At 42.6% G+C, this 60,948-nt stretch overlaps 1 protein-coding gene across 2 annotated transcripts; it reads right to left on the minus strand.

Moving 5' to 3' along the window:
• Positions 1-19,719: 19,719 nt before the first annotated feature.
• LOC140480023 (toll-like receptor 2) lies at positions 19,720-55,105 on the minus strand. 2 transcript variants are annotated; one of them, XM_072574939.1, is made up of 5 exons: positions 55,038-55,103; positions 36,472-36,546; positions 33,277-33,424; positions 32,575-32,645; positions 19,720-24,177 (listed from the first exon to the last, which is right to left on the minus strand). In XM_072574939.1, exon 5 carries the CDS (start codon positions 24,159-24,161, stop codon positions 21,786-21,788), a length of 2,376 nt encoding a protein of 791 aa, XP_072431040.1. In that variant the 5' UTR covers positions 24,162-24,177; positions 32,575-32,645; positions 33,277-33,424; positions 36,472-36,546; positions 55,038-55,103; the 3' UTR covers positions 19,720-21,785. The 2 variants fall into 2 exon arrangements, with proteins under 2 accessions (XP_072431040.1, XP_072431858.1); XM_072575757.1 differs by lacking the exon at positions 36,472-36,546 and having other exon boundaries at positions 55,038-55,105.
• Positions 55,106-60,948: the final 5,843 nt, after the last annotated feature.

The raw sequence follows: 60,948 nt of genomic DNA on the forward strand, positions 1-60,948 counted from the left end.
ATAAATGCCATCAGACCCAGGGGACTTCTCTATTTTCACCCTTTCCAGAATTTCCAACACCTTTTCCCTACATACCTCAAAGCCGTCCATTCTAATTAATTGTGACTCAGTATTCACATCAGCAACAATATCCTGTTCCTGAGTGAATACTGACGAAAAATATTCATTCAGTGTCTCCACAATCTCTTCAGCATCCACACGCAACTTCCCACTACTATCCTTGACTGGACCTATTCCTACCCTAGTCATTCTTTTATTCCTGACATACCTATAGAAAGCCTTTGGGTTTTCCCTAATCCTACCAACTAAGGACTTTTCATGTCCCCTCCTCGCTGCTCTTAGCTCTCTCTTCAGATCCTTCCTGGCTACCTTATAAATCTCAATCATGCCAATTGAACCTTCACGCCTCATCTTTACATAGGCCGCCCTCTTCCCTTTAACAAGGGATTCCAATTCCTTATTAAACCACGGCTCCCTCACACGACCTTTTCCTCCCTGCCTGACAGGTATATACTTATCAAGGGCACTCAATAGTTGCTCCTTGAACAAGTTCCACATATCGATTGCACCCTTGCCTTGAAGCCTACTTTTCCAAGGCACGCATCCTAAGTCGTGCCTCACCGCATCATAATTTCCCTGCCCCCAGCTATAACTCTTGCCCTGCAATGCACACTTATCCCTCTCCATCACTAGAGTAAAAGTCACCGAATTGTGGTCACTGTCCCCAAAGTGCTCACTTATCTCCAATTCTAACACCTGGCCTGGTTCGTTACCCAGAACCAAATCCAGTATGGCCTCACCTCTTGTTGGCCTGTCTACATATTGTGTCACGAAACCCTCCTGCACACATTGGACAAACACCAACCCATCTAACGAACTTGAGCTATAGCTTTCCCAGTCAATATCAGGACAGTTAAAGGCCCCCATAACAACTACCCTATTACTTTCACTCTTCTCCTGAATCATCCTCGCAAACCTTTCTTCTACGTCTCTAGGACTGTTAGGAGGCCTGTAGAAAACTCTTAACAGGGTGACCTCACCTTTCCTATTCCTAACCTCAGCCCAAACTACCTCAGATGTCAAGACTTCATCCATCGTCCTTTCCACCGCTGTAATACTATCTTTGACAAGCAGTGCCACACCTCCCCCTCTTTTACCCCCACCTCTGACCCACTTCTCTGAAGTCCTGCTGTGAAATGTCTCTCCTCTTCTTCCTGACATCATTTGTGCCGACATGCACCACCACGTCTGGCTCTTCACCTTCGCCCTTGAGGATTCTCTGCACTCTGTCGGTGATGGCCTGGATCCTGGCCCCAGGAAGGCAACACCCCATCCTCAAATCCACTGTTGCCGCAGAAACCCCTTTCAGTCCCTCTCACTATGGAGTCCCCTATTACCACAGCTCTGCCTCCACGCCAATTTCTGATTGGCAGACCTGACCGCCTCTTGGACTGGCAGTGACATCTGTCTCTACGGTTTCCAAGAGATTCAACCTGTTCCTGACAGGTACTTCCCCCAGAGTCTCTTGCACTTGTCTCATCTCTGCCTTCCTCATCGTCTACTCCCTTCTGGTATGCTCGGTGTAATAACCTCGCTGAAGGTCCTGTCCAGAAAGATCTCATTCTCTCGGAATCACACTTTCCACAGATATGAGCCAGCTCACATCATGCACGCAGTACACTGAATCAGCTTGGCAGTCATGTCTTCACCCTCTTCAACTGTGGCGTAATCACTTCTCTCAACTTCTTTGCTTCTTTGTCAAAGACTCCTGAGCCAAAGACTCGCTTTTTTCTCAACAGAAACTTCCCTCGACCCCTGTGTTTTGTTGCAAGTCTGTGGACTTTTATTTTAGGTTAGAGGAGGCCCTACTGTGTAGGACCTGGGGCCTACAACACCTACTTAAATAACATTCAACCACCTTCCCAATAGCCTCTGCGCTCCGACTTCACTTCAGCCCAGCTCTCACTGCGCTCTGCTGCAAAAAAACATTACATATCAAGATGCCATGCAACTTCTTAAAGGTACCCTGCTTGTCTGGAATCTTTGCAACAACACCACAGACATCATTGTAACTCACACTCTTGGATCTAACAATCTTCACTCTCTTGTAATCTCTTCTGCTCAGTCATATTTTTCTACATTATTACCCTGTGAACAGTCAGACTTTCACGTTATCTTTTTGTCTGATCTTGAACCCATTTTTGGCTTGATTATATGTCCAGTAAGGATGAGTACCACATGTGCAACAACAAAATAGGCAAATGAAATCATGTTTTTACTGTATGTTTTCATTGTGTGTTCTAATGTTATCAAACATTATTTTCAAGACCAAGTTCATTTTTGTTGTATCAGCATTAATACTGTTGTATAAATGTTAATGCTAATGGAGATTGGTGAGTTCAGTTGGCTAGATAGCGAGCTTGTTGTTCAGAATGACGCTAACAGCATGGATTCAGTCCCTGCACTAGATTATGGAGGCTATTTTTTCCTTCCTGCTTTGTCCTATGCTTAATATGGAAGTGTGCCCCCCTCCTTCAACCTACATAAACACGTGTCTCTCTTTAACAGGGAGAAATGCCTATGTTTCCTTGTGAACTATGGTTAATTGTTGTTAATACTACTTTGCTCATCCAAAAACTACAAAAACATTGCTTTTAATTCATGTCACTTGCATTGCAGCTAAAGTCAATTTCAACACAATTACAGTAGTCTCCCCGCACTTGTGGGGGAATACTTTCCAAGACCTGCCGCAGGTAGGAGTGAACCCATTTATTTCAATGGGAAATTTCCCACCCCAGCAGCGCCCTGGTTCCAGTTCTGGAGCATTCCACATAATATGTTCGGGCCACAGTAAACTGCGGCTAACAGAAACCGCAGCAAATGATTCCGCGGATGTGGCAGTGGCCCTGTACTAATAAACGCATACAGAGCATATACAAGTCAAATGGTGCCATATAAAGTGGAATAAAATAAGTACATTTCTGCTTAGAGTTTGTAGTCCAGCATTTACAGTTTGTAGTGAAGGATGAACTCACTGCTATCAAACAGAAAGAAAGCTGCTCACTAAGTTTTAGCATACTGTGTGGTGTCAATTTAATTCTGGTCCCATTGAGAGGAACCTGTTCATCTCCATTAACAGTGAAATCATTATTAGGTTGGAAGATAGCTGTCCAACCAGTAAAAGGTACTGATTGTTAATCATTTTTAAAATCATTTTACATAAAAGTGAAAATGACCTGGACGGATGCATTGGATTAAGATAGACACTGACACACCACAAATAAACTCCAAGGCCTACCTAATTTTTTAAACATTCTAATAATTTAAGGATTTTTGAAATTTGAAAATAGAGAAAAGGTACTCTGCAAATCTAGAAAGATTTTTCAGGGACAGAAAAATTGTTTGTAATTAATTAAGCCTTGGTATATTATTTAAATGCTCAATCACATCTTACTCGACATGATGTAATTTTTACAGATATTTTACAGTGAAAACTATGCATAACATAATGGCATTCATGTCAAAGCACGTACTCTATTTTAGTTATTTCTGCAAACACTGTTGTAGTGTACCCTATATAAACACTAATTCTGGCTCTATAATCTCCTGTTGATGTACTAGACCACACTTGATGTCCAATCAGAAATTTGATTTTGAACCATATGCAAGTCCTGATACACTGACCTATGTGGGAATTACCAGTGAAATTGCAAATTCCAGTGAAAATCCTTTTGTTCCCCTTGGCCCTCTATAAAGGTCTCTGACTCTGAGCTTGAACAAGAGACTTGGATGCTGGTTAGATTCTATTCAGAGCCACAGAATTAGAACAGTTCTATGGGACTTAGCGAAATAATTACCCAGGAAATGTTAGACCAAATAGACTAGTCTGTCACCATGGTAACTGTAGAACCGACATCCTGACCACTCATATTGTCTCTTCAACTGCTCCACTGAAAACCTGATTACATCCCCCTACTGTCCCAACACTGCTCGAAGCAATCGAACACACACTGATCCACCTATTTCCTCACCCCAGCCACCTCATGTCCCTGCCTCTTATACATCTACCAAGTACCCACCCACCACCTAACTCATCTCATCCATCAGCCATTTACTGCCTCACCGATTTACCAATGACCTCACCCACTGACCACATCACCTCTCTGCCATCTCATCCACCCACCACCTCACTGACCCAACCCATCCACTGACTTTCCCAAGTATCTCACCGGTTCAATCAGCTTTCTTCATCTGCCTATCCACATTATCCATTCACCTATTTACTAACAACACAATGGATCTTTAAATGTATCATACAGCAAGAATGCGCCACAGTCTGTCTTCCTCCTGATTTTACTCTGCTGTAACATGGTTCTCTTATGGACATGGCACTCTGCATTTCTAGCAAAGCTGAATTCAGAGGACCCAGCAGGAAATATGAAGCAGTACATTGTGTGAACAATTTGGGCAATGCAATGGTCCAATGATGATGGTTACTCCTTGGAAAATTAGGACCAGGTTGGGACAAGTAAGAATTAATTGGAAACCTTTAAACAATTTCATCAGAAGGTGACCTTAATATTGTCTTGTAGATAGTCACCAGTGTTATTCATTTGGAAGGTCTATAGGCAGATATAAGCATCTGACAACCTACACGAGAGGTCCTCAATCTCCTGGGTGTTAATAAACGAACTTAATTGTTGTGACCAAATAGTACAAACACAAAATGAATTGTTTTTTTTCGCGAACTGCCCAGACCATGTTTTTGAGCAAACACAGACTAGAGCCTCTTACTCCTGAACTAAATGAGAAGTATAAACTCTTCTTGGCCTACAGAAGTCTCTTGGTAAGATTGGCCCTTGCTGTCTCTGTGTGCAAAACCTCAAATTGGCCCAGGATTATAAGGAGAGTTGTTCAAGGGTTAAATATTATATAGGATCTCAGTTCCCCAGCTAAAATGTAAACTGCCCATTATTGGTCATGGGAGCCCCACCATTATCAAGTCACATAGACCTGGAGCCAAAAGCGAACCTGCTTTATGTGGGGGCAGAGTAACAAAGGATTGTAGGCCATCAAAAAGGGTTTAATCTCCATTGCATGCTCAGAGAAAAACAACAAGTGAACAACAGAGGATTTTTCAGTTAGGATTTGATCACAAATTGGGTTATTTGTTGCATTAATGACCACAGCAGTCCCAGATTGGCTGGATGCTTTGCATTAGTGTGTTTCATGCTACTCCATCTGCACCAGTTCTAGAAACGTCCTCAGACCAAACTGACTTCTGAAGGGTTGAGGACACCAAAGCACAGTCGGTGATGTTTTAACATGCCAGTCATATCAGACCATTTGTCCCTGTCACTGTAGAGGAGGCTAGCAAAACACTGGTAATGGACAAAGGGTTGTCAGTGACCGTCATGTATATTCCATGTCTTGAGTACTTCTGTGCAGCTGGAAGAGGACACTTTCTGCTTGAAGAAATCTAGTATCACAACTGCTTTCAAGGGAACCCTTGCAGATATGCATCAGTTGGATTGATCTGTGTGATACCCTTTGTTTGTAAACACTCTATGCTGTTGGGGCATAGTTGGCACTGCTATGTTGTTTGGTACAGAGATACAAATGACTGTGTTCATAGTTACCTCTGGTTGAGGATGAGAAGGATATGGTTGAATATTCACACATGATTTAAAATAATTTACTGGTTTTAGCCATCAGAGCATCAAACCTCTGAGATCAGACACCTCAGCTTTTCTCATTAGAAACCATGATTGTAGATGAGGGTGGAGAGACTGTTCATGCAGTCATGATATTTAACATCTCAGGAGTAATAGATTCATAGTCATACTGCACAGAAAAGGCCCAGTCTATGCCAACATAACTACTACTAAAGGTGCAGTCATCCCAATTTCCTGCACTTGTCCAATATCCTTAAGTGTTATGATATTTGAAGTGCTCATCCAAATATTTTTTAAGGTTATAAGGTTTCCAGCCTGCACTAGCTTCCCAGCCAGTGCATTCCACATTCCAATTACCTGCTGAGTGAGAGATATTTTTTCCCAGATCTCTCTGAATCTCTTGCCCCTTACCTTAAAACTATGCTCTCTCATGATTGATCCTTCCAAGGGGGAACAGCTGTTCTCTATTCACCCTGTACACCCCTCATAATCATATATACCTCAATCATATCTCCGCCTTCCCCCCCCCTGCTGTAATGAAAACAATCCAAGCCTATTTAGTCTCTCCTTATAGCTCAGTTTCTCCATTCCGGGCAACATCTTGATGAACCTCTTCTGTACCCACTGTACTACATCCTTCCTGTAGTCAACTGACCAGAACTGCATACACTATTCCAGCTGTTGTCAACCAATGCTCTGCACAACTGCAGCATTATACTCTGTGTCATGACTGATGAAAGCAAGTGTCTCATATGCCACCTTAACTATCCTATTCACATGCTTTGCCGACTTCAGGAATCTATGAATAATTACTCCAACATCCCTTTGTCCCTGTAAACTATTGGGTGTCCTGCTATTCATTAAATACTCCCTGATCTTTGTTTCTTCTTCCAAAGAGCATCGCCTCATACTTATCAAGGTTAAATACTGTTTGCCACTGGTCTGCCCATCTAACCAACTCATCTATATTTTACTGTAACATACAACCATCTTTTTTGCTATTAACTGCTCTACCAATCTTGCTGTCATCTGCAAATCTGTTTAAGGTTCCCTCCACATTTTTGATCTACATCATTTGTGTATATCACAAACAATAACAGTCCCAACAATGATCCTTGTGGTGCTCCGCTAGACACCACCCTCCTGTCACTCAAACAACTTTCTACCACTACCCTTTATATCCTATCACAGGTTTTGGAGTATTCCTGTTAAGGGGGTCCCTCAGGCTGTTGGGGATGTGCAAATATCTGCACTTCGTCACCATGCCACTCCCTCCCTGTCACTTATCCTCAGGATGGGAGGCCAGTAGTAAGTGTGACCTAGTCCAAGTTCCCTATCTGTACATGGTGTCAGGGCTGTGGCAGGAGGCAGTTAGCTGGAGTTGGAATCACTTGGCGCATTTTTGCCGAGGCAGCCAGCAGCATTCTTTTTCCTTCCACGTGGAGATCTGAATTCCATGTGCAGCAGTGAATTTCATACAGGCATGCCAGTCACCATGTGTGGAACCTGACAGGAGGCTTAGAGATACCATTGATATCCAGCCCCTCCACTCCACTCTGCCTGTCCCCCTCTGACCCTTGGAAGTTTACCCTGAGGAGGGGCTCCTTGCTTCTGGCAAGAAAATCCTGAGAATGCCTGGAGCATTTAGTCATAAGTGGCCCAGTGGGATGGTGCTAGCAAAACTCCAGGACCAATGGGTCTACTGCCAAGCAAGTCCCCTCCATCTCAGCTAGTGAATCATACTCATGCCGATAACATTCTTGCATGTGTTTGAGTCTCTCTGTGTAAGTACTAAATGTATTTTCACACTATCCAGCAGCAGTTCATGGCCAAACATGAGGCTCAATGGATAAAGGTCTGCCCTGACAGCCCTCCGCACTATCTGGAAGCAGAGGGAGTAATGTCTACACAGGGCATTGTCCCTCTCGTTCAGGATTCCACACAGACAGGGTCAGTGCTGTAGAATGGTCAGGGAGTAGGCAGTCTGTGTGCTGCACAGTGTGAGGACTTATGATCTATGTTCTTTCTCTTCAAAATCCCACAGTTGTAGTGTGCTACAACCCATCACTCACTTCCCTTCCGGGACCTTCCAGCCTTAGCCTGATCATGTTGGTCAGCCACCAAATATCTACACCCCCTTCCTTTTAGCCCATCCTGTTAACCTACAGACTTCATACATGTCCAAGTCTCCACCCAACTGCTCTGTGATGTGAAGTAACCATGCCTGGTGTGGCCGTGTGCTATTCCCAATTGAATCCAGAGTTCTTCCTATTGTAGATAACTGATCCTCCTGCTTTACACATTTTCCACCTACTTGCAATTCCTTCTCGCACCGTCACTATTGTACTAAGCTACAGCCCAGAGCTTGCAGTTCCAACCCAATAGTAAACTGCTGACACTCCTCCTTGCAGCCACACCTGCACTTGTAGCTCCACCCTCTCTCCCCAACTCCCCCTTTCCCCTCAGTTTCTGTGGATGAACCCGACAGGCTGACAATGGTCCACAGCCTTAACAGGCATGACTGGACAGCTCGTGAACAAATCCTTGACTGGTCCTACACTTTACCTCAAATACATTAGCTCTCAAGTTTTTCTTTTATTCGTTAGTGGATCATGAGCATCGTTGGCTGCCCAGCAGTTTTGCCCCTTAGTAGTGCCCTGAGAGATGATTGTGGTGTTATGGACTAGGCCAGACCCCTCAAAACATTTCAAGAAAGTAGCCCAGAACCTAACTTTGCCAGTTGTTTTAAGCAGGTGTACAGTGGATATTTCAGGAGAGGATCAGCTGGTCAAATCACTTTGTTTTAAACAAAACAATTTATTTACAAGATTACTGAATGAAACACAAAGAACCAGAAAACAGAATACCAAATAACTTATGCCATCCGAAACCTCGACAGCCTGTCCCAACTTAATGATGCTGTTCCAAATACTTGCAATAAAGAAAACGTAAAATCAGACACCGGGTCTTACTGCATAGAGATCAGAGAGGAAATACCAGCCGGGGCCTGATTCTGTGGGTCCAGCAGCCTTTCTTCACACTACTGCTTAAAAAAAACAACCCAAAGAAAACCTAAGCAAGTAGAACTGGCCACTTTGATTATACAAGTTTCTTTTTAACTTGAAAACCTTCTGCCTGAGGCAGTATCTGTTGGCTATTAAAAAATTGGCCCTAAAAGCCCTTCTCAGACTTTTCGGAGCCTGTCACTTACAACCTCTCTGGGGAAAAAAGCACAGGGCAACATAATCTTGTTAAAGGTACAGCTTTGTCACATCTCTCCCCTGAAAAAAAAATCAATATTCGTAGAATCCCTACAGTGTGGAAAGAGGCCCTATGGCCCAACAGGTTCACAATGACACAATAGACAATAGGTGCTTCGAGCCAGCACCACCATTCATTATGATCATGGCTGATCATCCTCAATCAGTATCCTGTTCCTGCCTTATCCCCATAACCCTTGATTCCACTATCCCCAAGAGCTCTATCCAACCTTTTCTTGACTCTCCAAAGAGTAACCCACCCAGACCCATTCACCTACGCTATTATCCTATATTTCCTAATATTGACTAATGCACCTAACCTACATATCCCAGAACTCTATGGGCAATTTACCACAGCCAATGTACCACAGCTGCACACCTTTGGATGGTGGGATGAAACCGGAGGAACCCCACACAGACACCGGCAGAATGTGCAAACACCATACAGACAGTCGGCTGAGGCTGGAATTGAACTCCAATGTCTATCACTATAAGGCAGCAGTGCTAATCATTGAGCCACCATGCCGCCCCTAAATAAAGTAATTCAAAGTTGGCTTCATTTTAACACCCCTTAAAAAAAATTGTTAGTATTCTAAAACAAACGTATATATTACACTGGCTATAACTGTGCAAACATGCGCAACTCCATTCCTTTTCAGTCTGTTGTACCCCTACCACCGAACACCTCCATTTCTCATTCGAGTCTTGACAATGCGTCGGTAATCGTGTTTTCTCGTCCTGCCACATGCACAGTTTTCCAGTTGAATGGCTGTACCAACAAGCGCCATCGAAACAGTCTGGCATTTTTGACCTTAAATTTCTCCACAAACTTCAATGTGTTGTGGGGGTTAGTGTATATGATTGTGTCAGATATGTTACTGGTAACAAACATTGAAATGTTGTAACGCCCAACACCAAGCTCAGAGTCTCCTTCTCAACTATCGAACATTTCTGCTGATGAATGTTCAACTTCCCGGAGAAATACTCGATAGGTCTTTGTCTTCTCGTCATCTTGCAAGAGCACAGCTCCGACACCCACATCACTGGCATTGATAGTCACCTTGAATGGTTTTGCGTAATGAGTTGTGGCTAAAATGGGGACAGTGGTTAACACGGCTTTTACGCTGTCAAATGTTTTCTGTCAGTTCGCTGCCCACTGAACCTTATTGCCTTTCGTCAGTAATTCAGTGAGTGGAGCAGCCACACTGCTTAAATTTGGTACAAATTTATGGTAAAACCCACTCAATCCCAGGAACCGTTGTACTGCTCTTTGTGTCAATGGTATGGGAAGCTCCCAATTACCTTTGTTTTCGCATCCCGAGGGGCCATTTGAATTGAATTGAATTTATTGTCACATGCACTGAGGTGCAGTGAAAAGCTTTGTCTTGTGAGCAATACAGGCAGATCACACAGTTAAGTAGCATAGATAGTAAATAATAGGGAAACAGCGGCAAAAACAAACACAGGTACAGGCTAATGTTAAGAGTTCATTCAGTATTCTAACAACAGTAGGGTAGAAACTGTTTCGAAACCGGCTGGTGCATGTGTTCAGGCTTCTGTACCTTCTCCCCAATGGTAGAGGTTGTAGAAAAACATTGCCATGGTGGGTTGGATCTTTTGAGAATGCTGGTGGCCTTTTCTTGACAGCGGGCCTGGTAGACAGATTCTATAGATGGGAGGTTAGCCTTTGTGATTGTCCGGGCCGAGTTCACCACTCTCTGTAACCGTCTCTGATCTTGAATGGTATGGTTGCCTTACCATCTAGTGGTACACTTGTCTGAGTCCAGTAACATGGCCCAGGAAGGTGACTTGGGCTTTAGCAAATTTAGTTTTAGTCAGGTTTACCACCAAGCCTGCCTTCCACAGTCGATCAAACCAGTCTGATAAATGTTCCTTCCACGAGTGACTAAAAATCACCAGGTCACTTATATAAATGACTCAGCTGGGTAATCTGGCAATGACTTTATTTGTTAGTCTCTGAAATGTGCCTGACAAAGGCACCTGCCAGTGTCGTCTGAGCAAGTCCAACTGAGAAATACAAGTTGCCTATTCCACCTTCTCAACACAGTCTTCCAAACGTGGAATCAGAGATGCATCAGTCTTTGTAACTGCATTCACTTTGTGATAGTCCACACATAACCGTTGGTTATGACACCACGACTATGGGTGAGCTCCAGTCACTGTAACTCACTTCGATTATGTCGTCATGGAGCATGTGTTCAATCTCTTTTTGAAACTGTGCCAACTTTAGAGGGTTATGTTGATAAGGATGTTGCTTAATCTGAACAGCATCCCTTATATCTACATCATACATAATTAGAGCTGAAAATGTGTTGCTGGAAAAGCGCAGCAGGTCAGGCAGCATCCAAGGAGCAGGAGAATCGACGTTTTGGGCATGAGCCCTTCTTCAGGAATGAGAAAGGTGTGCCAAGCAGGTTAAGATAAAAGGTAGGGAGGAGGGGCGTTGGAAATGCGATAGGTGGAAGGAGGTTAAGGTGAGGGTGATAAGGTGAGGGTGATAGGCCGGAGAGGAGGTAGGGGCGGAGAGGTCACGAAGAAGATTGCAGGTTAGGAAGGCAGTGCTGAGTTCGAGGGTTGGGACTGAGACAAGGTGGGGGGAGGGGAAATGAGGAAACTGGAGAAATCTGAGTTCATCCCTTGTGGTTGGAGGGTTCCTCGGCGGAAGATGAGGTGCTCTTCCTCCAGCCGTCGTGTTGCTATGGTCTGGTGATGGAGGAGTCCAAGGACCTGCATGTCCTTGGTGGAGTGGGAGGGGGAGTTGAAGTGTTGAGCCATGGGGTGGTTGGGTTGGTTGGTCCGGGTATCCCAGAGGTGTTCTCTGAAACGTTCCGCAAGTAGGCGGCCTGTCTCCCCATATAGAGGAGGCCACATCGGGTGCAGCGGATACAGTAAATGATGTGTGTGGAGGTGCAGGTGAATTTGTGGCGGATATGGAAGGATCCCTTGGGGCCTTGGAGGGAAGTAAGGGAGGAGGTGTGGCCGCAAGTTTTGCATTTCTTGTGGTTGCAGGGGAAGGTGCCGGGAGTGGAGGTTGGGTTGGTGGGGGGGGTGTGGACCTGACGAGGGAGTCACGGAGGGAATGGTCTTTTCGGAACGCTGATAGGGGAGGGAAGGGAAATATATCCCTGGTGGTGGGGCTGATCTCCAGCATCTGCAGTCCTCACTTTCTCCGAGAAGATTTTAATCTACTGCGAATCCTCTTGCAAGGATGCCTTCCTTGAAGAAGCTCTCTTCCTCCCTCTACAAGGATCTCAGTGAGTCCCTCTCTCACTGCACAACCCAGGTCATCTCCTCTACACAGAAGCTCTTGAGCCACGTTCTCAAACAGACTTGCTACCACAGCCACACCTCCTTCCTCAGCACCTGCCTACGGAACCGACTGACCCCGCATGGACTCCGGACTATGTTCAGACCAACAAAATTTGGACCCAACCAGGACAACCAATACCTACAACAAATCCGAAGCCTCTAGCAACAGACCTCCCTCCGGATCCTCCGCTCCACGCTCACAGCGATGCGCCGCTACCTACATTCCCTGCAGTCAGCCCTACCCCAGCTCAGGACAACACTCTCACAGACCTGCAAAGGACCTCTACTCTTCTTCATCCACAGAAGTATCCATACACTACACAAACAGTCCTTCCTAGCCATATCGGAAATTAAAGACAGGAAGTACCAAAAACTTTCATGTACTTACCCCCACACTCTGGGTTCCTCAACTGTTCCAGAATCTTCCATCGGCCTCCGAAATCACTCCGGTGCCATTAACCACGCGGCCGCTACAGCGCCCGCGGTAGCAAGAGCCGCCATGAACCATGACGTCACTTCTACCCCCACTGTCCTTGTAGCCTCTGCAATCGCCACCCAGGCAACTGCCTCCATGATTGCCAGGAAGACCATCGCCGACAGATTCGCGGCCTCCGCAGGGTCCACGGCTATTGGGAACAACACCGCTTCTGCCGTCGCCGCAGCCACTTCTGCCCCCAGTGAGATCACTCACCTGCACAACGACCACGCCGCATGCGTCTCCACTCCCACGCCAATCTCCGTCACCACACCTAACCCCGCCCCCAAGCCGATCTCTGTCACCACGCCTAACCCTACCCCACGCCGATCTCTGTCACCACGCCTAACCCCACCCCACACCAATCTCTGTCACCACGCCTAACCCCACCACCACGCCGATCTCCGTCACCACGCCTAACCCTACCCCACGCCGATCTCCGTCACCACGCCTAACCCCACCCCATGCCGATCTCTGTCACCACGCCTAACCCCACCCCACACCGATCTCCGTCACCACGCCTAACCCCACCCCCAAACCGATCTCTGTCCCCATGCCGAACCCCACCCCCGCCCCAATCCCCTCCCCCACACCTAACCCCGCCCCCACTCCCAGCTCCAGCCCCACACCAGGTCCTAGCTCCCAGCCCTGCCATGTTTTCACCATCCCTCCAGAACTACCCCTCTCGGAGGATGAAAGATCAGTCCACGGCAGAGACCTCACCTTCATCCCCTATGCTCTCGGATTAACGAGTTCAACATGCGGCGAGACATCGAACAATTCTTCCGCCGCCTTCGCCCCCGTGCCTACTTCTTCAACTAGGATTCTCGCCCACCCTCTGACGACCCCTTCTCCTGCCTCCAACACACCCCATCCACCTGGACACCCCGTGCTGGCCTCTTACCCGCCCTCGATCTCTTCATAGCCAACTGTCGCCGCGACATTAACTGCCTCAACCTCTCCACCCCTCTCACCCACTCCAAACTCTCACCCTCGGAGCGTGCAGCCCTCCACTCCCTCCATTCCAACCCCAACCTTACTATCAAGCCGGCAGACAATGGAGGCGCGATGGTAGTTCGGTGCACCGATCTTTACACTGCTGAGACTAAACGCCAGCTCGCAGACACCTCCTCCTACAGCCCCCTTGACCCTGACCACACCTCCCACCACCAAACCATCATCTCCCAGACCATCTATAACCTCATCACCACAGGGGATCTCCCATCCACCGCCTCCAACCTCATAGTCCCACAACCCCACACCGCCCGTTTCTACCTCCTGCCCAAAATCCACAAACCTGACTGCCCCGGCCGACCCATTGTCTCAGCCTGCTCCTGCCCCACCAAACACATCTCTGTATACCTTGACACGGTCCTGTCCCCATAGTCTAAGAACTCCCCACCTACGTTCGGGACACCACCCACGCCCTCCACCTCCTCCATGATTTTCACTTCCCCGGCCCCCAACGCCTTATCATCTTCACGATGGACGTCCAGTCCCTCTACACCTCCATCCCCCATCATGAAGGCCTCAAAGCCTTCCACTTCTTCCTTTCCCACCGAACCAACCAGTACCCTTCCACTGACACCCTCCTTCGACTGACTGAACTGGTCCTCACTCTGAACAACTTCTCTTTCCAATCCTCCCACTTCCTCCAAACCAAAGGAGTAGCCATGGGCACCCGCATGGGCCCCAGCTGTGCCTGCCTCTTCGTAGGATATGTGGAACAGTCCATCTTCCACAGCTACACTGGCACCACACCCCACCTTTTCCTCCGCTACATCGATGACTGTATCGGCGCTGCCTCGTGCTCCCACGAAGAGGTTGAACAGTTCATCCACTTTACCAACACCTTCCACCCCGACCTCAAATTTACCTCAGACTCCTCCCTCCCCTTCCTAGACCTCTCCATTTCTATCTCGGGTGACTGAATCAACACCGACATTTACTATAAACCAACCGACTCCCACAGCTACCTAGACTACACCTCCTCCCACCCTGCCCCCTGTAAAAATGCCATCCCATATTCCCAATTCCTTCGCCTCCGACGCATCTGCTCCCAGGACGACCAATTCCAATACTGAACAACCCAGATGGCCTCCTTCTTCAAAGACTGCAATTTCCCCTCAGACGTGGTCAACGATGCTCTCCACCGCATCTCCTTCACTTCCCGCTCCTCCGCCCTTGAGCCCCGCCTTTCCAATCGCCACCAGAACAGAATCCCACTGGTCCTCACCTTCCACCCCACCAACCTCCAGATACATCGTATCATCCTTCGTCATTTCCGCCACCTCCAAACAGACCCCATCACCAGGGATATATTCCCCTCCCCAACCCTATCAGTGTTCCGGAGAGACCACTCCCTCCGCGACTCCCTCATCAGGTCCACAGCCCCCACCACTCAACCTCCACTCCCGGCACCTTCCCCTGCAACCGCAAGAAATGCAAAACTTGCGCCCACACCTCCCCCCTCACTTCCCTCCAAGGCCCCAATGGATCCTTCCATATCCGTTGCAAATTCACCTGCACCTCCACACACATCATTTACTGCATCTGTTGCACCCGATGTGATCTCCTCTACTTTGGGGAGACAGGCCGCCTACTTGCGGAACGTTTCAGGAAACACCTCTGGGACACCCGCACCAACCAACCCAACCGCCCCGTGGCTGAACACTTTAACTCCCCCTCCCACTCCGCCAAGGACATGCAGGTCATTGGCCTCCTCCATCGCCAGACCCTGACCACACGACGCCTGGAGGAAGAGCGCCTCATATTCCGCCTAAGAACCCTCCACCCACAGGGGATGAATGTAGATTTCTCCAGCTTCCTCATTTCCCCTCCCCCCACCTTATCTCAGTCCCAACCCTCGGACTCAGCACCGCTTTCTTGACCTGCAATCTTCTTCCCGACCTCTCCGCCCCGACCCCCTCTCCGGCCTATCATCCTCACCCTCACCTCCTTCCACCTATCATATTCCCAGCGTCCCTCCCCCAAATCCCCTCCCCCCTACCTTTTATCTCCACCCGCCTGGCACACTAGCCTCATTCCTGAAGAAGGACTTATGCCCGAAACGTCAATTCTCCTGCTCCTCTGATGCTGCCTGGCCTGCTGTGTTTTTCCAGCATCATATTTTTCAACTCTGGTCTCCAGCATCTGCAGTCCTCACTTTCTCATAGTTGATCTCTATTAAATAGTTCACCTCACTCAATTTCCTTTTGACTTGATAAGGTCCACTGAACCTTGCTTTTAACGGTTCACCTGATAGGGGAAGTAACATTAATACCGTATCCCCGATAGCAAAATTGTGAATTTTCAATTTCTTGACTGCTTCTTGCTTCATCGTATAGTGTGATACTTTTAAATGCTGTCTAGCCAACTCCCCAGCTGTATTTAATCATTCCCTAAAATTTTTATACACAGTCCAAATATGTGGTCACTGAATTCTAACTTACCAATTTCTCCTTAATCAATTTTAATGGTCCTCTCACTTCATGTCCAAAAACTAATTCAAATCGGCTGAATTTGGTTGATTCGTTTAGCGCATCTCTGATCACAGAAAGTACAAATGGAATTCCCTTATCCCAATCATCTGAATAGTCCTGACTACAAGCCCTCAACATGGTCCTTAAAATCTGATGCTAACTTTCTAGCACTCCTTGCAATTCTGATTGATATGCAGTAGATATGAATGGTTTTATTCCTAAGCTCTTCTTATCTTCCTTGAATAATTTTGATGTGAGGTTTGATCCTTGATCTGATTGTATCTCTGTGGGTAGTCCTGTATCTAGTGAAATATTTGAGTAATTCCTCTTCAACCCTTGTAGCTGTGATATTGCAATGAAATGGCCTCTGGAAATCTAGCTAATGCGTCCATTATTGTTAACAAATACTGATTCCCACTTTTTGTTTGAGTAGGGGACCTACGCAATTAATTAAGACACTTGTAAAAGGTTCCTCAAATGCTGGAATAGATATAAAAGGTGCAGGGTTTATTACTGCCTGTGGTTTTTGGAATAGTTGACATATGGGACTAGATTGGGTTGGGATATCTGGTTGGCATGGATGGGTTGGACCGAAGGGTCTGTTTCCATGCTGTACATCTCTATTACTGTAATCACTACTGTGACAATACAATGCTTGAAGAGATATGTTCTGTGCTGTTTCTCTTGCAGAGTTGTTTTTCACAGTGGTACTGAGGTGTCATCTCCCAGCAGACCATTTTTCAGTAGCTTTGGGTTTCTCCGTGGGTGTTTTGTTTTCAAGTAAGACAAAAGAATCATGAGTGGGCAGGGCCAGGCTCTCTCAGACCCAGAGGACTTTGGTATTGCTTTCAGTTGTTTGTTTAGTTAGTGGCTGGAATGGATGGCTAGAGTTTTCTTTGCTGCCAGATTGAAGACTTAGACATCACAAGGAGCAGTTTCTTTCTCTGGACTGGAGAGAGGCAGCATGTACAAATAATCACTGTTTTGCTGCATTGCATTTTGCCAAAGCATGTGTTTATGGGATGCTGCCTACAGCGGAATAGTTGATGATTAGTGATGAAATAATGCATTGTCTTTTTAAGTATGTCAATGGAGTAAAGTGTACCAATTTGTTGTTTTGATGGTATTCATAGACTCATAGAGATGTACAGCATGGAAACAGACCCTTCAGTCCAACCAGTCCATGCCAACCAGATATCCCAACCCAATCTAGTCCCACCTGCCAGCACTCGGCCTATATCCATCCAAACCCTTCCTATTCATATACCCATCCAAATGCTTTTTAAATGCTGTAATTGTACCAGCCTCCACCACTTCCTCTGGCAGCGCATTCCATACATGTACCACCCTTGATGGACCAATCAAATCATATCTGGAACACAGCACCTTTTGTTTACCTTTACATTAAAATACAAGTTAGGGTCTAAGCTTTCTCTATGATATATTTTGGGGGAGGCTGATCTGATCTCTAACACTACTTAACCCTTAGATCTAGATTACATAATAAGACTAGATTACATAATCACTCATTGTAGCTTAACCTCTATATTCTAGGTATTATTCGAGTAGCTCTACACTGATTTGCTTCTAAGAACAACATATCCTTCCTGAAATATGATCCCCAGAACTGTTTACATTATCTCAGATGCTGTTCAGCCAGAGGTTTGTCAAACTGAAGGATGAATTCAAAGTTTGGGAGAAGATTTGTAGCTCGGATGCTTGTTGTTGTGGTTCAGTTCGCCAAGATGGGAATTTGTCTTGCAAATGTTTCATCCCCTGTCTAGGAGACATCCTCAGTACTTGGGAGCCTCCTGTGAAGCGCTTCTGTACTGTTTCCTCCAGCATTTATAGTGGCCTGTCTCTCATGGTATAGACAGAGAACACAGGGGACCAACACCTTCAACATAATGTCTAGCTATCACCATTGTTAACAGTTAACCCGAGAATGCAACTTTAAAAAAAAGGTTTTGTGATTTACACATGAAAGAAGTGAAACTATCACTGTATTCTAACAGATGAAAGGCTTAACAGACAATCGATTTTTCAATGTATAATTTCAGTTACATCACACTGTAAATTTTTGCTATAAATTCTGTATTGCGATCGAGCCCTCCACTATCACCTGACGAAGGAGCGTCACTCCAAAAGCTAGTGTGCTGCCAATTAAACCTGTTGGACTATAAGCTGGTGTTGTGTGATTTTTAACTGTTGGACTATAAGCTGGTGTTGTGTGATTTTTAACTGTTGGACTATAAGCTGGTGTTGTGTGATTTTTAACTGTTGGACTATAAGCTGGTGTTGTGATTTCTAATCAAGGATTTACAGAGCATGCAGAAAGGAATCATCAAATGGCTCTCAGGTTAAGGGACTTCACTGAAATGGATAGACTTGTGAAGCTGGTACTGTTCTCCTTGGAGGAGAGAAGTGTCAGATAGAGCTGTTCAAAATCATGAGCAGCTTCCTTTTGTCAAAAGGTAAAATATCACAGGAAACAGGTTTAAAGTGATTGTGAAAAGAATCAAAGGCAACATAAAAAGAAATTTGTGTTTGCAGTGCTATCTGTTACTATCTGGAATGCGCTGTCTGGAAGAGTGATGGAGGCAGATTCAATCATAGTTTTCAGAGAAAAAATGAATCAACACCTGAAGAGTAAACAGTTATGTGGCAATGCAAAGATAATGGGATGAGCTAAATTAGTCTTGTAGAGAGTTGAAACAGATTTGATGGATTGAATGGCCTCTTCCTGTGCCATAACCAAGCATGCTTTTGGCAATAAGGAGCCGTATGTATAAGCACACTTTTGATGTACATCAGATACTTAGCATGCTAAAAGTTTATGAATCGCAACTTAAAACACGGTGGCACAGTGGTTAGCACTGCTGCCTCACAGCGCCAGAGACCCGGGTTCAATTCCAGCCTCAGGCAACTGTGTCTGCGTGGGTTTCCTCCAGGTGCTCCAGTTTCCTCCCACAATCCAAAGATGTGCAGGTCAGGTGAATTGGCCATGCTAAATTGCCCATAGTGTTAGGTAAGGGGTAGATGTAGGGGTATGGGTGGGTTGTGCTTCGGTGGGTCGGTGTGGACTTGTTAGGCTGAAGGACCTGTTTCCACACTGTAAGTAATTAATCTAAAAAACATTTCACGTGATATCTCTGGTTACGAGGCTTTCTATAAGGAGCTTTCCAATTATTTATAAGTTGTTGTAATTGATACATTTCTTAGAAACAATCTATAAATTTCTTTCTGTTATTGCAAAACGTTGCAGGACACAACATACAAGTAAGATTTATTGCTTGGTATGCATATCATGAAAGCCCTAATTAACTTCGTGTTAAGACCAATGACAATTTCAAAGCTACGTCTTTTGGTATATTGCTGCAGTTCAAAAAGCATAATCTACAAAACTCAGTCATAAGTTAATTCCAATAAAATTAATAAATTGGCAACAAACACATATGCATATTTTGTTGAACATTTTATTATTTACATCAGATTGTTGTTACATTTTTAAGGACATAGTTTTTCTTTGTTGCTGAGAAGTTAATCACAAGTAAAGAATTTTTTTAAACCCACTTGATTTATTTTTCCTAGATTTTTCCTATTATATTTCCCCATGTCCTATGTTAATTAAAGAACTCTAATATCTAGCCTCAGTACCCTTCCTGATAACCTGGAGCATCTTGTAATTCCTGTCTAGGTGCACCCTAAATATTCTTCACTTACTGCTCAATCTGTTCAGCTTATTGCTGTTTTTTAATGTCCTTTCCTTGGCTTATTTTCTCTATCCTTTTTAAGTCTCTTGTTACAAAGATTTTTATTTAAAAATCTTTTAAATATTTTTCTCTAAAATTGTCTTCCATGTTTTCAAGTTGTCCACAGCTTCACTCAACCAGAGCCCTGTAAACCTTTCTGGAAATGCAACCCTTTAAAATCCTTAATTCTGACCTTCTGCACCTCTCCAATTATCTTTGCTCCACCTTTGGGAACTATACTGAGTTCTGGAATTCCCTCTGTAAATCTCTTCAGCTCTGTACCTCCTTTAGGATATTCTGTAAAATATTAACTCTTCGAGCAATTTGTCCCAATACCTCCTGTCGCTGGGTCTCAATGTCTTCTTTGAAGTAACTTAAGTGTTGTCTGATATTTTACTTATTAAGTTTACTATATAAACACAACATGTTAAGTTTACTATCATAACCTTCCATGACTCCTTGCCACATTTTTTCAAGTGGTAATCATCTTGATTGCCTCAGAAAAAAACTAAACTTTCACAGCAACTGGGACAAATTAAACGTTAAAATGAAGGACAATGCATTGTAATGGCCACTATGGTTTGGTAGAGACCGGGAAAAGTGAGAATGCATTCAGAGAACACGGGGGAGGAGAATTTGAGTGGAGGGCAAAGGAAGGGGTACAAGACAAGAATACATGACAATGGAAAATGGATCAGCATGGAAAGCAAAATGGCAGTGAAAGAGGAGGCAGAATGAGTGGTATTTGGTAAGAATGCAAATAATAGTATGAAGGGAGATAGAACAAAAGGAGCATAATGCAATCAGAACAAAGGGAAAGTCAGTGGCATTGAAGGGGAAGGTAAATAAATATGGAGAGATTATGTTAAAGCCTCTATATGAGTCTGGAAGGGACAGATTTTCTTTAATAATCAGGATGAGATTTCAATATTGGAGAGTGACTGTTGAAGTGATTTCATAATCAGTGGTTTGATTGAAATCAAAATCATCATTTTGTTTTTTTACTTTTAGAAGGAAAAACACTATTTATTGTTAAATATCAAAGTATCAAAAAAAATCATTTTTAAATTTTAATGTCCACCACAACATGCACTGGGCTTCTCACTTGGAGATGCACAACTAATTCCATGCCTACAGCATTTTGAATTACTCTTCAGGTGTTTTAGTAGTTTTGGATTATATCTTCTCCATTCAATTGAAGCCATGCTTTGTATCTTTACCTTTTAATGTTTACTGTCAGTGGTACCACATTTTTTTCCAGATCGCGGCCCTCTTGAAGGAAGCGGCTGATATGTTTTTGCCAGTGTTGTTGTTGGTAATTGTAGGTGTATCAAATGCAATGATTCTGGTCTGCAAGGTCCAAAATCGAAGCAGCAAATCTGGTTACGATTGGATAGAAGTGTCCCGGGAATGGAGAGGTTTTCCAGAGTTTCTCTTGATTACATTGAGAACTAAGAATTGCTCAGACAAAACGTCCAAGCAGCAGATTTAATGAGTTGCTTTTGAGACTGTGATAGATTGTGAAACGCACATACGTTCAATCAGTCAAATAAATTTCTGATCTTTGCAAGTCAAAGTTCTGAATATTTGTATGTATAATTATTTTATAAGCTGTGGTGCAGAAATTCTTTGGAGTGAATGTAGCCATACATTTCAATTCCAAGGCAATTCTTTTCAAAGTGATTTGTTAAAATGATCAGGTCATTACTATCTTGATGGTTAGTCAAAGCCATGTAATCACTGTTGTGATGGTTCAGCCAATGTCGTTTCACAACTGGGTTTATTTTAATGGAACAAAATACTGAAAATACTTACAGACTTGTAATGTTATCTCCTCGTAATGCGACTCTTAAATTAAACCAGAAGATTTGCTGTTCCACTTCATCCTGAGGCCATTCCAAGTAGGTTTTTGTATTCATCAGTTTTCTCAGCTTGCAGAATCTTTGAGGAATGGTTTCCTTTGGAATCATCTCTAACAGAACAAGGATGGCTGTATCATCGTTTTCATCAAATAGACGGAAATGAGTATAGTCAAGCTCATACTTGCACCACTCACTTTGGACAAAGTGTTGAGACAAAACAAAGAGGGTTTTCCTGCTTTTCTCAATGGACTCAATAATATTATCCATTATCCACTTGCCTGGGATGAAATCACGCTTATGAAGGCAGAGTGTCAGCGGTGGATGAGCACTTTCTAACTCTCTTACCAGTAAGTTCTCCACCCATTCTGAGTCCATCTCACTATAAGAGACAAATGCATCATAACAAATGATATTCTTCCTCACTTTCTTTGGTTTCCTCTTTGCCTTTAGCCAGGCCCATGTCATTTGGATGTACCAGAACACGTGATATTTGTAGCACATCGCCATTGCAATGGTTACTGCTGAAATTGTGCCAAGACACAGTAAGGCTAGGGACAATGTTTTGTGACAATCAAAAAAAGAACGCTTAGTGTATTGTACCACCTTTCCCCTGAGAATTAAGGGTGAATCACAAAGGTAATTTTCTGCTCGGTCCAACAGTTGTACTGTTATGGCGTTATTCATATAGAACAGGAATTCACATGAACAAATGTAATTATTCTTTCCAGCTTCTAAAAATTTAAGTTTCTGAAATGTCTTGATTTCTTCAGCTGTCAGAGAAGTGAGTTTATTGCTGCTGATCTTCAGAATTTCCATCTTTGGTAAGTAGCCATCACCTGGTAAACTTTTCAATTTATTATTGGACAAATTTAATTCTTTGAGAGAAGGCAGATGAACAGCAAAACTACTGATAATATTGTTACTTAAATCCAACACTTCAATATTTGGAGGGACACATTCTTTTACACTTTTGATATCACAGCTCGAAAGGTTTAGAAATTGTAGCTTTTCAGACCATTTGCATGAAGTCTTTATGTCACTGAATCTATTTTGGCTCAAATCTAAATAGATAAGTTTAGAAAGTTTAGTGAGTTTTGAGCTTGTTCTATCCAGGGATCTGAAATGATTTTTTCTCAGAATAAGATAACGCAGTGAAGGCCAAGCTCCTGAACAGAAAGTCTCTTTTAAACTCCTATCATTTAACAAATTGTCTGTTAAATCAAGGTACTCCATATTATTTAACTGTTTGGATACAGTGCAAGGCATCAGGAACATTGTTAGTTTTGTAAAGGTAGCATTTTTAACAAATTTAAATAGACCACTAATATTTGAAAGGTCATGGAATAGATAGAAGTGTCTAATGGATATATTACTTAATATTACTGTATTTAGAGAATTATTTTTTATATTGTCTATTCCCTTCCATTTCCCGACTCCTGAAAGTTTACTGTCTCGCACTACTAGTTCAGATAATTTTGTGCTCGCCATTGAATTTATAAAATTAATCACAGCATTTTCAGTCAGAAAAGTATTTCTGAGAGTGAATTTTCTCAGAGACGAATTGTGTATTGATAAAAATGGCTGCTTGTCTGCTTTGTCTGGAAATACTAAGTTTCTCAACTCCATGTGGGTGGTGGATCCTGATAAATCGACAAACATCTGCTGAGCTTGACTTGGTTCATTCAGGATTGTATAAGGCAGCCTTAAGCTAGCATGACTTATACTTCTGAATGAACTGAAACTCCCATTCTCATACATCAGTAATTTATCTGCTGTTACAATAAACTCATCCAGATGTGTAACTCCTACAAAGTCATCTTCCTTTAGAAGAGAGAGAGAAGGATTGCCAAATTCTAGCCATCTGAGTTTTGACAGATTTGAGAAAATTCTTCCTGATCCCAAATCTGTGTAATTATTTCCTAAAATGTTAAGATACTGTAATTTGGAAAGATGTTTAAACCAATGTGGTGACAGGTGTGTCAGAAGGTTATTCGACAAGTCAAGGTACTCCAGATCTGTGTTACACTGAAATGCCTGCTCAGTAATAGACCGGATTCGATTTGATTGCAATACAAGTCTTTTGAGTTTCACATATATTATGAAATCGGTGTCCATAATCTGAGAGATTTTGTTGTGAGACAGATCAAACTCCAGTACATTTTCCAATACACATGGGACTTTCTGTAGCTTCATCGATGAATAGTTGCAGAAGTTGTCAGGGTTGCATTTCTGACAGGCATCAAATGGGTCAGTGTTTCCTTCGAAGAAAGCTGTATGTACAAAAATACACTCAACAAGCAGGATCCACAGTGAGGGAGAACTCATTGCTCTTCAGGACTTTCTGAAATGAACAAGATTTAAAAATACTAATGTAGCATATAGCTGAAAGTTTTCATTTTTTTTGTAGAATGCAACTAATGTATTGCAAATTCAGAACTGTAGAATTAGATATGGTACAGAATGAAAAAGTTCAATGGAAATGATAAATTAAGTATTCAATTTTCTCAACTCTCAGTCATGTCACAAAGTTTGATCTACTTTGAAATGGCTTTCCCAAATTATTAAATTGTAATTAAAATCATAACAATGTCATCCTTTCATCTATAAGGGGTAGAATTTTAACTCTGGCATTGACAAATTGACTATATAACCAGCACCGTCCTTTTGCCATTTCTCACATTGTTTCTAAGTAAATAATTGATAGTGTTCATGGGAACCGTATGAGATTTAGTGGAGGTGAAACCTGCCGTCAGTTGCAGCCATGGTGCAGCTACAGGCAAACTACTAACAGCCTTCGGTTCAAACAGGGAGACTCTGCGTTTTGAGTACACTTTTTTGTTCCCAAATCCCTGTGCCCATCGTCCATTAGGTATTTCCTGGATGGCTCCATCTTGACCAGCCTTCCCTTCGACTACAGCCGAAGTTACAGGAAAATTGGGTGTATGTGACGCATACAGAAGTGTCTCTGCAATTGAAACGGATGAGGAAAGAGGACAATACTAGTTTGTCCCTGGATTTCAGCCATGATGGGCAGTAAGCTTTCCAATTACTTTGGTCACAATGAAAGCTCTACCAACCATGCCTCGGTGTTTGGCCTTTTCCTCTTCCATAGCTTGATGCCTGTGACTTGAGTTTATACAACACTGTGCCCCTCCCCCACCCACCTCACTTTTGCTGTTTCCAAGCCATTTCTCCTGCTTCTATGGTGCCACGCAGTTCAGCAGGAAAAAAGACTGACCACAAAAAACAGTTGCACAAAGCCATAAGCTTGCCTTTAAGCAAACATACCGCAAGATTCTCATGCACCACTGACTTGATGTTGACAGTAGGGTGTAATTTTAAGAAGTTCCACACATCAATAAACATTATTTTTGAAATTATGGATCCACCCCACAGACCTGAGATGCCATAGGAATGTTGCTGACTTAATCTCAGTAATTCAACTGCCATAGGGAAATCGAAATTCCAGCTCTACCCAATTCAGTCACTCTGCGTGCAAAATATCCACTCTTACAGGCCCCAAAAAAACATCCACACCCACCTGCCCATGATGTGTGTTTATGTAGCAATAAATATCGATGAAAAATGATCAAACAATCAGCTGTCATCCTGGTCTGTTAGGGTCTTCAAATCAGTTGGCCAGCGTAAACATTGAAACTTTTGTGAATGAATTATAAAAATGTGATTTTTGAAGTTCTGATGCTAACAAAGTTTTAACAGTGAAATCTGTTCTGCTTTGGGTTAGTAAAAAGCAATACCATGCATTTTAATTAGCAGGACTTGCAGCAATTTATTTTACTGCAAATTGACTCAGTTAACCATGGATTCAGTACATAACTGAGTCTATATGTGTCTTTTTGTGACACTAGGGGACAGCCCCTGCAACGTGAACAGAAAACTTGTGGCAGTAGATCAGGCAACACTTGTAAGTAACTAAGTTTTCTGTTTCATTGTCAAATACCCCAGCTATCTCACAAATTGAAGGACCATGCTGTGGGTCTGAAGAAACTCATACAGTTACAGAGATGTTAGTATTGGCATTGTTGCTATTCCCTGTATCAGTGAGCTGTGAAAGGGCACTGGAGCAACGTAGTTTTTTTTAAATTCATTTCACAGGGATGTGGGTATCACTGTCAATGTCAGTATTTATTGCCCATTGAGAGTTGTCCTTCAGTGGGCGTGTTGTGAGTTGCCTTCTTGAACCTGTGAACTCTATGTGGTATAGGTATACCTACAGTGCTGTTAGGATAGAAGTTCCAAGATTTTGATCCAGTTTCAGTAAAGGAATGGTGATGTGGTTCCAAATCAGGATTGTACGTGACTTAGAAGGGAACTTACTGGTGGTGGTATTCCCATTTATGTTCTAACCTAGTTCTCCTAGATAGCGGATTGTAGACTTAGAGAGTGTTTCTAAAGGAACCTCTGACACTGAGTATCTTTTTAATGGTACACACTCCTGCTCCTGTGTGCATATGATGGAGGGATTACATGTTAAAGGTGGTGAATGGGGTGCCAATGAAGTAGCTGCTTTGACTGGATAGTGTCAAGGTCTTTGAGTGTCTTTGGAGCTACACTCATCCAGATACAGAGTGAGCGTTCCATCACACTGCTGACTTGTGCCTTTTCAATATAGACAGGCACTGGAATGACAGAAGGTCAGTTACTCTTTGCAACATTCCTCGCCTCTGGCTGTTTCTGTAGACACAATATTTATATTTTGGATGTAGGTTTGCTCGCTGATCTGAAAGGTTCATTTCCAGACGTTTCGTTACCTTACTAGGTAACATTTTCAGTGGACCTCATGCGAAGCAATGCTGAAGATTCCTGTTTTCTATTTATATGTTTGGATTTCTTTGGGTTGGTGATGTCATTTCCTGTGGAACAGGAAGTGACTTCACCACAGGAAATAACATCACCAACCCAAAGAAACCCAAACATATAAATAGAAAGCAGGCATTTTCAGTATTGCTTCGCATGAGGTTCACTGAAGATGTTACCTAGTATGGTAATGAAACGTCTGGAAATGAACCTTTCAGCTCAGTGAACAAACCTATATCCAACACCTTAACTCAGCTACAAATCTTCTCAAAATTCGCTAACAATATTTATATGCATGGTCCTGTGTAGTTTCACATCAAAACAAACTCCTGGGCTTTAGTGGAGATTTCAGCAATGGTAAAGATGAAGAATCTGAAGATGGTTGAGTCTAGGAACTACACTGAGGAACTCCTGTAATGATGTCCTGTGCTGAGATGATTGACCTCCAACAACTCTAACAGTCTTTGTTTAATTCCAATCAGCAGAGGTGTTTTTCACCAATTCCATGGACTCCAGTTTTGTGAGGGTTCCTTGATTGTCAATTGTATTGCCAAGGGCATTTTGCACTCACATCTCCTCTGGAGTTCAGCTCTTTTTTCCATGTTTGGACCGAGCTGTACTGAGGTCAGGAGACAAGTGGGCAGAACTGAGTATCGGTGAGCAGATAATTGTTGAGTAAGTGTAACTTGATAACGTTATTGATCACCCTTTCTAGATTGATAGACCAGGTTGGATTGAACGTTTTTTTGTGGGACATATCTGGGAAATTTTCCACATTGCCAGATAGGAGTCAGGGTTGTAGCTTTACTGGAACAGCTTGATTAAGTACAGCAAGTTTGGGAGCACCAGTTTTGTCAGCAGTATCGTCAGAATGCATGATCCAAAGCCTTTAGCCATTTTTGGAAATTACATCGAGTGAATCTTATTGACTCAAAGCTGACGTCTGAACTTCTGGGACATCAGGAGGAATCTGAGATGGATCAAACTATTTGACTTTCTTTCAAGACACTTACACTGATGTGCTGGGCTTACCCTCGTATTGGGACTTTGGCTTTTCCTGATATACAAAAGAAATCTAGATCTTGGTGGGCCAGGGACAATAGGAAAGTTTGTGATGCCACAAAACTTGGGAGAATTCTAAACTGTGAGGAGGACCATGAAGAATTTCAAAAGGGCCTACTTTAAAATTGCTCATGGGATGTGGATACTGCTGACTAGGCCAGCATTAGGTAATGTAATGTCCATCCCTAATTACACAAAGGAGATTTAAGCATCAACCACATTGCTGTGTGATTTGCAGTCAGATGGAGGTCAGACCAAATACAGATGACTGATTTCCTTTTCTAAAGGACATTAGTAAAAGCACACAGGTTTTCACAACAATCAACAGTGGTTACATAATTGCCTTTAGACCAACTTATTTTAATTCTGGGTTTTTCTTTCCATTGAATTCAAATTTCACCATCTCCATGGTAGAATTTGAGTCAATATCCCCAGAACTAGTCCATTGACACACCACTACGTCATGATTGGCTTGTTGGTAGAGTGAATGTCTAGGTGCCAAATGATATAAGAGAATTATGAAGTGATACACTTTAAAAGATGGTGTAAAATAAATGGTACTAATCTGAAGCATGCGCAGGAGCAGAGAGACCTGAGTATACATATATATGAGTCATTAAATATGGTGGGACAGGGAAAGAGCTGTTGAGAATGTAAGGTTCGCCTTCTTGAAAAAATATTATAGAGTCAAAGAGTCATAGAGATGTACAGCACCGAAACAGACCCTTCAGTCCAACCTGACCATGCTGACCAGATATTCCAACCCAATCTAGTCCCACCTGCCAGCACCTGGCCTATATCCCTCCAAACCCTTCCTATTCATATACCCATCCAGATGCCTTTTAAATGTTGCAATTGTACCAGCCTCCACCACATCCTCTGGAAGCTCATTCCATACATGTACCACCCTCTTCATGAAAAAGTTGCCCCTTAAGTCTCTTTTATATCTTTCCCCTCTCACCATAAACCAATGACCTCTAGTTCTGGACTCCATGACCCCAGGAAAAAGACTTTGTCTATTTATCCTGTCCATGCCCCTCATAATTTTGTAAACCTCGATAAGGTCACCCCTCAGCCTCCAGCGCTCCAGGTAAAACAGCCCCAGCCTATTCAACTTATCCTTATCGCTCAAATCCTCCAACCCTGGCAACATCCCTGTAAATCTTTTTTGAACCCTTTCAATATTCACAACACCCTCCCAATAGGAAGGATACCAGAATTGCACGCAATATTCTAAAAGTGGCCTAACCAGTGACCTGTACAGCCGCAATATGACCTCCCAACTTCTGTACTCAATACTCTGACCAATAAAGGAAAGCATACCAAACACCACTTTCACTATCCTATTTACGTGCAACTCCACCTTCAAGGAGCTATGAACCTGCACTCCAAGGTCTCTTTGTTCAGCAGTACTCCCGAGAATCTTAACATCAAGTGTATAAGTCCTGCTAAGATTTGCTTTCCCAAAATGCAGCACCTTGCATTTATCTGAATTAAACTCCGTCTACCATTTCTCAGCCCATTGGCCCATCTGATCAAGATCCTGTTGTAATCTGTGGTAAACTTCTTCGCTGTCCACTACACCTCTAATTTCATATCACCTGCAAACTTACTAACAATGTCTCTTATGCTCGCATCCAAATCATTTATATAAATGACAAAAAGTAGTGGACCCAGCACCGATCCTTGTGGCACTCCACTGGTCACAGGCCTCCAGTCCGAAAAACAACCCTCCACCACCACCCTCTGTCTTCTACCTTTGAGCCAGTTCTGTATCCAAATGGCTAGTTCTCCCTGTATTCTGTGAGATCTAACCTTGCTAACCAGTCTCCCATGGGGAACCTTGTCGAACACCTTACTGAAGTCCATATAGATCACGTCAACCACTCTGCCCCCATCAATCCTCTTTGTTACTTCTTTGAAAAACTCAATCAAGTTTGTGAGACATGATTTCCCACACACAAGGCCATGCTGACTATCCCTAATTAGTCCATCCCTTTCCAAATACATGTACATACTGTCCCTCAGGATTCCCTCCAACAATTAGAGGGTGGTGCATGTATGGAATGAGCTACCAGAGAAAGTAGTGGAGGCTAGTACATTGGCATGATTTAAAAGGCATCTGGATGGGTATATGTATAGGAAGGATATAGGGGGATATGGGCCAAATGCAGGCAAATGGGACTGGAATAGCTTAAGATATCTGGTCGGCATGGACGGGTTGAACTGAAGGGCGTCTGTTTCCATGCTGTAGATGTCTATGAAAAAACTTGCCCACCATTGATGTCAGGCTCAATGGTCTGTAGTTCCCTGGCTTGTCTTTACCACTCTTCTTAAACAGTGGCACCACATTTGCCAACCTCCAGTCTTCCGGCATCTCACCTGTGACTATCGATGATACAAATATCTCAGCAAGAGGCCCAGCAATCACTAGATGGGATTTTATGACAATTGAAAATGGTTTCATGGTCACTGTTAGACCAGCTTTTAATTCTAGATTTAGTTATTGAATTTAAAATTCCCCAATTACCATGGTAATTGAATCGATGTGTCCAGAGTACCAATAAGAATTGTTACCAGTGGAAAATTGAGGAATTGAATCTTTGTATTTCTGAAAGCAATCATTTACAAATTAACATACTGAAAAAGCAACTGAACAATTGCCTCTAACAATTTTTTAGTTTTGATTTCCTGATTTTCCTCTGTTGCTCATGTTAGTTTCAACAGCCAATATTTATGGGTTGGTTTTTGTAAGGGCTTATAACCAAAGTATCACATGTCACTGCCCAGCGATTAGACAGTCTTTGCATGTTCAGGTTTTTGAAATGTTTGCACCAAAGTAGCTGAAAGTGTAAACTGACGATCGGGAAACAAATAACATTGTGGATATGTTACCGGACCAGAACATCAGACTAACAGTCATGGGTTCAACCCCACCATGGCTGATGGTGAAATTAATTCCAGATATTTATTGAATTCTAAATGCTAATCTAATGGAGATCATGTCAATTGTTAAAAACCCAATGGTTCACTATTGTCCTTATCTCGTCTGGCCCACATGTGACTCCATACCCACAGCAATGTGGTTGACTCTTTAAACTGTCCTCTGGGCATGACATGAAAGTATTGGACTGGGGTGGGCAAAGTAAGAAGTCACATGACACCAGGTTATAGTCCAACATGTTTATTTCAAATCAAAAGCTTTCATAGCTTCCATCAGCTGGACAAAGGAGCAGCGTGCTGAAAACTTGTGATTTCAAAAACGTGTTGGGCTATAACCTGGTGTCATGTGACCTCTGACTTTGTCCTCTAGGCAATTAGGGATGGGCAATAAATGCTGCCCTAGCTAGCAATGCCCTTGGCCCATGAATGATTTTTTTTTTCAAAATAATGCAATGAAAGAACCAGGAAAACTTTAAACAGTGGTACAAATATCATTTTTTTTTTACCTGAGAATGTTAAAGGACTGGTAAGATGGATGATTGAGAAGCATTGTAAATTAAGTCGGTGAATGTGGACATGTATTTGATTTAAATGGAAATGTATTTCATATTGGAATGTGGGACTTGCCACAAGGAATTCAATGATCTGGCCAAATTTCCTTATAGAAAGACACATATCTTTAGCTCTTTAGTCTTTGATCATGCCCATGCAACCTTGCCTCAGAAGGAGTATTACTGAACCTTTGTCCCTCTAAGTTCTACATCTCTTTATATAAGAGCAATTGTACACTTCACTGTAAGTGCTTTTACTACTGTTTGCACACTCAGCATTTGGTACTGCTCTCAGATTTCCTTATCTTTCTCCCCCACACCTTTCCATTACTTTTTCTTGTAGTTAGTAGTGTATAGTTGCATCTCTGCAGAATGTATTTTACATAATCAAAATACTGTAGTTGTTACAGACATTTACATGATTATGTTTTTAAGCTGGTTATAAACTATGGGAACAAATACAAATGTAAGAGCAAAATGCTTGTGCTTCATATTTAACATTGCTCTCAAAATCACCAGCCAGTTTACAATCAACAGACTTCCCGGTGATTTATCTTATATCAGTCACAGCTCCTTCTACATTTTTCTTGGAATGGCACCCTGTTAATTGTAATGCCCGTGGATCATGGATGTTTCTCATTTTGATAGAAGGCTTCCATTGCCTTTGTTAGGAGCATGGGTGCCTATTTCAAGACCCATTCAAAGGCATTAGTCTCTGTCTTGCCTGCTGCTGCTAGCTCACTTCTGCCCTGTTGAATTTTCATCAAATTGGTTGTGAAAAATTTGACCAACATAATGAATTTTAGCAAGATCTGGACATAAAACCAGAAATTGCTGTAAAAGCTAATCAGGTCTGGCAACATCTGTGGAGATAAATAAGAGTTAATATTTCGGATCCAGTGACCCTTCCTCAGAACATCTTCCTCAGAGTTTTGAGGAGGAGTCACTGGACCCGAAATGGCAACTCTGATTTCTCTCCACAGATGCTGCCAGACCTGCTGAGCTTTTACAGCCATTTATGTCTTTGCTTCTGATTTCCAGCATCTGCTGGTTTTTGGTTTTTAAGAGCCAGACATGTCCTGGTTAACATGCAAGTTAATTAGATTAGTTTCCTGTAATTCCATTTCTAGAAATGCCTACAAAATGTTTACAAATTTTATAAATAATGCTTTAATAAATCCAATAGAAAATACATTTGGAGTGTTAATCTAAAATTAGAGCTGTAAGCAAAGATTGGGAATCGGTTTAGCTCAGTTGGCTGGATTGTTAGTTTGCAAAGCAGTGTGATGCCAACAGCATGGGTTCAATTCCCATCACCGGTTTGACGTTACCATGAAGGGCTTTCCTTCTCAATCTCCCCTCACCTGAGGTCTGGGGCCCTCAGGTTAAATCACCACCAGTTGCTTCTGTCTAACAAGAGAGCAGCCTCTATGATCTGGTGAGACAAGTAAAGATCTTTTTTAAAAAGACAATTATTGCAATATAAAATAAAATAACCTGTTAAAATCAATCTTAAAATTGATCTGTAAAAATTAAGTACAAGATTCAGGTTTATAAAGATTTAATTTCAAATATAATGTTCCTTAATGATGTTTGTATCTATAAAATTGCACATGGCACAACGTACTATACTGCTCAAATAAAGAACTATAAAAATGTTACATTATATAGCAAATAATTGTATAACAGTTTGGAACATTATGTAAATTCGCCTACCAAATTATTGAAAGCTAGTCATTTTTTTCGTGCTGTCCGTAAAGATTGTGTAGCAGTATATTAAGTAACATTTCAATTTTCAGGCCAATATAGTCAACATTTCTTTAGACAGCTACCTTTTATCTGTGAACCATGATAAAGTAGATGTTTTTGGTTTAACTTGCACTGATTCTTTTTGCCTCAACAATTATTTAATTACTTTTTAATGTCTTCTTCCTAGACTCCTATTGATTCCCACATTCATTTAAAAACAGAAAGATGATGAACTTACCAATTATTATTTAGTTTAGATGATACAAATTTATTTTATCTTTTTCCTGTTTAAAAGAACATTTAACAGCTATTCTTACCAGGTGAGTCTTCAATGTTGTATTAGTCACAGTCCTGTCTCACACAAATCCAACCAAATGGACATTTGCATCCCTTTGCATCTTTCATATTTTCTCCTCTTTAAGCAGAGATTTTGAGCTGATTCTGAAGCACATTGAACTGTATAAGCTGCCAAGTAAGAAATAGACAGGAAGCACATGTTATCTTAATTTACAGTAAGGCAATTTATAGAAGCAGATAGTCCCATATTTGTAGTAGATTATTATGTTTAAGCACTGGTATTGCTAACAAAAACAACTAATGTCTCTGTCTTACTGCTTGAAAGGAGGAGGTAGTGTTAGCAGAGGGTTACTTTTCAGGCTGGAGGCCTGTGGCCAGTGGTGTGCCACAAGGATCGGTGCTGGGTCCACTGCTTTTTGTCATTTATAGAAATGACTTGGATATGTATATAGGGGGAATGGTGAGTAGGTTTGCAAATGATACCAAAATTGGTGGAGTAGTGGGTAGTGAAGATGGTTTTCGCAGAGTACAATGGCACCAGTGGGCCAAGGAGTGGCAGATGGAGTTTAATTGAGGTAAGTGTGAGGTGTTGCATTTTGGTAGGGCAAATCAGGGCAGGATTGTACATTTAATAGTGGGGCCCTGGGGACTGTTGCCAAGCAAAGAAACCTTGAGGTGCAATTTCAAAGTTCCTAAAGTTGGAGTTCCAGATAAACAGGGTAGTGAAGAAGGCATTTGGTCAGTGCATTGAGTATAGGAGTTGGGATGTCATATTGTGGCTCTACTGGACATTGGTTTGGCTAATTTTGAAACACTGCATTCAATTCTGGTCTCCCTCCTATAGGACAGATGTTGTTAAACTTGAAAGAGCGCAGAACAGATTTACAAGAATATTGCTGGGTTTAGACAGTTTGAGCTGCAGGGAGAGACTGAATAGGCTGGGGCTATTTTCCCTAGTGTATCAGAAACTGAGGGTGAAAATCATGAGGGGCATGAATAGGACAAATAGCCAAGATATTTTCCCCAAAGTAGGAGAGTCCAAAACTAGAGGGCATAGGTTTAAAATGAGAGGAGAAAGATTTAAAAGGGTCCTAAGGGACAACTTTTTCACACTGGGTGGTACGTAAATGAATGAGCTACCAGGGCAGGTGGTGGAGGCTAGTACAATTACAACATTTAAAAGGCATCTGGATGGGTATATGAATAGGAAGGGTTTAGAAAGATATGGCCCAAAAGTTGGCAAGTGGGACTATATTAATTTAGGATATCTGGAGGACATGGACGAGTTGGATCGAAGGATCTGTTTCCATGCTGTATATCTCTATGACTGTTAAGTATGAAGTCTTATACCTTCAAATTTTAATTATTGTCGAGTATTTAATTTTTTTCTTCTTCCTGATTTTTTTTTCACTTTCACTTTCTGTACATAATTTGAGATTGAAATATTCTAACTTTCATTTGTGGTTCAGATCCTGTCTGCAATTCTCTTTGGAGAGTTTAAACAGGGTGAAAGGTATCCACTTAAAATTAATAGAACTACAGAAGTTTTGGGAAGACTGCTCTAACTCTCCAACTTCACCTTTACTTCAAAATAAGATAGAGAAAGGGAGCGTTTTAGCACCAGATTAGAGATGGGGCAAAAGTCAGGCTATTATGACTAGGTGAGAAGCTATGAAACAGGTGTACACTTTTCAGTTTCCTCAATTGGTCACAACATAGGTGTAAGTTCTGTTTAGCCTGAGATTATACTTTTATTTATTTGATTTGTTTATTGTCACGCATATTTTGTTATAAATACAATGAAAAGCTTTGATTAGTGTTGCTGCAGTCTGGCGCCATCTTAAAACACAGAAAATAAACCAAATCATAGAATTTAAAGGCAGAAAATTTTGGAAACAGTTCAACTTTACTTGACTTTTTGTTAATTGCTCAGCCATGGGCTTTTCTCCAATCAAACGTATTTAACTATTTTTGCTGTGTCCAGTTAAAGACCAATCAGAAGGTTTCCTTGATTTGAAAAACATCAATCTTAGTACCTGCTAACCGGAGGAAGATTAAAAGGATGTGAGCTTAATCACTAGGCCTTCATGCAGTCATAGAGTCATCGAGATGTACAGCATGGAAACAGACCCTTCAGCCCACCTGTCCATGCCGACCAGATATCCCAACCCAATCTAGTCCCACCTGCCAGCACCCGGCCCATATCCCTCCAAACCCTTCCTATTCATATACCCATCCAAATGCCTTTTAAATGTTGCAATTGTACCAGCCTCCACCACTTCCTCTGGCAGCTCATTCCATACCTGTACCATCCTCTGCATGAAAAAGTTGCCCCTTAGGTCTCTTTTATATCTTTCCCCCCTCACCCTAAACCTATGCCCTCTAGTTCTGGACTCCCAGACCCCAGGGAAAAGACCTTGTCTATTTATCCTATTCATGCCCCTCATAATTTTGTAAACCTCTATAAGGTCACCCCTCAGCCTCTGACACTCCAGGGATAACAGCCCGAGCCTGTTCAGCCTCTCCCTATATCTCAAATCCTCCAACCCTGGCAACATCCTTGTAAATCTTTTTTGAACCCTTTCAAGTTTCACAACATCTTTCCAATAGGAAGGAGACCAGACTTACATGCAATATTCCAACAGTGGCCTAACCAATGTCCTGTACAGCCGCAACATGTGTGTTAGAACTCTCACTGCTTTTTCAATAGTTCTATTTTTATTATTTTATCACTTTTGATTTGGAGCCATGAACTGGGAATTGTGAGGTGAATATGACTTGTGAACTTTGGAAAATAGCTTATAATAAAAGGAAAAAAAAATACCAAATAAACTTTTTGTTATATTGTGAGGACAAGCTTTGATGAAAAAGGGTTCCTACTGACACAACAATCCTGGGAAGAGTATCCTGTTTGAAAAGGGAGCAGATGTTAGCTCTTAACAAGGTGGGAATAATCCAGGAATTGGTTCTGGCAAGTCTGGAATAAACCCTATATACAAACAGATGGCAGATGTTGAATGTAATTGAAGCCTTGGGAAAATATGGTTTGTCTCTCAGGGTGGAACCAGAGTTGGAGTTGTTGTGTTGAGCCATATTTTTCTGGGAGATGAGTTTGGCCACTGATGACACGGCATGAAGATAATAAAATTGCCTCCCTAATCTTCCTCACCAACTTTCAGAAGCACCAAGCATAGGAAGTTAAAAATATTACTCACTCAACCACAGTGAATTGAGAAGGTGACCCCGATTAATGTTTCCAGAAAAGCAACCAAGGGAATCCACATCTACACCTATAAAACAGCACATTGTAAAAGCAATTGGAATAATCTGGCCTGTTTTATTATTTTCTTCCTTATATTCCATGACTGTATTTGTTTGTCTGTGCTTTGTGTGGATGGAGGCTGCAAACAAATATTTCAGGTTTAAGGCACAGATGTTAATTGGATTACCCTGTGGGTTAGTTTTTTTTTGCTGCTAAAGTTATTATATATTTATTTGTAAAACTTGTGTCTGGAACTATTTATTTGCAAAGTGGGGTAGCTTATTAAAAATTCTGGTTAGGAACTACTGGAGTAACTATTGAGAATCTTTGCAAGTTTTCATTTTATTGTGTAGCATATACAGAGGGAGAAAGGTTGATTTGGGTCAGCTGTCTCTGTGTCATAACACTTGGGCCCTTACACATTCATGGGACAGTGTCCACTACAAAGCAAGATTAAAATATTTAGAGCCCTTTGAATGTCCTTAAAGTAGAAGGTTTTAACCTAAGATTCTAATGATAGTAATGACCCTTCTCAGCCTGAGTTCAGTTAAGGCCATAGGCTAAGAGATTGGAACAGGAGTAGACTGTTCAGCCTTTCAGTCAGACCCACCATTCATAGTTGATCCGAAATTACTCATATTCACTTTCGTACCTTTCCTCCATCACCCTTGATTCCACCGATGATCAAAAATCTATCTATCTCAGCCTTAAATATACACAAGGAGTGTGACAAGAAGTTCCAAATATACCCAGCATTCTGAGAGATGTTTTAGATTGGCACCCCTTTATTCTGAGTCTATGTCCTCTGCTCCTAGACTCTCTAATAAGGTGAACCGTCCTCTCAGCATTTACCTTATCAAGTCCCTTAAAAATCTGATAGGTTTCAGCGAAATCATCTCTCATTCTTCTCAATTCCAGTGAGTAGAACTCCAAGTTGTTTAATCTTTGCTCATAAGCAATTCCTGTATACCAGGGTCATCCTACTGAACTTTCTCTGAACTGTCTCCAATGAAATGATACCTTTCGTTAAATGAGGTAATCAAAACGGTTCACAGCACTCCAGACTTGGAGTCACCAGCACATTATTCGGTTGCAGTGATATTTTCTTACTAATCTACTCCAACCCCATTGAAATAAGAGCCAATATTCCATTAGCTTTCCTGATTACCCACTGTACCTGTGTGCTAGCTTCACGCACAAGTACTCCCAAGTCCCTTTATGTTGCATCTTCCTGTAGTTTTTTCCCTATTTAAAAATGAACTTCATATTTTTCTACATTACACTCCATTTCCCAATGTTTGCCCACTTACTTACCCTATTAATGTATCTGTAAACTGTTTGTATCCTTCTTGCCACTTGCTTCTCTACCTATTTTTTGTTTCAGTGTATTCATTTCCTTGCTCCAAGTCATTCATGTATATTGTAAACACTTGTAGTTCCAGCACTGATCCCTGTGGGATCCAACTAATTATCAACTGATCCAATCTAAAAAAGAACCCCTTATTCCCTTCCTATTAACTAATTGCCTATCCACATCAATACACTACCTCTAACACCACGGGCTCCAATCTTATGACTTAACCTTTGTGAGGTACCTTGTTGAGTACCTCTTGGAAGTCCAAATATAAAATATTAACTATTCCCCTTTATCTACTCTACTCAGACATTTCCCTTTCATGAAACCATGCTGTCCCTTTTGATTAGATTGATTTTCCAAATATGCTGCTAACCGGCCTATAGTCACCTGATGTTTGCCTCCCTGGCCTTTTGAATCAACGATGTCACAATGGCAGTTTTCTAATTCTCCAATACTTTTTCTGAGTCCAAGGATTTTTGGAAAATTGCATCTACTATCTCTGTAGCTACTTTTGAGATCCTAGGATGCAGGCCATCAGGGCCAACGGCCTTCTCTGACTTTCACCCCATTAGTTTCTAACGATAGTGACAGTGCTTAATTCCTTCCCTGTTTTCTTTAGTATGAGTAGGATATTCGCTGTGTGTTCCACCATAAACCACCATGCGAAACACCTCTTTAACAACTCTGTCATTTCCTTGTTTCCCATAACTATCTACCTTGATTCATTTTGTAAGGGGCCGATGTTCACATTGACCTTTTGTCTTCATTTAGAGGTGATCTTATTGTCAGTTTTTAGTTGCCCTTGTAGTTTATCTTCTCTCTATTTTTAATCCTCCTTTGCTGGATTCAGGGCTATCCTTATTGGAATGCATTTTTGTTGAGAGTCATGAATTAACCCCTTAAATGTCTATCACTGCTTGCTTACTGTCTGCATTCCTGATTTCATCTCTACTCTTCCAAGAAAGAGCTCCTTGAATTTGTAGCTTGTTGGTGTTTTCCGTGTCTGCTAAAGCTTGATTTAATGCTTAACAATCGTAGGTAAGTTTTTTATCTCCAACGTGCAAAGATTTTCAAGATGGTGTAAATAAATTAGGAGGTGAGGACCTTTGCACGGTACCTATGGGAAGTGGCTGACTGGTTTCATTCCCTTTTGGAAAAATGTTAATTTCACCTCAGTCAGTGTGTAATCTAATCAGTGTTGGTTTCATGAATCATAGCCAACCTGTGTGGTCAGGTGATCCCTGTGGCCATTTTACATATGTGTTTTGGTTTCTGAAAAATTGTTCCATCCACAACACTCTCCGGTATTAAATTGGCTAAGAGAATTCGAAGATCAATAGTCTGTATTTTATATTGTCAAGGCAAGGGTAACAGAAGACAGCAGAGTGACGACTGGGCAGCAACAGAAATGGGTCTGAGGAAAAGGAATGAGAAGAAGGAATGAAGCAGGGAGGGGAAAAACAGAAGGGCAGCAAAGGAGGCAGCAGAGAGGACAGGGAGCCATAAATCACAGTAGGTGACATTTAGCCCATTGTGGCTGTGCTAGCTCTTTGTAGAAATAACTTGTGAGATTCACTTCCCTGCATCTTCTCCATTATTGTTCATTTTTCTTTTCTCTGTAGTTAATCCATTTCCTTTTGAAAGCTTCAATCAAATCTGCTGCCAGTATACTTTCAGACACTGTATTCCAGATCGTAACCACTTGTTGTGGATAAAAGATTTTCCTCATGTCACCTTCACTTCTTTTGCCAATCGCTTAAGTTTGTTTCCACTGGTTTTGCATCCTACCACCAGTAATAATTTTTCTCCCTGTCTACACTGTCCAGGCTCCTCTGACAAATTTCAACTTCCACTTCTCCGAGGAGAACAGCCCGGAGTCTTCACTCTTTGGAATTCTAGTCCTCCTTCCTGGAAACAGGTTAATGCCTTCACTTCTATCCTAAAAGTAAAGCCTAAAACTATACACAGTACTCAAGCTGGGATTGAGAAAATGTTCTCTCTAGATCCATCATATCTTTATCTTTTGCACCCTGATTTATAAAACCCAAAATCCAGTTTGCTTTTATTAATTGCTCTTCTCTTTTCCTGACACACAATTTCATCTGTCACTTGTTCATATTCCACCAGCTTCTGTCACCTCTTGGAGTTTTATCACTATCCTCCTCATAGTTCATAATACTTTCAGGTTTTATGTCTGTTATACTCCGCAATCTAAGTTATTAATACATAAGAAAAGCATAGGTCCTAATAGTAGGAGAACCCTATTATGTACCTTCATCTAGTTCAAAAAGAAATTCTGTTTTCTGTCACTCAGCCAACTGCATATCCATAATGTAATTGTCCTATTTATTCCATGGACTCTAATTTTGCTAAAAAAAGCTATTAGGTGGGACTGTATCAAATGCTTTTTGGAAATCCATGCGCACAACAACTGCATTTCCTTAATGAACTCTCTCTGTTTCCTTGTCAAAAAGCTCAAAGAAAATTAGCTAAACATGCTTTGTCCTTAACAAATCCCTGCTGGTTTTCTTGAATTAATTCATATTTGTTCCAATGAATATAACATTGTCCCAAATCATCCTTTCTAAATATTTTTTCACCATCATGATTAAATTATAGTTGCTAGCTACACTGTTTTTGAATTTTTGTTTTGAAGGGTTAACGTTTACAATGAGAAATCTAACCAGATGACCCACAATCAATGGTTAACTAAGTAAGTTAAAGATAATATGCAGCTTAAAGAAAACATATAATGGTGAAAAAATAGGTGGCATTTCAAATGTTTGGACTGAATATAAACAACAACAAACAATGATTGTGGGAATATGAGTAGGGCATTCAGCTCATTAAGTCTTCTCCATCACTCTTTGGAGGGTCAGTGTGGACTTGATGGGCTAAATGGTCTCTATTTGCACTGTAGGGATTCTACAATTGTATGAGATCATCACTTGTTCTTTAAACCAACAAAATATAGGTCTAGTTCTTCCAATTTCTCTTCAGAGGACAGTCCCACCATCCCAGGAACAAGTCTGGTGAACCCTTGTTGCACTTCCTCAATTGCAACAATATCTTTCTTAAAATAAGGAGACCTAAGCTGCACACATTACTCCAGGTGAGATCTAACCAAGCTACTGTATAATTGAGGCAAGAATTAATTACTCCTTCACTCAAATCCTTTTACAATAAAGGCTAACAGTTCATTTATCTTCCTAATAGCCTGCTGCAGCTGCATGTTAGTCTTCAGTGACTTATCGACAAGTAATGCAACACCACACATTTGTCTAAATTAAACTCCATCTGCCACTCCTCAGCCCATTGGCCCATCTGATCAAAATCTTGTTGTACTCTGAGGTAACCTTCTCTGCTGCCCACTATACCTCCAATTGTGGTGTCATCTGCAAACTTATTAATGATACCTCCTATGTTCACATCCAAATAATTTATATAAATGACGAAAAGCAGTGGACCAGCACCAATCATTGTGGCACACCACTGGTCACAGGCCTCCACTCTGAAAGGCAACCCTCCACCATCACCATCTGTCTTCCACCTTCAAGCCAGTTCTGTATCCAGATGACTAGTTCTCCCTGTATTCCATGTGATATAACCTTGGTAACCAGTCTAACATGAGAAACCTCATTGAACACTTTACTGAAGTCCATATAGATCCCATTTGCACTCTGCCCTCATCAATCCTCTTCATAAACATTTACAGCATGGAAACAGGCCCTTTGGCCCAAGTTGTTCAGGCCACCCAGTTTTCACAATGTTGAAGAAAATTGCTAAACTGCTGTGTAACTATATGTCCAGGAAGATTCCAAATCCCTTAATGAATCAAATTCAGAAGCAATTTGAACCAAGCAGAATGGCTATCATTTTCCTCATGACAAAACTAACCAAAACCCAATTGGGTCCTTCAGAAAATGTCTACATCTAATACCGTTTAACAAGGCAGTAGCCACCAAATGACTAGAGTGTTGAGAGTTTAGTGAAGTGAACTTAAAGTAGAGTTTTCACTAAACTTAATATCAAGAGTGCGTTCTGGTAGTTGACATTAGATGAGCAATCAAGACTGTTTACTATATTTATCATTCCATTTGAGTTTGCCTCAGTTGCAGAGATGTGACGTATATAATCAGTGGTGTGGGAGGAGGGCCTTTGGAGGTTATGAACTAGCTATTTAAGGGCCTCAAATGGTAATGGGTAGTGTTAGTCACTTAATGCCTCTGTATTACTGGTAAGTATTTGTAGGCAGATAGTTGATGGGCACAGCACAGATATAAAGCGCAGTTCTAAGCAACCCCTGCCAACCCGAGGTGCAGGCTGTCAGCTGGCAGCCTACTTTGAGAAATAAAGTTTTTTTCCCCAAATTGTATAATGAGCAACTTATGCAATTTAATGATATAAAATAATGGCTCTCAAAATTTAAAGTGGTAAATTGTACCAAAGGTTAATTGCAAAATACCTAGTGGCAAAGCAAATTCTGGCTGTACCCAGAATTGCTAGGCCACTAGCACAGCACAGTTCCCAACTTGGTCAAATGGTGTCTCCACCTGCTCTAAACATAGAGCAAGGGTTAGGGCTGAGTCAAGGCATTCCCCCTGTCAGTTATATCCTCACTCCTTGCCAAACATGATCTGGAAAATTGTGGTGAACCTGATGTTCAAATTGTTACCGTGGAAGAAGAGTGTCCATTCACCTGCTTTTCTGGCCTATCCCCCTCACATGAATATCTAGAATTGGTGATATCAGCTTGTGTGAAAGAGGTTGATTGATTAATAGTTGGTACCTAAGATTTTCCAGCAATTTGGAAACCATTTCTCTTGTTGTTTCTCCTCATGCACTATCGTCTAACTAATCTTCCTTGGAGGTGGGACCCCAAGATCTCAGCACTGCTGCACAGGAAGCTACCAACAAATGTAAGAGCTGACTGCAGCTTAATGGTTGATGCTCTGGTTATGCTTAGGCACTGCCTGCTGTCAGGCAGCACGACATTACCAAACACTGATAGCTTGCATCTCCCACTGTGTCCTACTTACAGCAGAGTCCAAATGCAAGATGAACAATGTCATACAAAGTTAAAGGGAAAAATTTCAATAGTAATAGGAATCCTTCAGCTTTTAACAATTTAAAGTCCTATATGCCCAATTGCCATCCCTTAGTTCCAAAGACACTAAAATTCTGGGAATGAGATTGTATATTATTCTCACATCTGTAGACAATTGATCATTATGTACCTGCTGTAAATTTAGTGCAGTCCTCTTGCACACAATGTTCCAATTCTAACAATCCAGTTCTTAATATCAGATGCATCTGTATTTAGTGAGAATGAAGCAGTGCTAATTTTTTATCAATCCATGTTTTTCACATCGTAGACTGAAGTTCTTGAGTTATATTTGAGAGATTGACATCAGTAAGTTTGTTCAGTGATTTGGCATTTTTCCATGGAAAGTTTCAAAGCACTTCAGATAAACAGGTTGATTTCCCTATTGTAAGAGGAAGTGCAGAGACATTGCAACTAACAAATCTAAGGTAAAAAGGACCACAAATCCCTGATGATTTCAGAAAACAACTCTAGCAGAAATTTACTTCTCTAAGTGGGCATTCTTAATAGCATTTACTGTATTTATAACCATATAAAGTATAGTGGATGGGGATGTGAGCAGTGATTGTAAACAAGTTACACACGCATTTAAAATGAATTGTGAGAAGATTTGTAGCTCGGGTGCTCGTTGTTGTGGTTCTGTTCGCCGAGCTGGGAATTTGTGTTGCAGAATGTTTCGTCCCCTGTCTAGGTGGCATCCTCAGTGTTTGGGAGCCTCCTGTGAAGTGCTTCTGTGATCTTTCCTCCGGCATTTGTAGTGGTTTGTCTCTGCTGCTTCCGGTTGTCAGTTCCAGCTGTCCGCTGCAGTGGCCGGTATATTGGGTCCAGGTCGATGTGTTTGTTGATAGAATCTGTGGATGAGTGCCATGCCTCTCAGAATTAACTCCTATAGGCATGGCACTAATCCACGGATTCTATCAACAAACACATCGACCTGGACCCAATATACCGGCCACTGCAGCGGACAGCTGGAACTGACAACCGGAAGTGATAGAGACAAACCACTACAAATGCCGGAGGAAAGATCACAGAAGCGCTTCCCAGGAGGCTCCCAAGCACTGAGGATGTCACCTAGACAGGGGACGAAACATCTGCAACACAAATTCCCAGCTCGGCAAACAGAACCACACATTTAAAATGAATCCCTCATCCCAAAACTAAAAATTTTAAAAATGCAGAAGTAAAATAGAATGAGACCTGATAAAAGAAAAGCTGTTTGGGTTAAAACCAACCAAGGATTCCTCCTTCAGTTGTAGATCTGTCTGTGATTTTTAAGAAAAAAAATTATATTCATATAGCACCTTTAACAACTACCAGACTTCTAAAAGCATTTACATAAAATGCAATTTGTTTTCTAAAGTGCGGTTGTTGCTACAATATAGAAACTTACCAGCCATTTAAACACACAGTAATTTCTCATAAAGCAAACAATGCCATAATGACTAGATGGACCTTTTTATTTCTGATGTGGTACAAGGATAAATATTGATCAGGAAACTACCCAATATCTCCTGCATTTCTGTGAAATGGTGCCATTGGATCTTTTACTGTCAGCTGGGGAGCAGATAGATTTAAAGGTTTTAGCTGAAACCAAAAAACAGGAATAAGTCACATGGTCCTTCGAGCCAGCTCTGCCGTTCAATATGATTGTGGCTAATCATCCAACTCAGCGCCCTGTTTCTGCTCTCAGCAGACTAGAGGATCATTTTAGCCCTGAAAACTATATCTAACTTTTCCTTGAAGTTTTCAATATTTTAGCCTCAATCAGTTTCTGTGGCAGAGAATTCCACAGGCTCACCACTGTCTGGATGAAGACATTTGTCATTTTGGTCCTAAATGGTCCATCTGTATCCTTAGACTGTGACCCCTGATTCTGGACTCTCTGATCATCAGGCACATCCTTTCTGCATTTATCCTGTCCTGTTAGAATTTCATTGGTTCCTATGAGATCACTCCTCTTTTTTTAAACCCAAATTAATATAATCCTAACTGATCCAGACACTCTTCATACATCAGTTCTGTCATCCCAGGAATTAGTCTTTATTACACTCCCTCCAAAGCCAGAATATCCTTCCTCAGATGAGGAGACCAAAACTGCAAACACTATTCCAGGTGTGGTCTCACCAAGGCCCTGGCACATCTCTGCTTCTGTACTTGAATCCTCTTGCTATGAAGGTAAACATATGATTTACCTTCTTCACTTCCACCTTCTCCACTTGCATGCTTAGTTTCAGTGACTGATGTACAAAGACACCCAGGTTTTGCTGCACCTCCCCCTTTCCCAACCTATCCCCATACAGATAATAAGCTGCCTTCCCGCTTTTGCTGCCAAAGTGGATAACCTGTCATTTTGGCATATATTTGCTTTACTCAGTCAACTTGTCCAAATCACACTGAAGTGTCTCTACATCCTCCTTACAGTTCACTCTCCCACCCAACATTGTGTCATCTGCAACTTGGAGATATTACATAAAGTTCCTTTATCTTAGTTGTTAGTACATATTGTAAATAGCTGGGGTCCAAGCACTGATCCCTGCAGTACCCCACTAATCACTGCCTGCTATTCAGAAACAGACCTGTTTATTTGTACTCTGTTTCCTATCTGCCAACAGTTCTCTATCCATGTCAGTACACTGCACCCAATCACACGTGCTTTAATTTTACGTGCTAATTCCTTATGTGTAATCTTATCAAAAGCCTTCTGAAGGTCCAAGTAAACCACATCCCACTGGCTGTACTTATTATCTCTACAAGTTACATCCTCGAAAAACTCAATCAGATTTGTGAAGCACCATTCCCTTTAGTAAATTCATGCTAGCTCTGTCCAATCCTGTCCCTGTTTTCCAAGTCCTCTGCTTTAAATCTTTTATAGCATTTTCCCCACTGCTGATGTCAAGTTAAACTAGTCTGTAATTCCTTGATTTCTATCTCCGTTAAGTAGTGAGGTTACATTTACTACCTTCCAATACAGAGAAGACTTCCAGAGTCCATAGAACTTTGAAAGATTACCACCTTGAGTGCTCCTTAAGTACCCCAGGAAGTTGATTTTTGTGTCCTGGGGTTTTATTGGCCTTTAATGCTATCAATTTCCTCAACACCATTTCCCTACTAATACTGATTTCCTTCAGTTCTTCCCTCTGTTCCCAACGCTTTGGGCAAGTTATTCTTCGTGATGACAGAACCATATGTAGGTTAAACTCTCACATAATTATAGCTGTACCTTTATTGTTTGTATTTCTAATTTTCTGTGTGTGTGGTGTGTGTGTGTGTGTGTAGGTGTGTGGTGTGTGTGTGTGTGTAGGTGTGTGGTGTGTGTGTGTGTGGTGTGTGTGTGTAGGTGTGTGGTGTGTGTGTGTGTAGGTGTGTGGTGTGTGTGTGTAGGTGTGTGGTGTGTGTGTGTAGGTGTGTGGTATGTGTGTGTAGGTGTGTAGTATGTGTGTGTGTAGGTGTGTAGTATGTGTGTGTGTAGGTGTGTAGTATGTGTGTGTAGGTGTGTAGTATGTGTGTGTGTAGGTGTGTAGTATGTGTGTGTGTAGGTGTGTGGTATGTGTGTGTGTAGGTGTGGTGTGTGTGTGTAGGTGTTTGTGGTGTGTGTGTAGGTGTGTCATATGTGTGCGTGTGTGGTGTGTGTGTGGTATGTGTGTGTGTAGGTGTGTGGTATGTGTGTGTGTAGGTGTGGTGTGTGTGTGTAGGTGTTTGTGGTGTGTGTGTAGGTGTGTCATATGTGTGCGTGTGTGGTATGTGTGTGTGTGGTGTGTGTGGTATGTGTGTGTGGTGTGTGTGGTATGTGTGTGTGTGGTATGTGTATGTGTGTGTGGTGTGTGTAGGTGTGTGGTATATGTGTGTGTGTGTGGTATGTGTGTAGGTGTGATGTGTGGTGTGAGTGTAGGTGTGTGTAGGTGTGTGGTATGTGTGTGTGTGGTGTGTGTGTAGGTGTGTGGTAGGTGTGTGGTGTGTGTGTGTAGGTGTGTGTGTGTAGGTGTGTGGTATGTGTGTGTGTGTGAAGGTGTGTGGTGTGTGTGTGAAGGTGTGTGGTGTGTGTGAAGGTGTGTGGTAGGTGTGTGTGTAGGTGTGTGGTAGGTGTGTGGTATGTGTGTGTGAAGGTGTGTGGTATGTGTGTGTGTGAAGGTGTGTGGTATGTGTGTGTGTGGTGTGTGTGTAGGTGTGTGGTGTATGTGTGTGTGTAGGTGTGTGGTGTGTGTGTATGTGAAGGTGTGTGGTATGTGTGTGTGTGGTGTGTGTGTGGTGTGTGTGTAGGTGTGTGCTATGTGTGTGTAGGTGTGTGCTATGTGTGTGTAGGTGTGTGCTATGTGTGTGTAGGTGTGTGGTGTGTGTGTGTAGGTGTGTGGTGTGTGTGTGTAGGTGTGTGGTGTGTGTGTGTAGGTGTGTGGTATGTGTGTGTGAAGGTGTGTGGTATGTGTGTGTGAAGGTGTGTGGTATGTGTGTGTGAGGTGTGTGTGTGTAGGTGTGTGGTATGTGTGTGTGTGTAGGTGTGTGGTATGTGTGTGTGTGAAGGTGTGTGGTATGTGTGTGTGTGAAGGTGTGTGGTATGTGTGTGAGGTGTATGTGTAGGTGTGTGGTATGTGTGTGTGTGGTGGTATGTGTGTGTGTGTAGGTATGTGTGTGTGTGTGTAGGTGTGTGGTGTGTGGTGTGTGTGTAGGTGTGTGGTGTGTGTGTGTGTGTGTAGGTGTGTGGTGTGTGTGGTGTGTGGTGTGTGTGTAGGTGTGTGTGTGTGTAGGTGTGTGTGTGTGTAGGTGTGTGTGTGTGTAGGTGTGTGGGGTGTGTGTGTGTAGGTGTGTGTGTGTGTAGGTGTGTGTGTGTGTAGGTGTGTGGTGTGTGTGTGGTGTGTGTGTGTGTGTGTAGGTGTGTGGTGTGTGTGTGTGTAGGTGTGTGGTGTGTGTGTGTGTGTGTAGGTGTGTGGTGTGTGTGTGTAGGTGTGTGGTGTGTGTGTGTGTAGGTGTGTGGTGTGTGTGTGTGTAGGTGTGTGGTGTGTGTGTATAAGTGTGTGGTATGTGTGTGTGTAGGTGTGTGGTATGTGTGTGTGTGTAGATGTGTGGTGTGTGTGTGTGTAGGTGTGTGGTATGTGTGTGTGTGTAGATGTGTGGTGTGTGTGTGTAGGTGTGTGTGGTATGTGTGTGTAGGTGTGTGTGGTGTGTGCAGTGTGTGTGTAGGTGTGTGCAGTGTGTGTGTAGGTGTGTGCAGTGTGTGTGTAGGTGTGTGCGGTGTGTGTGTGGTGTGTGTGTGGTGTGTGCGGTGTGTGTGTGGTGTGTGTGTAGGTGTGTGTGGTGTGTGTGTATGTGTGTGTGGTGTGTGTGGTGTGTGCAGTGTGTGTGTGTAGGTGTGTAGTATGTGTGTGTGTAGATGTGTGGTGTGTGTGTGTAGGTGTGTGGTGTGTGTGTGTAGGTTTGTGGTTTGTGTGTGTGTGTAGATGTGTGGTGTGTGTGTGTAGGTGTGTGGTGTGTGTGTGTAGGTGTGTGGTATGTGTGTGTAGGTTTGTGTGATGTGTGTGTAGGTGTGTCTGGTGTGTGCAGTGTGTGTCTGGTGTGTGCAGTGTGTGTCTGGTGTGTGCAGTGTGTGTGTAGGTGTGTGTGGTGTGTGCAGTGTGTGTGTAGGTGTGTGTGGTGTGTGCAGTGTGTGTGTAGGTGTGTGTGGTGTGTGCAGTGTGTGTGTAGGTGTGTGTGTGGTGTGTGTGTGTGCAGTGTGTGTGTAGGTGTGTGGTATGTGTGTGTGGTGTGTGGTATGTGTGTGTAGGTGTGTGTGGTATGTGTGTGTAGGTGTGTGTGGTGTGTGCAGTGTGTGTGTAGGTGTGTGTGTAGGTGTGTGGTATGTGTGTGTAGGTGTGTGTGGTATGTGTGTGTAGGTGTGTGTGGTGTGTGCAGTGTGTGTGTAGGTGTGTGTGTGTGGTGTGTGTGTAGGTGTGTGTGGTGTGTGTGTATGTGTGTGTGGTGTGTGCAGTGTGTGTGTGTAGGTGTGTGGTATGTGTGTGTATGTATGTGTGCGTGTGTGTGTGTAGGTGTGTGGTATGTGTGTGTGGTGTGTGCAGTGTGTGTGTAGGTGTGTGGTATGTGTGTGTGTGTGTAGGTGTGTGGTATGTGTGTGTATGTATGTGTGCGTGTGTGTGTGTAGGTATGTGGTATGTGCAGTGAGTGTGTGTGTGTAGGTGTGTATGTGTATGTGGTGTGTGCAGTGTGTGTGTGTGTGGTGTGTGTGTGTCTGGTGTGTGCAGTGTGTGTGTAGGTGTGTGTGGTGTGTGCAGTGTGTGTGTAGGTGTGTGTGGTGTGTGTGTATGTGTGTGTGGTGTGTGTGGTGTGTGCAGTGTGTGTGTGTAGGTGTGTGGTATGTGTGTGTATGTATGTGTGCGTGTGTGTGTGTAGGTGTGTGGTATGTGCAGTGAGTGTGTGTGTGTATGTGTGTGTGGTGTGTGCAGTGTGTGTGTAGGTGTGTGGTATGTGTGTGTGGTGTGTGGTATGTGTGTGTGGTGTGTGGTATGTGTGTGTGGTGTGTGCAGTGTGTGTGTAGGTGTGTGGTGTGTGTAGGTGTGTGGTATGTGTGTGTAGGTGTGTGTGGTAGGTGTGTGGTATGTGTGTGTGTGTGGTGTGTGTGTAGGTGTGTGGTGTGTGTGTGTGTGTGTGGTGTGTGTGTATGTGTGTGTAGGTGTGTGGTATGTGTGTGTAGGTGTGTGGTATGTATGTGTATGTATGTGTGCGTGTGTGTGTGTAGGTGTGTGGTATGTGCAGTGAGTGTGTGTGTGTATGTGTGTGTGGTGTGTGCAGTGTGTGTGTAGGTGTGTGGTATGTGTGTGTGGTGTGTGGTGTGTGGTATGTGTGTGTGGTGTGTGCAGTGTGTGTGTAGGTGTGTGGTATGTGTGTGTGTGTAGGTGTGTGGTATGTGTGTGTATGTATGTGTGCGTGTGTGTGTGTAGGTATGTGGTATGTGCAGTGAGTGTGTGTGTGTAGGTGTGTATGTGTATGTGGTGTGTGCAGTGCGTGTGTGTGTGTGGTGTGTGTGTGTGTCTGGTGTGTGCAGTGAGTGTGTATGTGTGTATATGTGTGTGTGTGGTGTGTGCAGTGCGTGTGGGTGTTTTGTGTGAGATCTCAGTGAGGCTGGCAGTGTCCAATGGCACAGCTTCCTCTGCCAGTCTCCCCCCAGGAGGACGACTCCTCCCCTTTCCACCATGCTATCTTTCCACCAGGACCTCCAGGTCTCTGTCAGAGAATTATAGTGCCGCCTTCTGCTTGTCCACCATGTTCCAATTCAGTCTACTGACAGGCAGGGCAGCTTCAGAATCCCAGTACTCACCTGGTGCACAACTCAGTTTTAAAGAGGGTGCAGGTACAAGGAATGACAGACTTTCAGCAGATATCAGTGGGGTGGTGTGTTGTTCCAGAAACACAACATGTTAAGATGAGAGTACAATCAAATGTGAATGTAGCAGTAGAGGTGGGGGTAGGTAATTAATGAGGCAAGTAAGATATGCCATGAAAACTCGCAAAGCCTCACGGCAAGAAACCCTCCAAAAAAGTACCTCAACACAACTCAAACTTAGCCCAAAAAAGTTTAAGATTCAGACAATTCATATTTTTTGTCAGGAATACATAGCCTCCTATTTTGTATACTCAATATAAACTTTCATGCAGTAAAGCTTTTGAAAGCTTTTTTTCTTAATGATTTCTGAATAAGGAAAATACTCTCCAGTACCCACATAAACCAGATAGTCACAGTTTACATGAATCCTAAGGTACAGACAGTCTTCCTTTTCATCCGTCCTTTTGAAATCCTTTGACAACTCTAATTTTGATATTGCTATTGAAAGACACAAGACAATACCTAGCCCAAGCATTTTAGTCATTCAGAAAAAGCAACCCTGAGCAGATACAGTGCAAACAGAACAGTGTGCCAGAAAAAGGAGTCTGCATAGCAAAGAATATAGCAACAAGGAATAATGGGAGTAAATGTCCTGAAGACAGTGCACAACCCGTTCTTTAAAAAACTCCAAAAAAATTAAATGATAATGCAATAGTTCTTCATATCTTTAACAATCCAACATCTGAGGGATAACACAGCTGCCTCATAGCACCATGGACCTGGGTACAATTCCAGCCTCCAAACACTCTGTAGAGTTTGCACATTCTCTTCATGTCTGTGTGGGTTTCCTCCAGGTGCTCCAGTTTCCTCCCACAGTCCAAATGTGTGCAGGTTAGAGAGTTTGGCCATACTAAATTGCCCGTAGTGTTCAGGAATATTCAGACTCGGTGGATTAGGCATGGGAAATAGGGAGTTACAAGAGATGGCAGGGGGCTGGATCTAGGTGGGATGCGTCCTTTAGAGAGTCGGTGTAGACTCAGTGAACTGAATGGCCTCCTTCTGCACTGTAGGGTTTTTATGATTCTAGATAAAAGACCAAAGCCAAATGACCCAGTTTCATAACACACAGCAACATTGAGGGAAATGTGAGGTAGAACTTCAACTCAGGCAGTTGCATAAAGCAGAGAGGAACATGATGAATTTGAAACTAGAGATAGAAGTTTGATTAGCCTGGATCATGTTGACCTAAGTAGGGAAGATGTGTTGGGTACGCTAGAAGTTATTAAGGTGGACAAATCCCTAGAACCGGATGGAATCTATCCCAGGTTGCTGAGGGAAGTGAGAGAGGAAATAGCTGGGGCCCTGACAGATATCTTTGTAGCATCCTTAAACACAGGTGAGGTATTGGAGGATTGGAAGGTTGCTCACATTGTACTCCTGTAAAAGAAGGGTAGTAGGGGTATTCCGGGTAACTACAGACCAGTGAGCCTGACGTCAGTGGTGGGAAAGTTGCTGGAGAAGGTACTGAGGGATAGGATCTATTTGTATTTAGAAAAGAATGGGCTTATCAGTGATAGGCATCATGGTTTTGTGCGGGAGAGATCGTGCCTTACCAACTTAATAGAGTTCTTTGAGGAAGTGATCAAGTTGATAGATGAAGGAAGGGCTTTAGTAAGGCATTTGATAAGGTTCCCCATGGTAAACTAATAGAGAAAGTGAAGTCACATGGTGTGCAGGGTGTTCTAGCTAGGGGCATAAGGAACTGGTTGAGCAACAGGAGACAGAGAGTAGTAGTTGAAGGGAGTTTCTCAAATGGAGAAAGGTGACCTGTGATGTTCCACAGGGATCAGTGCTGGGACCACTGTTGTTTGTGATATACATAAATGATCTGGAAGAGGGCACTGTTGGTATGATCAACAAGTTTGCAGATGACTCGAAGATTGGTGGAGCATAAGGGACTGTCAAAGAATACAGGAGGATATAGATAGACTGGGGAGTTGGGTGGAAAAGTGGCAGATGGAGTTTGATCCAGACAAATGTGAGGTGATGCATTTAGGCAAGTCTAATTCTAGAGCAAATTATACAGTGAACAGAAGAGCCTTGGGAAAAGTTGATGGGCAGAGAGATCTGGGAGGGCAGGCCCATTGTACCCTGAAGGTTGCTGCACAGGTGGATAGAATGGTCAAGAAGGCATATAGTATGCTTGCCTTCATTGGATGGGGTATTGAGTATAAGAGCTGGGAAGTGATGTTAAAATTATACAAGACATTGGTTCAGCCGCATTTAGAATACTGTGTACAGTTCTGGCTGCCATATTACCAAAAGGATGTGGACGCTTTGGAGAGGGTGCAGAGAAGGTTTATGAGGATGTTGCCTGGTATGGAAAGTGCTAGCTATGAAAAGAGGTTGAGTAGGTTGGGTTTATTTTTATTTTAAAAAAGGAGATTGAGGGGTCCCTGATTGAGGTTTTCAAAATCATGAAGGGTACAGAGAGGGTAGATAGTGAGAAGCTTTTTCCCAGGGCGAAGGATTCAATAATAAGAGGTCATGCTTTCAAGGTGAGAGGTGAAAAGTTTAAGGGGGAATACATGCAGCAAGTACTTCACACAGAGGGTGGTGGGCGTTTGGAACGCGTTGCCAGCAAAGGTGGTAGAGGCAGGCATGGTAGATTCATTTAAGATGCATCTGGACAGATGCATGAGTCGGTGGGGAGCAGAGGGATACAGATGCTTAGGAATTGACCGACAGGTTTAGACAGTACATTTGGATCAGCTCAGGCTTGGAGGGCCGAAGGGCCTGTTCCTGGGCTGTAAATTTCTTTATTCTTTGTTCTAAAACAAACCCCATTGGATCAGCTCTGTGTTGGACACGGTGTCTAAATTTCAGTCAATGGAATGAAATATCAGATGTTGTATATAACAAACAAACCTCACTATACCATCGATTTCATATTATTGATCGTGACAAATATGTATGAGAGAACTTTTGGGCCAACTTTATATTTGAATATTTATGGTATGGCAATTTTCTTCACTCATGGCAAAATGGCTGGGTGTTTTGTGGTGGGTAAGTTTGGGGAGGGTTTCTAAAATAATGTAAACAAAGGGTTATACATTAAATAGTAATAACCAGAATTCCCAAACAAAATAAAAACAAACACGAACAAGCATCAGACTCAGCAACAAAGACAATTGATAAAATTTTAATGTTAAGGTAGATCTATCCTCTGCTCAAATTACTTCTCAAGCATTAAATAATGCTGGAATCCCTTGTATGTTCTGTCAAGTATACTTATAGCACAACTGTGCTAGTTGTATATTGCCTAAAACAAAAGTGGTATTAAAGCTGACACAGACTCAGGATGAGCACAAGAATGCTGTTCCAAAGATTCCCTTCCCTTCTCTTCCCTTCCTTTCCTCTCCATCAATAACCTAATGGAGCTATTACAGAATTTTGCAAAATCAGGATACAACAGTGATTTGTCCTGCTTAATTATTGTTTTACTATTTGGTCGGCTTCCTACATAAAACTTCATCTAGATTTAGTCACACGGCACAGTGTCGGGCTGACTAGCATCCGGAGAAAACACACACAGACACAGGGAGAACCCTAGAGTCAGGCCAACTAGTCCACGTCAACCATGTTACCAAACTAAACTAGTCCCACCTGCCTGAATGTGGTCCACATCTCTATAAACATCTCTTATTCATGTACTTATCTGAATGTATTTTAAACATTGTAACTGCACCTGCATCCACCACTTCCTCTAGCGGTTTATTTCACACAGTAACAACTCCCTGTATAAAAGATTGGCCCCATGCATCCTTTTTAAATCTTTCTCCTCTCATCTTAAAAATATGCCCTCTAGTTTTGAACTCGCCCACTTAGGAAAAAGACCTTTGCAATTCACCTTATCTATGACCCTCATGATTTCATAAACCTCTATAAGGTCACTCCTCAACCTCCTAAACTCCATGGAAAAGGTCCCAGCCTATCAAGTCTATTTTTTAAAATCAAACCCCCTCCATTCCTGGCAAAATTCTGGTAAATTTTTTCTGAACCCTCTCTAATTTATTAACATCCTTCCGATAACAGGGCAACCAGAACTGGAAGCAGCATTCCAGAAGAGGCCTCACCAACATCCTGTACAATCTCAATATAATATTCCAAATCTGACACTCTAAGGTCTGAACAATGAACTGAAAATATGTTGCTGGAAAAGCGCAGCAGGTCAGGCAGCATCCAAGGAGCAGGAGAATCGATGTTTTGGGCATAAGCCCTTCTTCAGTGATGTCACAAGGCTTATGCCCGAAACGTCGATTCTCCTGATCCTTGGATGCTGCCTGACCTGCTGTGCTTTTCCAGCAACACATTTTCAGCTTTGATCTCCAGCATCTGCAGTCCTCACTTTCTCCTCTGAACAATGAAGGCAAGCTAAGTGCCTTCTTACCCCCCCCTGCCTACCTGGGACAGAAATTTCCCCAGGTCTCTCTGCAACACCACCCAGGGCCCTGCCATTAATTACACAAGTCCTTCCTTCGTTTGTTTTACCAAAATGCAATACTTCACATTTATCCAGATTAAAACACCATCTGCCACTCCTTATCCCATTGACTCTTTATGCTCTTAGATAACGTTCCTCACTGTTCACTATCAGCCTTGGTCTGAAATCCAGCTTTAAATTGAAACACTCCAAATTCAAAACAGATCTGTAACATTATAAGCAGCAAGTAGTTCTAGAAGGTAACTCACCACCATCTTATCCAAGACTGTTAGGGGTGGGTGATAAATATTGGTCCAGCCAGTATCACCTACAACAAAGTAAGTATTTACCCCACTGTTCTGTATACTCCAACATCCAACAACAGAAGTAAAGGTCCTCCCATGAAGCAAGGTTGAATAAATGTGTAGCTTACTTACTGATGTGAGCAACTAAACCTCATCGCACAGACCACAGACCTTGTCACTCCCACTAATCTTTCACTTCTTATTTTGGGCCTTTCGGTTCACATTGTCTAAACAGAAATTTCCAGTTAAACTGCATTTCACTTCCATTTTGCAAGTTGTGTATATGTTCAATTATCTTTGGCTTTTTTCCAATCAAAGACATTAAGGCAAAAGTATACTTGCCAGCATCACGGTGCCCAAATTAAGGTCAGAAGTGTTGTAATTGCTCCCACGCCATTACCAAAATTGAGGTGGAAACTCAATTTAGAGTTATAAAGCATGGAAACCGACCCTTCAGTCCAACTCATCCCTGCTGACCAGGTTTGCTAAACTGAACTAGTCCCATTTGCCTGTGTTTTGCCCATATCCCTCTAAACATTTCCTATTCATGTCTTTCAAATGTTGTAATTGTACTCTACCATTTCCTTCGGCAGCTCATTCCCTTTTAAATCTTACCCCTCTCGCCTTAAAACTATGCCTTCTACTTTTCAACTTCCAAGCTCTGGGGACAAGACCTTGGCTATTCACCTTATCTATGGCCCTCATGATTTTCTAAATCTCTATAAGGTCAGCTCTCAGCCTCCTCCGCTCCAGAGAAAGAAGTCCCAGCCTATCCAACTTCTTCTTATAATTCAAACCCCCCAGTCTCGGTAGCATTCTTGTGAATCTTTTTTGCACCTTTTTCACTTTAATAACGTCCTTCCTATAGCAGGGTGGCCAAAATTGTATGCACTACTCCAAATGAAGCCTTACCAATGTCTTGTGTAACCATAATATGACATCTCAACTGCTGTACTCAGTACTCTGACTGGTGAAGGCAAACATGCCAAACACCACCTTCACCACCCTCTCTACTTGAGACTTCACTTTCAAGGAACTGTGTACCAGCCCCACTCCCCCCCCCCCTTTCCCCCACCCCACCCTCAGGTATCTCTGTTCAACAACACTCCACAGGCCCTAATATTAACTGTGGAAGTCCAGGCCTGGTTTGTCTTACCAAACTGCACACCTTACTTTTATCTAAATTAAACTCCATTTGTCATTCCTCAGCACACTGGCCCAGTTGATCAAGATCTCCTTGTATTTTTAGATAACCCTCTTCATTGTCCACTATTACCATCAATTTTGGTGTCATCCGCAATATTACTAACCATGCCTCCTATATTCTCATCCAAATTGTTCAAATAAATATTAAACAACAATGGACCCAGCACTGATTCTTGCTGCACACTGCTGATCAAAGGCCTCCAGCCTGAACAACAACCTTCCACCACCATGCTCTGTCTACTAAAGTCAAACCAATTTTGTATCCAACTGCCTAGCTCTCTTTGGGATCCCATGTGATCTAACTTTACCAACCAGTCTACAATGTGGAACTTTGTCTACATGGATTTTAGCAAGGCTTCAAACAATGTCCATTGCTTTCATCTGCCTTCATCTATTTTCTTGGTCACCTGTTCAAAACACTCAAAATTTGTGAGACACAATTTCCTATGCACAAGGCCATGCTGACTATCACTAACCAGTCTTTGCTTTTCCAAATGCATGTACATCTTGTCTCTCAGAATCCCCTCCAAAAACTTACCCACCACTGACATCAGGCACACTGGTTTGAAGTTCCCAGATTTCCCTTGCAGCCTTTCTTCAATAATAGCACAATATTAGTCACCCTCCAGTCTTCCCTTCTTTTAGAAAATTGCTTTTGAATCTGCTTCTACCACCACAAATAGTACACTGCAGAATTTCCTTCTCATACCTATGTAAGAAGACAAGTGAAACTAATGTTTAAAGTGTCTTTAAAATAAATAACTTGATAAATTTGGCACTTTTAATGACTTCAGGTGTATCTAAATGGTTAACAGACAAGGAAATATAATTGTTTGATGAAGCTGTTATAAGTAGAGCTATCAAATTGCACATTCATTTTTAGATTAGATTAAATTACCTACAGTGTGGAAACAGGCCCTTCGGCCCAACAAGTCTACACTGACCCTCCGAAGAGCAACCCACCCAGACCCATTCCCCTACATTTATCCCTGACTAATGCACGTAACACTATTGGCAATTTAGCATGGCCAATTTACCTGGCCTGCACATTTTTGGACTGTGTAAGGAAACTGAAGCACCCGGAGGAAACCCACGCAGACACGGGGAGAATGTGCAAACTCCACACAGTCAGTCGCCCGAGGCGGGAATTAAACCCGAGTTCCTGGCGCTGTGAGGCAGCAGTGCTCACCCCTGAGCCACTGTGCTGTCCTCCCTCAAGGCTGTATTCAAGTGTCACTCTAGATTGTGTAGTCATGTCTCGGAAATGGGGTTTGAATGTGAGTTGTTGACTGAGAAGTGAAAGTGCTACCCCTAAGTCAATGCTGAAACCAAACCCACTACAATAGAATTAAGGCATTATCTGTGTCTCAGGTGGTCGCACTCATACCTCGGAAGTGGCTTGGGGTTTAAAGTCTCTTTCCAGAGAGTTACACAGCAGGTTAGCACTCCAATGCAGTACTGAACTGAGTATCCTCAGTTTGTAAAACATCCCTTGACATTATTTTGATGCATAGCAGAGGAGTTTTCACCAATGTTCTATCCATTATCGACCAGAAATTCAAAAACAAAATATCTGATCTTTTATTTCAGTCTGGCTAGGAGATCATGCTGTGCACATATCAGGGGTAGTGTACCTATACTATAAAATGCTACATTTAGTCAAAGGTACAAAGTGTTTTGGAACATTCTGAAATTGTGAAAAATGCAAGGCTTTCGGATAAAAATCCCACTGGGCCAGTTTTCAGACTCACAGCCATGAGCAGCTGTGCTCAGTCATGCTGAAGTAGGTAGCACACATTGGGTTGCACCCTTATTTAAATTAGACACAGCTTTGGCTGGGCAAGGCCTGCACTGTGAGCCAGCAGAGGTGCAGCAGTGTGTGCTGATAGCACCTTTTCCAATTAGCCTATAGCTTGCAAGTAAAGGAGTCTGCTACTTTTAAAGGGTAAGGTCACTAAGTCGAAGGGAGCTGTTGCTGGCCACCTCAACTGATACTGGCTGAAAGTCCAAGCTGCACAAACCTGGCACCAAGGAAGGGAGCTGTTTCTAGATTCAGGGTTGTGGTGATGATGGCCTTAGTCCTGGAAGCTGAGAAACAGAGATGTCTTGTTTGCACAGGATTGCAAGATCGTTTTCCAACGAGGTCAATTTCTGGAACCTAGCCAGCAGTGTCAGATAAAATTCAATAAACACATGAAATGACCTCAAGGTGAGTGAAAGCATCTTCACATGAAACAATCTCTCACCATGCCCACAACAAACACCCAGTAGCATTCCCTGCCATGGCAACATGGTAGTTCAGTGGTTAACATTGCTCCCTCACAACACCAGGGAGCCGGGTGCTCTGGAATCCTCGCACAGATCAAAGCTGCGCACTTTAGGTGGATTGGCCATGGGAAATGCAGGGTTATAGGGTAGAATGGGGTGGGTGGATCTGGGTGAGATACTATTCAGAGGGTCAGCATGGCACAATGGGCTGAATATCCTGCTTCCAAACTGTAGAGATGTTATGATCTACTCAGGACTCGGGCCTGCCATGCCAGCATCACTTACTGTCCAAGGATGTTAGCCTCACATCCAGTCTCTCAGTGCTTCCATACAACTATACTGCTGCAGCAGGCATTTCATCCAAACACAATACAATATAATCATCAGACTTCTCCCTTCTGTCTTGCTGTACAGGGATGATCCAGCAACTCAAGCAGTGGGGACAAAGAGGAATGCATCTCCTGGGTCCAACTATGGTCGCACCTGCAACAGAGCCTGTTTATCCAGTCTTGTTGAGAAAGGATGGCTGTATTTCCTTTTCAAATCCTTCACTTCCTTTTTTGTTTTACTTAAAATGAAGTGTAAGCTGCAGAGGTTGTGACCAGGGACCCTACTGCTTCTCACATCCACCACCACCTCGACCAATCAGCCTCCCCTTCCCGAGATCCTGCCTTCAGTGACCTATGAACTGTCCAGCCTGCCCAGTCACGGCATCTCATGGAGGAAGAGAGACAGAAACAGCACTGTATTGTTGAAGAAACTCCATCGCTCAGTCAGACATTTGTAACCACAAGCTCAGATACTGGCAGTGCACAGTTTTCAGCATGTGCATCCCCCCAAGCCAGGGGAGTAGGCAGCTTCTACGTCAGTTCACCACAGACCAAGTTCAAGACTGGGTTCTGCTGGACAGGCCTACAAGAGATGGCTGATGAAAATCCAGACCAAGACACTGGGTGCAGTGACTGACTTGCTGACAAGAAACCTAAGGCCCCAAAGTGGCACAGCAGTTTATCCTTCCCACCATGGAAGTGATGACCAACTTGTGGATCCAGCCATGATGGAACCTCCAACGGTTGCTGTCTCAGGATTGCAATACAGGGAGAAGTCATGAATCTATTGTTGTTGTAGTGGGCGATAAAAGGAGGCCATCGGATCCATGTTCAATGCTAAGCAGCCTGAGACTGTTACCATCTTGCTTGCAGATTTCGCTGTTTAAAAAGGCTTGCAGCCTCTCACAATAGTCCATCAGCCTGCACTTTAGCTATTTACTAAGATTGATGTTTTGCTGCCCAGGGAATGGTAATGTGGAACTCAAACATAGGTAGAGAGACAGGTAGCACTGAAGAGGCGGGGAGGCTGCAAAAGGATTTGGAAAGGTTAGGAGAGTGGGCTAAGGAGTGGCAGATAGAAGGAAGAATTGATGTAAAATATAAGGTCATGCACTTTGGTAGGAAGAATAGAGGCAAGGACTGTTTTCTAAATTGGGAGAAAATTCAGAAGTCTGAAGAGCAAAGAGACTTGGGAGTTCTAGTCCAGGATTCTCTCAAGGTAAACTTGCAGTTGAGTCAGTAGTTAGGAAGGCAAATGCAATGATGGCATTTATTTTGAGAGAACTTGAATATAAAAGCAGGGATGTACTTCTGAGGCTCTATAAGGCTGTGGTCAGACTTGGCCTGTAGTTTTAGACTCCATATCTCAGGAAAGATGTATTGGCCCTGGAGAGTGTTTCAGAGGGTGGTCCCAGAGATGAAAAGCTTAACATCTGAGGAATGTTTGGGGACTCTAGGTCTATACTCAGTGGAGTTTAGAAGGATGAGGGGGAGTCTAATTGAAACTTACAGAATACTGAATGGCCTGGAGAGAATGACTGTTGGGAAGATGTTCCCATTGGTAGGAGAGACAAGGACCTGAGGGCATAGCCTTTAGAGTAAAGGGAAGACTTTTTAGGACGTAGTTAAGGAGAAACTTCTTCAGCCAGAGAGTGGTAAATCTATGGAATTCACTGACACAGAAGGCTGAGGAGGCCAAGATCATTGAGTATATTTAAGACGGAAATAGATTGGTTCTTGAGTATCAAGGGGATCAAGGGTTATGGGGAGAATGGGGCTGAGAAACTTATCAGCCATGATTGAATGGCGGAGCAGACACAATGGGTTGAATGGTCTAATTTCTGCTCCTATGTCTTATGGTCTTAAACCTGCTGTGCTCTCTCAGGCTGTTGCCAGTCAACCAGTTGGTAGAGACCAATGTCACTCACACTGAGGTGGAGCAGCCCAAAATTAGTTTAAAGCCTGATGGTCACTCTGCAAGACCACCTTCAGTCTTCGATAGTGAAAAACCAGGAGCCACTGAGATAACACAAGGCAGGCATAATAGGATGGGAAAGTGTGAACAGCTCCTA

The sequence above is a fragment of the Chiloscyllium punctatum genome, chromosome 1 (genome assembly GCF_047496795.1).
Source record: "Chiloscyllium punctatum isolate Juve2018m chromosome 1, sChiPun1.3, whole genome shotgun sequence".
Lineage (NCBI taxonomy): Eukaryota > Metazoa > Chordata > Chondrichthyes > Orectolobiformes > Hemiscylliidae > Chiloscyllium > Chiloscyllium punctatum.

What these genes read in the sequence shown, in the direction of transcription:
- LOC140480023 (XM_072575757.1), bottom strand. Translation starts at nt 24,161, where the DNA reads ATGAGTTCTCCCTCACTGTGGATCCTGCTTGTTGAGTGTATTTTTGTA.